Raw genomic sequence first — 72,089 nt, forward strand, 5'->3', positions numbered from 1 at the left:
CGCGATTCCGAAAAAATCAGAAGCTTGCGGCCGCCATTTTGTTTCACTGCAGTGAAGGTGAGCATCGAGCCTCTGCCTCTGCCCCCGTTTACGCCGCTTTTAGTGCTCCTGCACCCCTGTTTGCGCCGTTGTTCTTGCCACCGGATTACAGGCTGGTCCCTACTTGCCTGGATGGCAGCTGACGTGCGATGCGCGGTGACGGAGGTGACTCGCCCTGACAGACGCAGCAGCAGGCAGAGACGGAGCTCGACGGCCATGGCACCTACAGCAGCAGTATCTCCTCCAGTGCCCCCGGACGCTGTGATTTCCTCCCCACCCCTCCTTCTCCCTTTTCCTGGGTCCTTCCATGTTTTCACGATGTCGGGACTGCCTTTCTGTGCGGGGGATGGGTTGCGGGCTTTGGGCGGGTAGACCGGGCCCTGTGGGGTCGCTTACACGGTGCTGGGATGTGGGGGGTGGGCCTGGGTGTGGGCGTTTTGAGGACCGGGGGTCCGTCCGTTATGCGCTGGTCTGTCTTTTGCAGCGCAGGCTTAGTAGAGGAGCTGGTTTCCTCGAGGGACGCTTCGTGGCCAGATAGAGGAAGAATGATGAAGGAATGCAGTGATATATCTACACGCAATTTGGTGTAAACTGCTATTCGACCGGCCCTTCCACAACTGCAAATAACGCACAAATGGCCTAATTTTCTCGCTTGCAACCCGATTCGTTTTATCAGATTCCTTGTGTTTCTGGAATTCTGTGTAGGTATTACTCGTATATTAATACCGATTTGATCTAGCATGCGGTTTTATTTTCAAAATTGCTACGCCATATCACGCTGCACCCCACCCCCGCCCTATGCGTTGCTTTCCCGTCTTCCGTGTGCATCATCACTCAGATGTCAAGCCCTCCCCCGGTTTCTACTCTCCTCTGTTTTTTGCACATTAGTGTGTGTTGCATACACATAATCCACAGCTGCACTCCCTGCTTTTCCCTGCTGTTCACACAGCAGCCTCTCCCAGCATTGCATCAAAATAAATCTTTACATGTATGCATACAAGAGACGACTGTGTACAGACTACCGCCTAGCTGATTTAACTTATTTAATGTGATGCCTTTTTTTCCTAGCTGGGCTCATCTTTTTAGCTCGCCCATCTCCTCCCTGCTATTGTGCCCTCCTCCCTAACTTGTATTCCTTTTTTCCTCCGCTGCACAATAAGGAGAGAATTGGGTCGTCCAATGTCACGGCTTGTGTTGCTTTCAAAGTCGCCCTGACTAACGTTTGCAGGTTTACCTCGTGCGCTGTGTAACAAAGTCAATACATGCCAAAAGAAATCAAACGGGAAAACACTAGTGCCCGGCCATCCGCAGTTACCGTTTAAAGCCCATACTTTATTCATTCTACAGCACATTCTTTTAGTAAGCCAACTGATGAGATGGGTTCACTAACAAACGATCGTGTTTACAGCGTTGTAATCGACCTCCGCATTCTCTGCATTTTTTGTTTTTTTATCGTTATAAAAACATCTGTCCCACAGACACTCATTTTAAGCGCCACCTGGAGACTTGTTGAAGAAAAAACGACTTTATTGCATGTTGCAAGGCTTAGCGACGGTCATTTGAGTGTCGTACTGAAGAAACGCTTACGGTTAATCAGATTAAAGATGCACATTCGAACTGTGGATCCGTCTGTACTAGTTAATGATCCTTAAATCGGCCAGTATCCTGCATGACCACTTGTCCAAAAGTCAGCAGATCATTACATCATGGGAATACTTTTTCGTTCTGCTGGAATACAGGGGCTTTCGTGGCGTGAGTCTGCACGCTTTCCACCGGACGCCTGCCCAGGTTGTGTTGGGAGGGATATTATTGTCCCCTTTTACCCTGGCGAGGGTGAGTGAGACAGACATGCCCTCTCTTCCCACTAATATTCAAAATTACGATCGAACCTCTCTTCCCACTAATATTCACAATTACGATCGAACCGCCTAGCCTGGAACATCTGATTGGGCTGTAGGTTATTTGGTCCATGATGAGACTTTACCCTCGGTGCACTGCGGAGGAATACAGATCCTGGAGGGTGAAAATGTGTTCCGGCTCAGCACATTGTGTATAAGTAATTAGGGAGCCACCTTACTCATGTAGAAGAGATAGCTCAAGCTAACATCACCCCTCTCCTGGATTACGCTTTTGAAAAAGATTACCCTCCCCCCAAATCCTAAATACGCTACAAAACTACTCGTTCATCCTCATAAAGGGAACTACTTTGTGTGGATGTGTACTTTTAGAAACAAGTGAAAGCCACAATGAAGTTAGCAAAGGAGGAGCTGCCGGTACACACATGAGTTGTATTCAGTTTGTGGAGATGTTCGTTCATTAGAGCAAGTGAGATTGAAACTTTGCTGGCTGATTGAGTAAGCACTGATGCCCTGTGAGTCAACGCCCATAGAGATATACACACAGAACCCCCCAAATAAAGATGTCATTTATTACCTTGTTTTCAATACTGAACTATTTGCCGTGCAACATTCTGGTGATAATGTGCCACATTTCCAGATGCTTCTCTAACCGATTTGGTCAGTGCACCCTCCTTCTTGCCCCGGGCCCCTTCCGTCTGCCCCAGGCGGCTCCTCCCTCCTTCAGTCCTGCCCTCAGACACCCCCTCTCGCTCAGCCCCGTATTTCTGCCCCGCTCAGACTCTTTCAGCTCCTCTGCCCCGGGGTCCCCCTCCACGCTTTCCGGAGCAACTGCTCTCCCCCCACACCCCAGCTCTGCCCTCAGACGGCCTCTTCACCCCCCACAGCCGGCGGCTCTTTCCTGACCCACCCCACATGGCCTCCCACTACACGGCCTCAGGCTATGCCTCCGACCCTGGCACGCAGCGTTCGCACAGCAAGCTGTACCCCTGGATGCGGAATACCTATCTGACACACAGCCACCACTCACCAATCTGACACAGCCACCACTCACCTCACTGTCACACAGCGGCCACTCACCTCACTGTCACACAGCGGCCACTCACCTCACTGTCACACAGCGGCCACTCACCTCACAGTCACACAGCAGCCACTCACCTCACTGTCACACAGCCGCCACTCAGCACACTGTCACACAGCTGCCACTCACCTCACTGTCACACAGCCGCCACTCACTTAACTGTCACACAGCAGCCACTCACCTCACTGTCACGCAGCCGCCACTCACCAATCTGACACACAGCCGCCACTCACCAATCTGACACGCAGCCGCCATTCACCTCACTGTCACACAGCTGCCACTCACCTCACTGTCACACAGCCGCCACTCACCTCACTGTCACACAGCTGCCACTCACCTCACTGTCACACAGCCGCCACTCACCAATCTGACACACAGCCACCACTCACCTCACTGTCGCACAGCCGCCACTCACCTCACTGTCGCACAGCAGCCACTCACCTCACTGTCACACAGCCACCACTCACCAATCTGACACACAGCTGCCACTCACCTCACTGTCACACAGCCGCCACTCACCTCACTGTCACACAGCCGCCACTCACCTATCTGACACACAGCCACCACTCAGCAATATACACACAGCCGCCACACAGCCGCCACTCACCTCACTGTCAAACAGCCGCCACTCACCTCACTGTCACACAGCAGCCACTCACCTCACTGTCACACAGCCACCACTCACCAATCTGACACACAGCCAACAGCCACCACTCACCTCACTGTAACACAGCCGCTCTGACTGTGTGTGTGTGCGTGGCTCTGTCTGTGTGTGTGTGTGTGGCTCTGTGTCTGCGAATACTCTCTACTACTCTCTAATGCTCACCTATTGCTATTGTAAATGACAAAATACCATTTATTTATGTTTTTAAAAAAAAAGAAAAAAAATGTCATGAGCAATGCCAATAGCTCTACCTTTAATAATGCCGAGACCATTGCATTGTAAATGCTTGTTTTTTAATTCTTCCCGAACCCCCTGTAGGTTTTTCGGGCTCACTCGCTATGCTCGCTTGCCACAGTGCAGTACCATGATAAACTTTACCCCCTACCACTTTCAAATGTCACCAGCCAGCACTGCTGGAACCGATTACTTTAGTTTGACAGGTGCGGTGTTTTCACAAATAAAAAACACCTCCTGCCGAATCCCCGTCAGCTGTTATTAATTTTACCCAGACGTAGTACAGAATACAGCCTATTCGGAGAAGTGACCCGGTGATTTCAGCGCAAAGCGGCCACCAGGAGAGTATCACTGGGCGGCCCCTCACTGAACTTCAGGACAGCAGCAGCCCAATCACTGTGTGGGGCCGCAGGTCGGGCGGCAAATGGTCCCAGAATCACGGCCTTGCCTGAGCTCAGCCTGCAGTGCTGCAACCAGCCCTAGGAGCCCGGAGTGGGGTGCTGCCTAGAAGTGCCACCCATCTGCAGCCTCCGGACACACAAACCTTAGGACTCATCTGCGACCAGGCAGTGGCCCAAGTAGGTATCATGTCGATATTTCTGGTCCTGTTGCTACATTTCCCTTATGCTCCATTATTGCCCACTTTGATGCCCAGTAACTGTTTATTGCCCTCGCTGGTGGTGCCATATTATTGTCGTTTTAGGTTACCCTCACAGACGCCTTGCAATTTTTCTCTTTTAGGCCTTATTAGCCCCTGTGATGACATTATAGCCCCTCTGATTCGCTCCTCTGCCCTTTCGGATGCGCTATTACTAGCCAATCTAAAGCACCACTTTTATTCTCTCGAACGCTCGTTATTGTTTTATGTAATTTGCTGTTATTCCTGCTACTGATGCTCTGTTATTGACACCTCTGAGGCCCTATCATTGTCTTTGCTGATGCCATGTTACGCCCCTTGATGCCCTCTTTACGCCCCCTCTGATGCAGTATATTTGCCTTGTTCGAAGTAGTATGATTTCCTTATGTATTGCCCTGTTACTTACCCATTCCATGTTCTATTTTTGTCCTGCATATATAGTGTTTTACTGCTCTATCTCCGTGTTAATGTCCCCTGTGATGTCTGATTGCTGCCAACTCTGATGTTAGTATTGCCCTCTCTATTGTACAATTAATGCCTCCTCTGATGTCTCATTATTGTGCCCTTTGATGCGTTATTACCCACTCTACTCCCTATTAATGCTCCCTCTGATGCCTTCTTATTGCTCCCCCCGATGTTGTTATTGCCCTGTCTGAGGCCCTGTTATTTCCTCCTCTGACGCCCTGTTATTGCCCCTTCCCGGCTCCGGATCGCTGCCCTGTCCCTGGTGTGTTTATTTTGAGGCCTCAGGCAGGAATTTCAAAGATGGGGAATGGAGGGGGGGGGGGTGGGGGGGGGGGAGAAAGCAGTAAGGAGGTTTTAGGGTTGTTAATGATGGTGAGGCAGTTAATTGTTGTAATGAATGAAATAAAATTGATTTTGAAAGTTATTTAAAAAAATTAGAGGAATCACAGTACTATGGAACCTGATGAACAACAGCTTTAGGAATCCGAAAGTGTCCTATGGTGGATTTGGTTGGTGATCTAATCTAGGTGTTACAATACATAGATGATGATTTGCTATTTTGTCCCATACACGCTTTCTTTCTAACTTCTCTTGATAAAATGTTATTAAAAGTGTCACACGTGATAGACGTAAATACTACTAATAAGTAGAGTATAAACATAAAAATTTCACTGGTAGGCATGCTAAAAACTTGGCAGCTGTGTGAGTTAGTCCAACTCTTGATGCGTTGTACTTAGCAGGGCTGGTGTAATTTCTGATATTGATATCTTTCCCTTGTCTTCATTGATTGATTTTGCTCGTGAGAAAGTGTCACTCATAGTCGTTGAAATGTCACTCATAATTACACTGAAATTATGAAAATGTCACACATGGCAATCTGAAACCTTGGCAGCTATGAAGAGAGCATGCAAGAACTGAAACTGGATCATAAATTCAAAGCTGTTCTGAACAGAAGCCCTCAAAATACATTGGCCCAGAGCCCCCAAAATCCGGAAGATGCCCCTGCTCTCGAGCCCAAAACGAGTCCAGCCTTATGTGCTCGCACCTGATTCTCGAAGCCTCAAAAAGTCCCTCCGCCGCCTGAACAGCAGATGGGGTGGGAGCTAGCAGCACTACACCAAAGCTTTCCCGCACTTTTTTTTACCCTGAGGGTTGATTCTGAAGGGGTGATCCAGTGAGAACCAATGGGGGGCACTGACTAGTGTGTACTTCTTAGACCCTTCACGACAAGTCATCATCTACCTCCCCACATCCTGCAGATAAACAAAAAATGTAAACAGCCCAATCAGTCGATCTGTAGCGCCGTCTGTGTACAGGTGTGCGCTGCACTTCAGCTTTGCATCTGGGATCCATTAACACCTTAGATGCGCGAAAACATCCCTCCCCAGTGCTGCGCTGTCCATTGGAACTAGTGCTGAATGGACGTCCAATGGTCGTGCGCAGCACTGGGGAGGTAGTGCTGCCGTCGGCCAACGCCCCGACGCAGCACTTAAGAGGCTAACACTCAGGGCAGATCTTTGTTTTGCTAATACCTCTTCTAGCAGTTTCTGAGATGTTGAACCTCTCTTAGGGGGCATATTATCAAGGGGGTTTATCTCCGCTGTTTTGGCTTTAATAGCCAAGAAAGTGGAGATAAAATTATCACCCTATTACCTAGCTGTCGCTAACACCAGTTAGCGACAGCTAGTAGGAGATAGCGACCATCTTGGGCCCCACTTTGCATCTCAGAGAAATGTATCACTAATGACATGCAAAGTGGGCGTGCCAAGATGTTAGCGACTGGAAACAGTCGCTAACATCGCTATCTCCTATTACCAACTTTTGGAGATATTCGCGCCAAGCGTGAATATCTCCAAAAGCTAATACCTGCCCTGAGCAGTTCTTAGCCATGTTATCCAATGGGAGGTGGATAACATGGCTAAGAGCATTAACTCGGTAATGCATGAATATCGCTGACTTTTCAGCGATATTCATGCATTTCAGCCGATTTTTATCACTTAGGAGATATATCTTGATAATAGCAAGGTTCCTAAGCGATAAAAATCGCCGCAGCTCGCCGATAAAAATATTGCCGCTAAACCAACATAGCGATAATTATCGCTAGTTGTTGGTAATATGCCCCTTAACTCTGGCGTTGTGTAATATCTGGTATCCCCTTGGGATCTTTGCTAAGAACGGAAAACCAGGAATGGCAAAATAAAAAAATAAAAAAGAATGCCTTCGCTTTACTTAACTTACTACTTTTCATTAGAAAGGCTTTGTGTCATCCTGATTCAATATCTAATGCAACCTAATTATTCAGCGTGGTGTACTAACTTACCTCCTGAAAGAAACAAAGAAATGTCCTTTGGTGTTACATGGGTGTGTGTGGGGTAGGATGAGTGGCTGATTGTGTAGTCAGGAAACTTGGGCTTAAATCTTAACTTCTCCACTATACCAAATTGTGTGATCCTATGCCAAACATTTACTACACTATCCCTCCTTTTAATCCAGAGCCAAATCTGAGACCGCCTTGCAATGAAATCAGTTCCGGGAGTTTGCTATTTAAAAACCCCCCTCAGTTAAAGTTTAGAAGACAATAATGTTGCTTCACGCACAACATTACCCATATAAGCCTTAATAGCGCATCGTAGGACTGATGTAATAAATGTATTGTAGACATACAAGCATTAAAGAAATTACTATTTGATATTGAAAAGAGTCTTTATCTTAATTGTGACTTACATTTGCTGTAGCATTTACTTGGCAAACCTTTTAGCTCGACCAGAGACTTACCTTTCATTCGTGCAGCAGGTGCAGTGCCACCGGACCCTAGTGAATTACACTGACCCCTGGGGCCTCATTTATGAGAAAGTACGCATACATGAAAGCAGCGATGCGTCACTTCTCAGTGCGCACACCTTGCCACATACCTGATGCGTCATATTTAATGTATGACGCATCATGTCACATGGAGTTACAGATACGTCAGTATTTCTGACGTATCTGTAAGAGCAAAATTGACGCATTGCTGGGGTGTGTCACAAAAGTGACGATACTCCAGCAATGCGTCCTTTCACATGGGGCAAGCCCCATGTGAAAGTGCTTGCGTCAGTCTTACGCCTGTTGTGAGGCAGACGTAAGATTTTGACGCAATCGAGTCCTAGAAATGGCGCAATGAAATCTGGTAGATTTCACTGCGTCACTTCCATGACCCTTTCTTGCGTGGGAACACCCCCCTGCATACATTATACCTGGCGCAGGTATAATGTAGCGCAGGGGTTTACAAGTGACGCATCTACCTAGATGCGTCACTTTGTAAATGTGGAGCAACAAGGCGCATTTTTTACACTGCTGGTGTGTCACAAAAAGTGACGCACCAGTGGTGCAAAAGTGACGCAAGAGCTCATAAATGAGCCACCAGTAGTGCAAAAGTGACGCAAGCCCCTGGTTTTTACTGTGTTCTATAACTCAACAGCAGCCAGGGGACTAGTGTCCTTCTTTGCACTACGGCTCTGAAATCGGTTGGTCGTTTGGCATACAGCCACACCAGGTTCCTAGCTGTGCTCTCCCTACGCACCTCCAAGTGGCATAGTGAAAGAGTTCATTGCCAGAAGAAAGGGAAATAGAGACAATGGGGCAGATTTATGAGTTCTGGCGCATCTCTGCAAATCAGCAGGGATGCGCCAGAACTGATGCGTCACGCAATTCCCTCCTTGCGCGACCATAGATGCGCCGCATTTACAATGCGGCGCACCATGGTGCAAGGAAGGGCAGATGCGTGACGCATCTTGTGGTGTACTGGTGGCGCATTGCTGGAGTAGCGTCGCAAGTGCGACGCAACTCCTGCAAGGTACAGAGGCCACCCATACATAACGTGGTGCGTCACTCCTTACGCCTGCTTCAAGCAGGTGTAAGGATTTGACCCAGCAGCATCGTAAAACTGACTCAGTGAAATCTTGTAGATTTCACTGCGTCAGTTTTACGGGGCTTTCCTACGAGGGAACGCCCACCCTGCGACAGAACACCCACATGAAACCTGACGCAGGTTTCATGTGGCGCAGGGCTTTACAACGTGACGCATCTGCCTAGATGCGTCACGTTGTAAATAGGTCGCAGGGATGCACCACGTTTCCGCACCGTTGCGTGACGCAACGGCGGCGTAAACGTGGCGCAAGTCCGACATAAATCTGCCCCAATGTGTTTAGTCTGAGTGGCTCCATAGAGGTTTCAGCTGCCCGGCATCTTTATCCTGTTGGTTATGATTAGAATATTGGATAGAGAGCGACATCTAGTGGTCATTTGTTATTTCCTTTAGAATTTACATTTGGAAATATGATTTACTTGTGATGTAGAAAGCTTTACTGGTTTGCAATTTGGTTTAATTTTGGTAAATTGGAAATGTGTTTATTGTTTTGCCACCTGAATATGTCCCATCCTTCCTTCAACAAAGGTAATGAATGACATTTCAGACTCTGCTAACTTGCTGATATGGTTTATTGGGGTTAGGGGTTTTTAACGTGAAGAGTTGTAAGTGTGGCGCTTTGTACCCCTATGCTCGCCTGAGGTGGCTGCGGTGCGGCCTTGGTTGCACAGTGCAAGAGCGAGAAACATACCACTTGCTTGCTATGGGTGGAAGACCCCAAGATGTCTTCGCCCTCTTTATTTATTATCCCCTCTGGCCACGCCTGGCCAGAGAGAGTAACAGAGTACCAGAGCTTCGCGGTGTTCGGATTATTACATCCCTTCCCAACTTGGCATTAAACTGGGCCTGACAAGTTCACCAAACAAAGGGGCAGATTTACAAGCCCCATGCGCCACTTTTGCCTCACTTTTAACATGGGAAAAGTGACGCAAAATTGGCGCAAGGGGCTGGTAAATCTTCCCCAAAGTTTTTGTGTCTCTGACTTGGCGGGGGTTCGGCCTCAGGTTGTAGTGCTGAGGATTGGAATGACAGTTTTCTCCCTGGCTGTCAGACTCAGGCTTTGAGCTGATGTTTGAGTCTTTGCACCTCTGTTGGCCTGCAAATGCGTCTAGCCGATTCCTTCTAGCATTGCGCAAATTAAGTTAGTATTTGCGACACGATTTTGTCTTTAGCTGCCAATTTGTATTGTGATCGAAAAAAAGCTTCTGTCTCATTCACTGTCTGCCTCAGCGAATAGCTGCATCGAGTTACTTCACCTTATCGTGTTCAAGGTTGAATCCTAATGCACTAATGAATAGCTTATGGTGTCTTCGCATGCCTTTCCTCTACTGTAATCCTGCTCCCACACCAGAGAGCGTTGAACCTAAACTAGACTACCTTGAAAAGGTGATAACCTGTACCCGTCCTGCAGGTGATAGCTCATCCTTCTGTACCTCCTTTCTTGATCAGTGCCCAAGCCTGAAAATTCCAGTCTAGGTGGGTCTTTAGGGGTGTTGGAAATGCATAATATGTTTTACCAAGTGTTCTGAAGTCAATCCCCTCGGTAGCATCTAAGGAGGCTAGTCTGACTTGACTCCACTCGATCGCAATTACTAATAAATGACTTGGTATGTATTCTCTACTTTTTCACAGACTCTTCATTTCTTGTGAAAGGCTGAGAGGTGGTCTCGAGTGACCCAGGTGTCCCAATTCTGGTGACTTCCTTCATTTGGCGCCTAAACAGGAACTCCATGAGACTGACCCATCTTCGCCTACGGACGGGTGGAGAAGACGGGGCCACTTTGGCCATATGGGCAGATTAGGGATCCCTGCATTATAGAGACTAGTACTCGCAGCTGCCCCGCCTGTCTGATCGTCCTGTGCCTCGCCCTGCGGTCATCCTGGCTGGGGTCCTGAAAGGCAAAACCCTTAGATCTGACCGTTTGGGTCGAAGAGTCTGCAGTAGAGAATAACTTTGTTCAACCAGTGTGCACCAGGTTAGTTTGACTTGATTCTTGGTGAATATGGCGCCATTTTGAATAATCTCAGGTAAGGTCTGAAGACATCTTCTTGGCTTGCTTGAACTTGGTAAGTCTATGGACCGTTTAGATACAGAGTGACTGCGGACACTCTGCCAGGCAACATAATGGATTTGGCTTACTCTTGAAAATGCCTGGGGCTTGAGCCTGTCTCTTTGGTGCAGTCTGAGAACTGCCTCTTGGTTTCCTTTGTTTGACATGGTCTGAGGACCAACTCTTTTCAACAAAAAAAAGGGGGGTGTATTTGCTGGCTATTCATCTGGTATGAATAGTGAACATGTCTTCCATTGTGGTGTTTGGGGTGCCATTGTGTTGTATTTATCTATGCTTGTTTATTCTTTTGTAATGTTCCTTTTAGAATATTGCCATCTCCTTGCAACTTGACTGTGTTCAGTTGCAGAGGGAGAGTTGTCGATGAAGAGTTGGTGCCTACTTGTAACCTTAATAAACAACTCTACTTTAAGTACGTTCAGCGTAATCACTACAAAAATGAAGGCGACGTGGATGGGATTCGAACCCACGCATGTTATCTCAGTGATACGCACACTTTAACATTTCTGACATTTTCATTATTCAATTCATTTTACCTTTAGTGTATATGGTATTGTGTCAGTGACACACACATTTTTACATCTATAAAATAATATTTACAAATTGATGTTACACAACGTGCTGAAATATTTTTTTTTCATATACATTTTTTTTCTTCCTTTTCTTGTTCACGTTTTCACTATGACCACTTCACAATCTGTCAACCCTCCTTCTTCCTTTCTGGATTCTCCAGGGGATCCTCCTATTAAGCATGGGCGGAAAATCCGTTAGGCTCGCGGATTTTGCGGATTTTCGGGAAATCCGCAATCCGCGAGATTTGCGGATTTCCCGCAAAATCCGCAAATTCGCACGCAGCGGATTTTTTTGGCGGCGCGCGGCGTTGGTGATACAATTTTTGCGGCGCGCGGCGTTTATCATCGTTTGCCGAGTTGTTTTTTTCGATAGTTTGCGAGTGCTGAGCCATTTTGGATCTTGCTGTGTGATCCCGCGGGAATTGGCGAGCGCGATTACGTCATCGCGGCTTGCCAGCGATAGTTTGTCAACGCGAGTACGGCGAGATCTCGTCTCGCGGTACTTCGCAATTGCGAGATTTGAGATGCGGCGAGCGAAAATATAAATTTGCAATTCTGCACAAGAAATCCACCAGCAAGCAGCATAAACCTTCTAGAAATGATGATTTTTATGTGAATAACTCCTTAGTTTGACATTTGCCTGCACTTTTTTAGCGAGGAGTCCATTTTGGGGAGGGGGGCAGGGGGGTGGGAGGAAGGAAGTGCCCCATAGTCTTCAACTTCCTGTTCCTGTTCAGCAGGCTCCTCCCAGTGCTTTGTCCATCTCCTGGTCACTTTTCATTTGGATGTGCAGCTGGAAGGATTACTTTTTGTGGATGCTGCTGGATCTTTGGATTTGAGGCCTTTTTGACTTTCTTTGGATCACTGTTGGATTAGAAATTTTACAAGTAAGTTTGTTTGGGGCAATACAGTTGCTGCAATTAAAATTTTGGAATTTTCGATTTTTGGGCTGTTTTGGGGCCTGGTACTCAGTGGTGGGTGGACTGAGTCTTTCTGTGGGGTGTCTTGAATTTAAACATCATGGAGGGGCTGGATGGCTTGGGATTGTGCTTATTTTTCAGTGATTTTCGTTTTTTTGGGCTGTACTTGTGGCCTTTTCACCAGGGGTAGTGAGTGTTGCATGGGCCTAGTCTTTCTGTGGGGTGTCTTGAATTTAAACATCATGGAGGGCATGGATGGAATGGGATTGTGCTGATTTTTCTGTGTTTTTCGATTTTTGACCTGTTGTTGGGGCCTTGACCAGGGGTAGTGAGTGGTGCATGGGCCTAGTCTTTCTGTGGGCTGTCTTGAATTTAAACATCATGTAGGCCATGGATGGAATGGGATTGTGCTGATTTTGCAGTGTTTTTCGATTTTTGGGGGTGTTCATGGGGAGGGACATGCCATGTGGCTGGTGGCCATTTTGAGTGCAGCTACAGGCACTGGCCATGTGCTGGCAGGCAAGTGGCCATTTTGAATGCAGGCTTTGTTGTTAGGCCTCCAACCATTTTGCCTACTTTTCAACCTTTATTTATGCCCAGGGGTAGTGAGTCTTGCATGGGCCTAGTCTTTCTGTGGGTTGTCTTGAATTTAAACATCATGGAGGCCATGGATGGAATGGGATTGTGCAGATTTTTCAGTGATTTTCGTTTTTTGGGCCTGTACTTGTGGCCTTTTCACCAGGGGTATTTGAGTCTAGCATGGGCCTAGTCTTTCTGTGGGCTGTCTTCAACTTAAACATCATGGAGGGCATGGATTGAATGGGATTGTGCTGATTTTTCTGTGTTTTTCGATTTTTGACCTGTTGTTGGGGCCTTGACCAGGGGTAGTGAGTGGTGCATGGGCCTAGTCTTTCTGTGGGGTGTCTTGAATTTAAACATCATGTAGGCCATGGATGGAATGGGATTGTGCTGATTTTGCAGTGTTTTTCGATTTTTGGGGGTGTTCATGGGGAGGGACATGCCATGTGGCTGGTGGCCATTTTGAGTGCAGCTACAGGCACTGGCCATGTGCTGGCAGGCAAGTGGCCATTTTGAATGCAGGCTTTGTTGTTAGGCCTCCAACCATTTTGCCTACTTTTCAACCTTTATTTATGCCCAGGGGTAGTGAGTCTTGCATGGGCCTAGTCTTTCTGTGGGTTGTCTTGAATTTAAACATCATGGAGGCCATGGATGGAATGGGATTGTGCTGATTTTGCAGTGTTTTTCGATTTTTGGGGGTGTTCATGGGGAGGGACATGCCATGTGGCTGGTGGCCATTTTGAGTGCAGCTACAGGCACTGGCCATGTGCTGGCAGGCAAGTGGCCATTTTGAATGCAGGCTTTGTTGTTAGGCCTCCAACCATTTTGCCTACTTTTCAACCTTTATTTATGCCCAGGGGTAGTGAGTCTTGCATGGGCCTAGTCTTTCTGTGGGTTGTCTTGAATTTAAACATCATGGAGGCCATGGATGTAATGGGATTGTGCTGATTTTTCTGTGTTTTTCGATTTTTGACCTGTTGTTGGGGCCTTGACCAGGGGTAGTGAGTGGTGCATGGGCCTAGTCTTTCTGTGGGGTGTCTTGAATTTAAACATCATATAGGGCATGGATGGAATGGGATTGTGCTGATTTTGCAGTGTTTTTCGATTTTTGGGGGTGTTCATGGGGACAGGCCATGTGGGTGGGGGCCATTTTGAGTGCTGGTACAGGCAGGCCCTGGCCATGTGCTAGGAGGCAAGTGGCCATTTTGAATGCAGGCTTTGTTGTTAGGCCTCCAACCATTTTGCCTACTTTTCAACCTTTATTTATGCCCAGGGGTAGTGAGTCTTGCATGGGCCTAGTCTTTCTGTGGGTTGTCTTGAATTTAAACATCATGGAGGCCATGGATGGAATGGGATTGTGCAGATTTTTCAGTGATTTTCGTTTTTTGGGCCTGTACCTGTGGCCTTTTCACCAGGGGTATTTGAGTCTAGCATGGGCCTAGTCTTTCTGTGGGCTGTCTTCAACTTAAACATCATGGAGGGCATGGATTGAATGGGATTGTGCTGATTTTTCTGTGTTTTTCGATTTTTGACCTGTTGTTGGGGCCTTGACCAGGGGTAGTGAGTGGTGCATGGGCCTAGTCTTTCTGTGGGGTGTCTTGAATTTAAACATCATGGAGGGCATGGATGGAATGGGATTGTGCTGATTTTGCAGTGTTTTTCGATTTTTGGGGGTGTTCATGGGGACAGGCCATGTGGGTGGGGGCCATTTTGAGTGCTGGTACAGGCAGGCCCTGGCCATGTGCTAGGAGGCAAGTGGCCATTTTGAATGCAGGCTTTGTTGTTAGGCCTCCAACCATTTTGCCTATTTTTCAACCTTTATTTATGCCCAGGGGTACTAGTGAGTCTTGCATGGGCCTAGTCTTTCTGTGGGTTGTCTTGAATTTAAACATTATGGAGGGCATGGATGGATTGGGATTGTGCTGATTTTGCAGTGTTTTTCGATTTTTTTTGTGCTCTATAACTGAACTGATGTTCCTCTGTCTTCCATTTTTTTAGGTGCACAAGACTCAAGAGAACCACCAGTGCCAGGAAGAAGTCCTGCAGCGGTGTGTGTGTGCAGCATAACGTCACGCGACGTCACGTCTGGCCTCAGACAACTCTACAATTCGTGCAACTGCGGCCTGCTGTCTGACCTGCTCTGTAGAAGATGGCCCCGCCCCCAAAGAAAGTTCTCCGTAGCTCCTCTAGCAAGAAAGTTGCTAGTAAGGAGCAGAAGAAGCAAGTTACCAAGGAGGCTGGTGTGCCACCCGCCACGTTTTTTGGGAGCAAAAAAAAAAGTACGCCTGCTGCAGCAGGTTCTGCTGGGGACCAAGCTGGGAGCAGCACCCCTGCTCCATTGGGTTCAGTGCCTCCACCACCACGCCAACTTAAGTCAAAGCCCTTGAGTGCTTCAGAGGCAGTCAGTGTACTTCTCCAATCACCATCGACCAGTGATGTTGGCTCATCGCAAGAAAGTAGCAGCAATGTCCCTGAATCAACACAGCCGCAACAACAACACCATGTGCAAGTACACGCCCAAGTACATGTGGAAGGAGAGGCAGCAAAAGGAGATGCGCAAGCAAAGGTGCATGGAGGTTCACAAGTGCCCACAATAGTTGTTCCTCCCGAAGTAGGGGCACATCAGGAAATCGACAATGAAGCCGAGGTATCATTGGAAGCCACTCCTCCTGATGATCATTCATTGTCTTCCACATCCCTAGCAAGGAAAAGATCAAGGGGGGTGTCTACATCTTCTTCAAGCCCACCTCCTTCTGATGCAAGTGATCTGTCTTGGGAACCACAACTGCGGTCTGACAGTGAGGCACACCATGATCTGACACCGGTACCTAAGCGTAAAAGGAAGGTCGTCCAAAAACTCAAACCTATGGAGTGTGATGAGGCTCAACAAGAAGTGACAGATACTGCTGGTGATGAAGCCTCTCACGATGACGACGAGCCAGTCATCACAAAGGTCACTGCAGCCCCACCGGGCATGCAGCAAAGAGACATTTTGACCCTATCCCGAGAAGCTGCTGAGCGTGATGATGATGTTGGCGAGGAGGCAATGGAAATGGAATCATTAGATTTGGAGTTAAGTAGTACACCAAAACCTACCGCTTCCATATTTCTTCGCAAGAAGGTACCCACCTCGTCCTCGACCTCAATTCGTGGTGGTGAAAGTGCAAAACGTACTGAAGTTCGGCAATCCACATCCTCCACTTCATCTGGCATTAGCAGCAGGACCACCACCACCAGTATCGCCGCCTCCTCCGGCCCCCAAAGACATTTCAAGTCTCCAGTTTGAGACTTCTTTAGTGTTTGCCCAAAAAAGGAAAACGTAGCCATTTGTAGCCTTTGTAAGCTTCGAGTTAGTCGTGGTAAGCTTGGTTCTAACTATGGTACCGGAGGCCAGAGAGGTCATCTTGAGAGAAGGCACGCTGTCCAATGGTTTCCGCACCTAGAGGCGGTCAAGAAAGCCGGAATTGCACGTAATGAAAACGTTGATTTTTCATCTGCTGATGACGAGGAGGTAGAAGAAGACGATTCAAACACTTCACTTACACCCAGTTCCCATGTCAGCAGCACACCCCATGGGAGCCACACTAAGAGTGTGGGAGAGAGTGAGACATCAATGCGGAAAAGTTCATCAGCGAGCGTAACTGGGTCGAAGAGATCATCATCATCCCGTAAATCATTGGTCCAGGGCAACATTAAAAAGATGTTGTTTACAGAAGCGCAATATGAACGCAACCACCCAATGACCCGTCTGTATAACACTAAGCTGGCTAAAATGCTAGCTCTGGACCTTCTCCCTTTTTCTTTTGTAGAAGGGGTTGGTTTTCTAGAATTAGTGACAGCGCTCTGCCCTAAATGGAAGGTTCCTAGCCGGTTCTATTTTGCCCGAGTTGCGGTTCCAGCACTGCATGAAGATGTTCTGAAGGTGATTGGGGCAGCTTTGCAGAAGAGTGCTGTTCACACTATATATCTGACAACAGACATGTGGACCAGTGGCGCAGGCGCTGATTACATGTGCATCACTGCACACTGGGTCTCTTTTTCAGGGGCTAAAGCAAAGCTAAACTCAGGTGTTGACACTAACATTGTTTTTAAAGGTGCTCGGAAACATGCAACACTAGCCATGTTTGGTTTGGAGAAACGTCACACAGCAGAAAACATTTTGGATGTCTTTAACACAAAGGTCCTTAACTGTCTGTCCCCACTAAAACGCAAGGTTGGTTATGTTTCCACGGACAATGGCGCCAATATAGTTAAGGCCATGAGGGACGATTACTATTTCAGAGTGCCGTGTTTGGCGCACTGTATAAACCTGGTTGTCCAAAAATTCTTGGGTAATAAACGCAGTGCAGCGTACGGTGTATTGGAGACCTGCCGAAAAATTTGCAAGCATTTCAGGCATTCTTTTAAGGCCCGGAAGCAGCTGAGGAGCATGCTATATCAATGTCAAATGCCAGTGAAAGCACTCATCCAGGAGGTGGTAACACGTTGGAACTCAACCTTCTACATGCTTGAGCGTCTGTATGAGCAGTATACGGAACTCGATCAATATTTCTTGAAAGAGGGTATAGAGGAGCTGAGGATGGGTGGGCCGCAATGGAACATAGTTGAAAGGCTGACACGCATGCTTCGTCCTTTTGAGGTCTTCACGCGTGCAGTCAGCAAGGAGGACTCTAATTTGGGAAAAGCTATCCCATTGTTGTACATGCTGGAGGACCAACTGAAGGAGGTGTGTTCTGTGTTTGGAAAAGATGACAAAAAGAAAGACTCTTTGCTTCTGGCTGAGCAATTATTAGAGCTCCTACAAGGTGATGAACGTCTTAAAAAGATCCACTCAGAACAGCATTACATTTGTGCTACTATTCTGGATCCACGCTACAAAAAGGCGCTGGCAGGCCAAGCATTCTTTCCTTTTAATGATGAACATGTTCCAAAGTACAAACGTTGGCTAGCCTTGTCAGCCAAGAAGTTTGAAACAGAACGGCTGGAAATTGAAGGAAATGGCAGTACATCAGCAGGCCATCCCCAGTCAAAACAATCCACTTCTGCACCTGTGGCTGTGGCACAAGTGACCTCTCAGCCGTTAAAGACACCGGCAACCGGATCATCTGCACGAAAGACAACAGAAACATTGGAGGCTGAAGAGGATTGGCTAGCTCTGCGTGGGTTTGGTTCTCAAAAGGTCAGAGGCACAGCAAGAGCTAAGCAAAGTGGAGGAACCTTGGATGAGGACCTTGAGTCGATGGTGAAGGACTATCTGAATGACTCAACAGAGGTCTATGTTAATTCTGACCCATTGGCGTATTGGCATGGGAAAAAAGAATTGTGGCCACAGCTCACCAACCTGGCTTTAAACTACTTGTCTTGCCCACTCGCAAGTGTGTCTTCTGAACGGGTTTTCAGTGCGGCTGGTGGGATTGTAACTCCCAAACGGAGCCGCCTCTCGCCCAAAAATGTGGAGAGGTTAACAATGATCAAGATGAATCAGCACCTCATACCACCAGATTTCAGAGTACGAGAGAGCGTGCCGGATGAAGAGGAGGTGGCCAGCAACATAGATGAGGGAATTTCTACTCTGTCAGGTGACACTGACCTCACCCTGCCTGAATTCGCAGAGTATGATGACGAAGCCTTATTCTTATTCCTGGACCGTGATTCCGACTTCGAGCCCTGAAAATGAGACAACAAATCAATAACTTTCTTTTTCATCCTTATTCACTTTTATTCCTGTGTGTCTGTCTTTCTTTGTTGTGCACAGTTAATATAATTCAAACTTTAATCAGATAATCACAAAAACAAGCCCATCAGCAGAACTGTCTTCACTTGTTTGCTAATTTATTTGAAGGTGCCGCAGTCTGCATTCCTCAGGTTCACAAGTTCAGAAGAACATGCTCCTCTATCCTCCTCCTCCAGACTCCTATTTCCATCAAAGCAGAGGGCTGGTTTACGCCCAATGAAGAAAGACTCAGCACTTGTGGGGGTGTTGTTCTACCTCTTTGCAGGTGAGTTGACGGGTCTGGGGCCATTGCTGGGAAGCACTGAAAGTGGTTTGGACCAAATCCGAGGCGGAAAATTCTTTGTGTTTTTGATGACTTGCTTGCCTTTGAGGTGCTCTTAGGGGGGGTTCCGTCTGTTTGTGGGTGAGTTTCGTGGTCTGGGAGCACTGCTGGGACACTCTAATCTTGATTGCATTTGCTTTTCAGGAAATCCGTCGTGCCAACCCCGACTTATGGCCTAGCTACGCAGCGCGTTTGGACCGAAGGCCCTGAAATATTGCAAGTATGAGATTTTGCTTTTGGCCTGTTTGGGGGTGTTATGCTTCTTGGCGGGTGGGTTGCCAAGTCTTGGGGCATTCCTGGGAAGGTCTAATACCGGGTAGAAGTGGTTGGGACAAAATCCAGGCCGATTTTTTTTTTGGCTATTTCTGACATTTTGCTCTATGTAGCGTTTTCGGGGGCCTGTTTGGGGGGCTTCCTGGTGTTTGTGGGTGAGTTTCGTGGTCTGGGAGCACTGCTGGGACACTCTGATCTTGATTGCATTTGCTTTTCAGGAAATCCGTCGTGCCAACCCCGACTAATGGCCTAGCTACGCAGCGCGTTTGGACCGAAGGCCCTGAAATATTGCAAGTATGAGATTTTGCTTTTGGCCTGTTTGGGGGTGTTATGCTTCTTGGCGGGTGGGTTGCCAGGTCTTGGGGCATTCCTGGGAAGGTCTAATACCGGGTAGAAGTGGTTGGGACAAAATCCAGGCCGATTTTTTTTTTGGCTATTTCTGACATTTTGCTCTATGTAGCGTTTTCGGGGGCCTGTTTGGGGGGCTTCCTGGTGTTTGTGGGTGAGTTTCGTGGTCTGGGAGCACTGCTGGGACACTCTAATATTGATTGCATTTGCTTTTCAGGAAATCCGTCGTGCCAACCCCGACTAATGGCCTAGCTACGCAGCGCGTTTGGACCGAAGGCCCTGAAATATTGCAAGTATGAGATTTTGCTTTTGGCCTGTTTGGGGGTGTTATGCTTCTTGGCGGGTGGGTTGCCAGGTCTTGGGGCATTCCTGGGAAGGTCTAATACCGGGTAGAAGTGGTTGGGACAAAATCCAGGCCGATTTTTTTTTTGGCTATTTCTGACATTTTGCTCTATGTAGCGTTTTCGGGGGCCTGTTTGGGGGGCTTCCTGGTGTTTGTGGGTGAGTTTCGTGGTCTGGGAGCACTGCTGGGACACTCTAATCTTGATTGCATTTGCTTTTCAGGAAATCCGTCGTGCCAACCCCGACTTATGGCCTAGCTACGCAGCGCGTTTGGACCGAAGGCCCTGAAATATTGCAAGTATGAGATTTTGCTTTTGGCCTGTTTGGGGGTGTTATGCTTCTTGGCGGGTGGGTTGCCGGGTCTTGGGGCATTCCTGGGAAGGTCTAATACCGGGTAGAAGTGGTTGGGACAAAATCCAGGCCGATTTTTTTTTGGGCTATTTCTGACATTTTGCTCTATGTAGCGTTTTTGGGGGCCTGTTTGGGGGGCTTCCTGGTGTTTGTGGGTGAGTTTCGTGGTCTGGGAGCACTGCTGGGACACTCTAATCTTGATTGCATTTGCTTTTCAGGAAATCCGTCGTGCCAACCCCGACTTATGGCCTAGCTACGCAGCGCGTTTGGACCGAAGGCCCTGAAATATTGCAAGTATGAGATTTTGCTTTTGGCCTGTTTGGGGGTGTTATGCTTCTTGGCGGGTGGGTTGCCGGGTCTTGGGGCATTCCTGGGAAGGTCTAATACCGGGTAGAAGTGGTTGGGACAAAATCCAGGCCGATTTTTTTTTGGGCTATTTCTGACATTTTGCTCTATGTAGCGTTTTCGGGGGCCTGTTTGGGGGGCTTCCTGGTGTTTGTGGGTGAGTTTCGTGGTCTGGGAGCACTGCTGGCTATATATACTTTACTTTGCAAGAGGTTTGAAGCAAATCCATGGTGGCAGAGGGGACTTAGGGCCTAGCTGCAGAGCGCACGCGGAGTGATTTGGGAAATTTGTGAAAAATTGACTAAGTCCCCATTTTTGTACTTTTGCTCTTTGGCTGTTTGGGGGTCTTCTACTCGTTTTCTCCTGGGTTGACGGCTCTGGGGCCATTGCTGGGAAGCTCTAATACCGGATAAAAGTGTTTTGGACCAAATCCCAGGCGGAATTCTTTTTGTGTTTTTGATGACTTGCTTGCCTTTGAGGTGCTCTTAGGGGGGGTTCCGTCTGTTTGTGGGTGAGTTTCGTGGTCTGGGAGCATTGCTGGGACACTCTAATCTTGATTGCATTTGCTTTTCAGGAAATCCGTCGTGCCAACCCCGACTTATGGCCTAGCTACGCAGCGCGTTTGGACCGAAGGCCCAGAAATATTGCAAGTATGAGATTTTGCTTTTGGCCTGTTTGGGGGTGTTATGCTTCTTGGCGGGTGGGTTGCCGGGTCTTGGGGCATTCCTGGGAAGGTCTAATACCGGGTAGAAGTGGTTGGGACAAAATCCAGGCCGATTTTTTTTTGGGCTATTTCTGACATTTTGCTCTATGTAGCGTTTTCGGGGGCCTGTTTGGGGGGCTTCCTGGTGTTTGTGGGTGAGTTTCGTGGTCTGGGAGCACTGCTGGGACACTCTAATCTTGATTGCATTTGCTTTTCAGGAAATCCGTCGTGCCAACCCCGACTTATGGCCTAGCTACGCAGCGCGTTTGGACCGAAGGCCCTGAAATATTGCAAGTATGAGATTTTGCTTTTGGCCTGTTTGGGGGTGTTATGCTTCTTGGCGGGTGGGTTGCCGGGTCTTGGGGCATTCCTGGGAAGGTCTAATACCGGGTAGAAGTGGTTGGGACAAAATCCGCGCGGAAAAGCCTTTAGTTTTGGCACTTTTTGTAACTTAGGGTTCGTTAGGGTTAGCCCTAGCAGCAGGATTGCATGTGTTTCGGGGTGTTCTAGATTTTTCCAACTGAGTTCTGGGGTCTTAGAGCACTCGTGAGAATGTGTAATTTTGGTTGCAAGTCATTTGAAGAAAATCCATGGTGGGAAAGGGGGGATTTGGCATAGTTAAAGAAAGCCTTTGCCACTATTCTTAACTTAGGGTTCGTTAGGGTTAGCAGTATTTCTATTGCATGTGTTTGAGTGGGGGGGATTTCGAGTCTTGGAGCGATGCTGGCTATGGCTACTTTTGCTTGGTTGCTTGCAAGTGGTTTGAATGCAATCCACGGTGGGTAATGGGTAATTAGGAAGGGGGTACTTCGGCCTACTTTTACTTTCAAAGTAAGTTTTGTCACCAGTTTTCTGCTAGGCCTTGTTTTTTGAGATTTGATTGGGGGTCTTCTACATTTTTGCGACTGGCTTTAGTAAGGGTCTGGGTGGGAGCACTGCTAGGAAGATCTAATTTTGCTCTAAAACACAGTTTACAGTACACCTAGCTTGAGGGGCAAGATCCGCTACATTAATTTGCCCATACTTATTTATCCTTCAAAAGGTGACTCAGAGTACGCACTTTCAAAAATATTGTACTGTCTACTAGGAAAATCAAATTGTGACTTTTTGCACTCCACAGCCTACATACCTTATATTTATTTATCAGTGGTGTTGTAATATTATATCACTTCCTGTTTTTCGTTGAATAATTACAGGCCGGGTTTCAGTCTCTGCAATGGGGAAAAAAGGATGGAGTCAGGCTTCACAGTAGCGAGCCACAATTCAGCATCAGGCAGGCAGTGGACAGGGTGTCTTCTGGTGACCAACATCGATGGACGAGGCGTCGGCTGCAATGGAGGAGTGCCGCTAATAGGAGGATTTTTTTTCTGCAGGCAACTTACTTACCACTTCCAACAGGACCACTACAACCACATAGATACAGTATCCCTTGCCTTTTTCTCTGACTGTGACTGCATTTCTTGGCTCTCTCTCGGCTTCTACATTGATCCCTTAACACATCACTTAGTCCACTCCACTATCACATCTGCACCACACATAGTCATTTGTAAGTGCTCCTACGTAATTCGCAAGTCGCAGCACGCCCCAGGCCGTAGAGGACTGGGATGGCCCCAATGATGAAGCATGTCACCAAGGGGCAACCCTGGTGAGTGAGGGGACACCTAGAAAAAAAGCAATTTCTCCTTTTCTATCTACTATACCTTCCAGACCAACCCCACTGAGTGTTGTTGTGAATGGATTTATAGTGACCAGCAAGGCTCTCGGGTATCTGGCTACAGAGACCTTATGTTGAATATCGTTATCAATAATTTACACATAGGCCCTTTACTGTTGCATTCTTTCTTCCACAGTTGTCGAATGTACTACTTACTTTTCACTGACATGCATGCAGTAGTGCATGCACTTTCAAAGATTGATGGATAGGTTTGTACCCAAAGAATTGTTTATGTTCAATTGTTTGTCTATGCTGTGCTTTTTTTTACAGGGTGTCTTCTGGTGACCAACATCGATGGACGAAGCGTCGGCTGCAATGGAGGAGTGCCGCTAATAGGAGGATTTTTTTTCTGCAGGCAACTTACTTACCACTTCCAACAGGACCACTACAACCACATACATACAGTATCCCTTGCCTTTTTCTCTGACTGTGACTGCATTTCTTGGCTCTCTCTAGGCTTCTAAATTGATCCCTTAACACATCACTTAGTCCACTCCACTATCACATCTGCACCACACATAGTCATTTGTAAGTGCTCCTACGTAATTCGCAAGTCGCAGCACGCCCCAGGCCGTAGAGGACTGGGATGGCCCCAATGATGAAGCATGTCACCAAGGGGCAACCCTGGTGAGTGAGGGGACACCTAGAAAAAAAGCAATTTCTCCTTTTCTATCTACTATACCTTCTGTCAGGTTACGCAGCCCCTAAGCGCCTACCGTACTATGAAACTACATTTCCCATGAGTAGGCGGGAGACTTGCAGGAAGTTTATCTGGGGAACAGACGCGCTTCCTGTTGCGCGTTATTCTGGTTTCTGTTCTGCACCGGCATGAGAGCGGACGCTCTGCATGCTTTTCTATCGTGTCTCCTGTGGACTATCACCTTCCCCCCCCCCCGAGGCTCAGTGGGGAGCGCTTCCGTGTTCTGTCCTTGGCGGTAGACGGACTTCACGCGTCTTCAGGTAAAGCCGCTCTAAACTCTTCGGCCGCCCGTGCGGTCAGCTGATTACTGCCTGAACGGATTGTTAAGGGAGGTTCTGTGACTGTTTTCTAACAGAATTCTAGCTTTGATGAATTCCTGTTTGGTTGAATTGTGTGTGGCGGAGCACAGTGGCGGTCTATACCACGTGTTAGCGTTCACATCGGGGATCGTTTTTGTACTATTAAAACGGAGCGCGGTAGTAAGGACAACTACGCGTCTCCGTTGTATAACTGTGTATTTCAAAGGACCTCCATAACTGGGCATGTAGTGAGGTAACTACAGGCTACCCCAGTTCTCTTTGTGTAGTGCACCGTGGGGTGTGTTGTTGGCAGAATTCAGTGGTGGTCGCAACAGCAACTACGTTTTTCTGTTTGACCTTCACCAAAGATTCTCTACTGGGTCATTACTTAGAGAGCGCAGTGTTGTAGTTCTTGCTTCCTACACACTACCGTTTCCCTCTTCCTTTTTGTTGGACCATACATCTTTGCTTTGACTATTTGGAACCCCCTTTGTACATTGAGTCCTCTACCATGTTTGTGGTATGTTGTGAGTAGTGGGTTTGATGTCTTAGTATAACGCGAGTGTGTTTGGTGCGACAGGAGTGTGTTCGTTAACTATATGTTTATGTGTTTCTTAGGCCTTCCTCACAGATTGTGGCAGAAGGGCTATAGTATTTCCTATCCAAGGTCATGTTTTCTTGGTGCTCAGGTACTTGTCTACTTCCTTGGTTATTTAGTGAGACTATATGAGAGTACCCTTGTATGTTAGGACAGCACTTCACTGATGCCTGTCTTGTCTTCTGTTACAGGTATCCTTTCCCTGCTGACCCTACCTTTACCCATCCCACATTTTTTATTTTAGTTTGTTATTTTTCTCCCCCGCCTAATGGCTCGAACACCCTGTGTTTACACTTCTGGGTGTTGGTGACATTTGGAGGTGGAACCATATTTGCATCGACTGGATCACGGGGAGTAAACCTGACACCTTCCAGACCAACCCCATTGAGTGTTGTTGTGAATGGATTTATAGTGACCAGCAAGGCTCTCGGGTATCTGGCTACAGAGACCTTATGTTGAATATCGTTATCAATAATTCCACACAGGCCCTGTACTGTCGCATTCTTTCTTTCCACAGTTGTCGAATGTACTACTTACTTTTCACTGACATGCATGCAGTAGTGCATGCACTTTCAAAGATTGATGGATAGGTTTGTACCCAAAGATTTGTTTATGTTCACAATAGTTTGTCTATGCTGTGCTATTTTTTCTTGTCTCCCAAAACCTTTCCCAAAAACCCCCGTACCCATCCATTTTTCAAACCCTAACCCTCTTCCCCCGGGCTGTGTGGTTTTGATTGATGTGTGACTAAATTATTATTACAGCAATAAATCCACACACTTGCTGGGTGGGGAGGATAAGGTGATAGCAACAGGCTGGTGAAGAAATCCGAGGATATATTCTTACTCTGCTTGACAAAGAACCATTGCTAATGTGAAAGAACTTCAACCGAATTAGTACTTATACTTTACCATTTGTTAGGCTACAATGTGGCACTGCTCTACTGTACTTCTGTCACCTGCTATATTCTCAGTTGTACCGTTGAATTGCTCAGGAGGACAAACCAGATTTCATTTTCTTTTTTTTCATAGGCATGCAACTGCCACTGTGTCACACCACTAGTACCACCGCTATGAGGAAATTTTATCCGACCAAGATTGCCAACGTTATTCGGTGTTTCCCGTGGAGCCAGCCCTGGGTCTAGCCCTACTTTCAAACACAAATTACAGGTAAGATAAGCGTTTGGTGGTTTGGGGGTATAATGGAGTATTAGTACGAGAGACGAGAGACTGAAGGTAGTACTACTAAAGTCCTAGGACTCTTGGATTCACTTCACTTAGTCTGTGAGAGGCACTTAGTGTTGAAAACATTTGGGCATTTACACTTAAAGGAAGAAAATGGAACTAAACTTTCAGGAAAACAGTCAACGTTAAACCCCCACCCACCAGGCAAGCAGTAAAAAACAGGTATGCTCAGATAAAGTTTGAAAAAGTATATTTATATCCCTAACAAAATAATCTCCCGCAAGACCCTCCCTAACCCCAACGATTGTCCTTCAAAAGTCCCCAAAAACCCAACTCCCAATTCCCACCCCCCAAAAGTCTCTAAAAAAGGGGCAAGGGACACTATGGGTGGATGCTGTTAACTTTTTGGGCCAGGGCATCATGCTCCTCGCGGAGCAAGGCGAGCTCCTGCTGAAGGCGGGACACCATCAGGGTAGTGCGGCGCAGGTGTGCCTTCACTGCCTTGCAGGTGCAATGCCTGTGAGAGGCAGCTGTTGGCCTTGCTGCTCGGCGGTGGCGTTTGCCTTTGGCAGCCCGGCTCAGTCTGGGTGGACCACTGTGCTGGGTGGCAGCCCGTGGGGCCACGGAGGCCGATGCAGACGACGTTGTTGTAGTTGTCGACTGCACACTTTCCACGTCCTCCAGGGCCACCAGCCGCCGATATTCCGCAACAGTGGCCTCGATCCTCCGTTGCCGGGCCGCTCTAGCCAGCTCCTTCCTCCTTGTTCGTTTGGAAGGAGAACCTATATGAAGAAAGAAAGACATAGTCTGTAACCAATGCTCTTTAAGATTAACTCAATCATTCAGCAGAAATTTGTGTTGCAGTACAACTAGCAACTTGCAAGCGCATTACATAACTATCGAGGCCAGTATCTATCTAACCTCACACTTCTTCATCCTTGCTCTAACATTAGTGGGAGTTTAAGGAACAAATTCTACGAGCACTGTGGACTTCCATTGGAGTCGACTATGAAAGTACACCAGTCTTATTCTTCTTCTTATCTCTTGTTTTGGAAAATTGGTACGTTATTTTCTGCAAGCCGGCATAATGCCAGCGCAGTAAACTTGCACCCGAGAAAAAGAGACGCACGCCATGAGGAGTGACCTAGACTTGCGTTGCCGTTGCGTTACTGTACCCGTCCAGTACATGCAGGTGGTGAAGCTCTTACTTTTCTATTACGGGTGGCACTGAGAATACTCTGTTCCAACTCAAGGGCTACTGCTTAATTAATTTAACTTTCACCCTACAGTGGAAATGAGTACTAGAAATGGAAAATTGAAGAAGATAAATAATCTGATTATCTATCACTTCACATGGGATGTTTTTGCTTATATATGGGATGACTTTAGGTGCTTTGCTTTTTATTGAGTGACCAGTGATACATCCACACATGAATGACTGAGTACTACTAAACTTATTAAGAGAGGTAGGGAGTGGCCACCATAATAACCGGATCTATGCAGTGCTTGCAATACAAACTACTGCTACTATTTATGGTAGTATTTGGACAAAATTAAAAGTTCTTTTCCTTGCCTTTCCTACACTGGAACGGACGTGCGGGTGCAGTGTTACATGCTCTTCAAAGTTACACTTAGTTCATCCACTGACCGTCTACTCTCTCTAGATCATGGGTACTCACAAACTTTCTCTCAGGGGCTACATTTACAGTGTAGTTTGGGGCCGAGGGCCGCACTGGTGGGGGCGGAGTCAGAGGGGGCGGGGCTAAAGCAAAACGATAACTTGTGACCATGAGGTTGCACACAGGTCCCTGCAGCAGATGCCCTCATCCACTGAGCCACCAGACCCAGCATTTACATACATCTCTCTCCCTCCTGCTCTCCCTCCTGCCCTCCCTCCATCTCTCTCTCCCTCCTGCCCTCCCTCTCCCTCCCCCTCTGTCATCTCACTGTGTGTGTGTCTATCTGTGTCAGCCTTCAGCCCGGGTTGAGACCGCTTCCTCAACGCGCACACACAGACAACAACACCAAAGTACTTAACAGGTCTTTAAAAGACCATTAACATATTATTGAGGCTTTGTTTGTTTTAGCGCCCCTGCTTCTCCACCCTGACAATGACTGCTTGCCCGGCCCCACAGAGCAGAGGCTTTGTTCTATTTCACCTCTTTGTGGCCTTGCATCTCCACTCTGCTCTGTGGGGGCCGGGGGAGCAGTGATTGTCAGAGTGGAGATGCAGGGGCGCTAACAGGTGAAATACAAAAAAGCCTCTGCTCTGTGGGGGCCGGGGGAGCAGTGATTGTCTGCAAGGTCTGCGCACCGCCAAGGAAGGCTTGCCGGGCCACCACCGGCCCGCGGGCCGTACTAGGAGCACCCCTGCTCTAGATACACATATGCTATCTAAGAGTCAGATAGTAGCATGATCCAGGTATATGGACACATACAGTTTCTGTGTCACCCACCCAGGCTGTTGTCCTTCCACCCATCATTGCTTCATCATTCACCCAGCCATGCATCTCATATTCTTGCCTTCCCAGCTAGTCTTCAATCTCAATAAGTAAGGAATATATAAGAGCTTACCTCTGGCCGCCACCACCACCGTCTCAACTCTCACAGCCGCCGCCTCCTCCCCTGAAGAATCGCCCTCCGCCTCCGTGTCGAGCACCACCACCTCCACACTGGCCCCGCCACCAGATGTTCCACCTACAAAGTACATTTAAGAATGTTAGAATAAAGCACTCACTAGTCACTAGTATTTGGTCTAGGAATGAAGACATGTGAAAACAATGTAATTTGTGACTGTCTACGTTAAAGTTAAAAAAAAAATGTCCCTTTTTCCAGGGAAGGTTGTCTTGCTGCACTTTTTGGCACAACTGATGAAGGCTGTTTTTTTAACACGCACCATTTTTCTCCACACAGACAGAAGATGGACTTCTAACAACAAGATCAAGTTGAAACCAGGTGAGAGCTCGGCTCGACCACAAGAAATGTCTTCAATTAATCGTCAGCACTAACCACTTTTCCATTATCAGTTAAACGTTTAGTTTTATTATGACTTGATTTTAATAAATGTGTTTACTTTTAATAAAGCTTTTAAACTTAAATACAATCTGTGTTTTTTGGTCCAGACTAGAGTGACTGAGCGAAAGGTTTTGCAATTTTTGCAAGCATGAGTCCAGATAGAACACTTCAAAAGACATTATGGACAATCCCAGAGGACTGCACTAAGTTGATAGAGCTATTGCTGACTAGAATCATGGGAGTTTCGCCAACCGTGCAATCTTAGTTAGCTACACAGACAGACTAATAAGAATAATCTAGTAATACCACAGGGAGTCATAGTAGAGGCAGGATAAGAATTTAGATACAGTCTACAAGAAGAGCAAAGACAATTTTGAAAAAAGTCAAATGAGGAACGCTAGGAAAAATAGGTACTAGTCTAAAATGAAAACTTACTGGGGCCAGCAGAGGAGCCCTCGCCTGCCCGATCCTGGCCCTGTTGAACAGCATCCGCCGCCTGCTGCTCCTGTGTCCTCCTCTCGCCCCTGGGGGGAGCTGACGTACAACATGAAAGAAAGAACAGAAAACATGGATGATTGTTGCTTGTCAATGTCAACCAAATTAAACATTTCAAAAGAACAATAACAAAATATTTCCGCGAAATTATATTGATTATGGTTACTTTTCATTTATTTGCGGACCTGTGACTTCGAAAGTCACGTAACTCACTAAACAAAGTACTGAAACGTTCACCTAGGACTGGCAGGCAGCAGTCCGCAGGCAAGACGCAAAGTGACAGACAAACTCCATTGTGATTTCAGTCAGATCAGTGACAACACTAACAGTTGCCTGCTACATTACCAGTCATTTAAATAGTCAAACTATCAATCCACCGCCACTATTTTTCTTATTGTCAGGGTTACAAAGGAAGGGGCAGATTTAAGCCCTTGCGGCTCTTTTGCGCCGTTCTTGCGTGACTTTTGTGACGCAGCAGCTAAACAAACAAGCATTTACAATGCAACGGTCTCGCCTTTTGAAAAGTTAGAGCTATTGGCATTGTAAATGCCAACATTTTTATTTATGTTTTGTTTTTGAAAACAGATAAATAAATGGCATTGTCATTTACAATGCCAATAGCTTAATCTCTCGCAAATGCGAGAGCTATTGCATTGAAGTAGAGAGAAAAGAGGTGCAGATGAGGTAAAGAGATGAGGCTCATACAGAGGAAGAGCGAGGGAGAAGTAGAGAATGGTGAAATAGGGAGAGAGAGACAGAGGTAAGACAGGTGTATTAAACGAGCGAGACATTGGAAGCAGAGAGAGTGAACGGAAACAGTGAAGGGGATAGAAAGAGAGATGAAAGCAAAGGGAGTGATAGATGGAGCAGAAGAGGCAGAGAGAGCATTGTAGAGAGAAAGAAATAAAATAATGGGAAAACGTGAGGGAAAGAGGACATCAATGAATAGAGAGACATAGAAGGCCAATAGGTGAGGTAAGAGAGAGGCTAATGCAAGCAAACACTCAGGATGTGGTAAACCAATGTGTGCTTCACAAATTATAACACGAGTAGAAAACTCATGGCTGTGCAAACATCATGCTTGACTCAGACAGACTGCCTGTAGCAAGGGTAAGAAACAATGCAGCCACCCTGCATAGGCAATAATGCAGGTGAGCACCAAGCAAGATCAGCCGATATGCCACACCATGAAGGGTTTAAAAACACACTAACCATCCACTGCACATGAATATATCCATTTTTTGTACAACTAAACAATCTGTTGCACCCGGGCTCATAGATCAGAAGAGTGGACAGGACATCCCTTGCAGGTGAGCACAAGCATTCCCTGGCAGCGAACACATGCACTAGGAGCATGGACAAACCATTCCTAGCAGGCAAGCACCATAACAGTTCAACCTGAATGACATCACAGAAGATGTGCATTGAAGGCGAGGGGAAGACTGCAGTGAGGGGCCAGAGAACATCTTCCAGGGCTGTGAACATTCTCAGCTTAAAAACGGAACTGCTGTGCACGGAGACTTTATTTGGGCTAGGTGTATAGGGCACACAGAACTCTTCGACCCTGCATCTCCAGCATGAGCACCGTGCAAAGAGGGTGAGTGTATGAATGATAGAAGTGGCAGAGACATATCAATCCATCAGGAGTTGGTAAAGCACAACTACGCACCGGTCAGGGTCTGAAGGCACTGGGTCACCCCCTCACATGAGCTAAATGACGGGTACAGACAGGCCATGCCAATGTTAATTGCGAGTTTGTGCATCATGTCTGGGGCTTGTGTGGATATGCACATACAGCATGTAACCGATGGATCAAAGTAAGATCGCCCACAAGGATGGGGATGAGAGCAAGCACAATGTAGGTAAAAAATCTTTATCTGAGCAGTTAAGTATAACCATTGGAATTCAGAAAATAGGTTAAGGAGGACGACAAATGTAAGTCAATTCATCAAGGCATTTGTCACAATTATAACACCAGAAAAGAGCTAGGATTATAAAGTCCTTGGCATCGAGGAAATAAATTCTTACACAGCTAAAAAATAAAAACACATACAACAACAATTGGTGCTTACCTCCTCTGAATCCGGCTTGGATATTCCTTCCCTGATTTTCATTGTAATATTCCAGATGAAAGATTTTCTTCTCGAATGTATGCGACTGTGCAGAGTTTGGGGGACAGACAAGGCACATACACACAGCCCCCAAGCGCAATTTTTGACAGAGGGAGACCGAGACAGAAACAGGCAAAAAAGGTTATGGTTACCCTCTCACTATGAAAACCGATGAGAGAATAGAATCCGCGTTCACCGCACTATCCCCTGTTGAAGATCAGTCCAGGAAGATAGAGACGAAAAGAAGCAAGGGAAACACGGCACAACTCCCTAGCTCCTAATAAGCAGCCCAGATACACACGGCAAGCAGACAGACAGACAGACATGAAAAGAGCCCTGAAAGCAGCGAATCTTAATCCAAAACCACCCTAAAAGTAACACAGTGACATACTGCACAGTGCGATCTGTAGACCCGGAATCTGATTTGGGAGTGAGGAAGCATGCTCAGTGATATTTTTGTTCGCAGCCCTCAGAGCCGGCTCATTACCAAGATGCTGTTTATATGCGCATGAGACATGAGACTGCCTGGGAAAGGTGGATGTAGTGAATACGGTGCAGCGTGTTCCACGTGCGAGGCACAATAAATTTAGCAGAGTGACAGAAACAGGCCTCAAGCCCAAAGGCAATTTGTAGTGGGTCCCCAAAAATTGACCCTGCCACCAAACACAGCACCTCCCCCGCTACCGGCCCACGCTCGCCACAACAGAAATGTAGTCTCCTATACCTCTGCCCCGGCCCCTATCCCCACTCCCACACATAAAATAATGCCTTTACCCCCGTATCCATGGGATCCCTTTTCTCTGACTCCCAAGTCGCAGGGATTTCTAAACTCTTTCTTCAGTGGTATGGTGCATCTTGCACATTATCAAGGGCTCTCTTCTTTCCCAATCCAGCGTCAATAGGTAATCCTGTTGTGTCTGTGTACTGACGAACAGATTTTATACTGGGATACACAGGACTGCAAGTCCCAGATAGCATCAGACTTGCCTGGTTGAGGTTCTGAAACATGCGCATGGGAAACAGAAGAACTCTTCTACGAACTCAGACTACCCGTCCCCAAGCTCCCACCAGAAAGCAGGACTTTCTCTCTCACTCACCTTTCCTTTTGTTGGCTTGAACGTCATTTGTACTGTCAGAAAGGGCCGGGAACAGAGATATCGCTAGCCCTCAGTTTCAGCTACCGTAAACAGCACTCCACGTCGCACAGAATGTATGTCAACTTGCCAGCCACGGAGCTTGAAGGGATAAGTAGTTCTAGCGGTCTCCTTCTGTCAGTGTCCGAGAAGGCAAGTAAAAAGCGGGAGTGTAATAAATAACACGCGTCCTGCAGAATTTCGGGGATCGGGACCTAATTACGCGGCTATTCTAGTCACAAAAATAGTAGAACACAATACATGCATTTAATTATAATAAACAAATCCGGTACAGTCAAAGTTTCTTGTTTTCTGAAACACATTGCGGCGCATAAATAAAACAATTATAGATGTTTTCTCTACTGAACAAGACAAAGCAGTTTGGGGAGCTTCTTATGCGCTGTGAGTTAAACCCCTAAAGAGGCATCGAAGCGCATTAGTGCTTTGCAATTATAGGGGAATTCATGCGGTCCGATGTTTTGGAATAGATTAGAGAGAGTTTCAGGAAAAAATGCAGGGGAAATTCATTTCCTGATTGATTCGGATTGAAGAAAAACATTGATTCAGCCTGCTCTTTCCTGCAAAATCGGTTGAAAAAATATACTTTCCTGAAGGAGCCTCCTCGGTCACCTGATGCAACAAAGAAGAACTCGGTGGGATTTAAAGGAACATTGGGCAAAAAGTCAAAACAGATACGTTCGAAAACAATGTGACTCCTCGTTGTAAAACGTCAATTATTATTTAACAGTTTTTATTTTATTTTATTTTACCTTAACAGTGGAGCACAGTGCCCAAGCATCAATCGGTAACAGGGTACTCGCCGTAAAGGAGGAGAGCCAAAGATATGCAAGAGAGTTGTACAAACTAGTGGAGGCGTGTCTGAGAAGCGGGCAAGGTCTGGCTGTCAGCAACACAGAAAAGGGACAAACAGGCAACTTCCAGGCACGCATGAGAATGAAGGCGGACCTTTTGTGTAACGATCGTCATGAAAGTGGTGCATCTTGTCTTGTGCTCGCCGGTTTAGTTCTGCGTCAAAACTGAAATGAAGCACTTATATACCCAGGTATTGTAAATGTCCGTGTAATTTTCTAATTTTTGATTCTGTTGTTCAATGTAAATTTCAAGCAAAATTACAACATGTAGCAAATGCAACATGTTTTTGTTCTTGCTCATAAATTCACATTAATTGCATTAAACAGATAAACGTCGCAACGTTTGCTTTCTTACCGGTAGATCTGTATTGACTGGGCTTGGTATCTAGTTCTTCCAAGATGGTGGCTTTTGTAGCGTCCTTTCAGTTCCGATGTAAGCCAATCGGAAGGAGCACAAACGAAAGGGGTGTGTGAAAGGGGGTAGACGCACTCTCCAATGAGTGTGCAAACCTTATTTGCATATAGCCAAGGAGCATTTTGGGAATGTAGGAATTCGCTTAAAACGCGATATCTTAATACTAATTATGTGTATATACATTTATAGGACAATTTCTTTGTCCATAATTTCAACTCTGCCCAGAAATCATTCATATATATCTGATAAGTACTCACTCTAACATTACTAGTTTCCTAAACATGAACCATATATACAAAATTGGACTTCTCTACGTTCGACACCGAAGAGATAGAGGAGCACCGCGGCCCACGAGACAGAGAGCGGAGCATGGAGAGGCAGGTAGGGAAAGGACCCGGAGAGAGCCTTAGCGAGAGACGTTGAAGGGCGTGCACATTCTCTTTGAAGAGAGAGGATGTGTGCGCGTTCACGAGGTCTAATCTCGGCAGGAAAAGCGAGTGGCACGGAAGCGCACGGCCCATTAGATGCAGTCAAGGCGCGCTCACGAGGTCAAATCTCCAAAGGAGAAGCTCGTGACAGCCTGACTACAGCAGAAAAAGCTCGTAACAGTCTGATGTCCACAATATTCCCAGAAAAGCGGCAACATAAGTTGTCTCGCATAGACAGCAAAAGCTTCGCTTTTGCTTTCGTCTAGGCGAGACCTAAAAAGGGCGCCATGGTGCGGCGTATAATATTATAACAACGTGACGCATTTGGGAGATGCATCCCGTTATAAAGCCCTGCGCCATCAGGGGGCGTTCCGGCGCAAGGGAGGGCATTCCTGCGCTGGAACACATCCTAATAGTGGCTGAGGGAAATCTACAAAATATCAATCAGTCACCTTTAGGACAATGATGCGTCACACAAACCCTGCACCTGCTTGAAGCAGACGTACGGCTTGACCCAGCATTGGGGAGATAGGGTACCCCAGAGCATTGATGGAGCTGCGCCATCGTTGCGACGCAACTCCAGCAGTAAAGCTTCGGTGACGTTTTGGGCCCATGGTGCGCCGCATTGCAAATACGGCGCACCATGTTTGGTGGTGGTAGCGGGCCGCACAATTAATGGTGCATCCCTGCTACTTTGCAGGGATGCGACGGTAATTGCAATTCTGCCCCTTAGGGGCATACTTACTTACGCGTTCTGGCGCATCTCCAGAGATGCGCCAGATCAAATGCGTCACGCAAAACTACCCTTGCGACACGGCAGATGTGCCTCATTTACAATGCGGCGCGCCCTGGCGCAAGGGTAGGCACTTGCGTGACGCATCTCGTCACGTAAGAGCGGCGCATCGCTGGAGTCACGTCGCCAACGCAATGCAACTCCAGTAATGCTCAGGGCCACCCAATACTTAACATGCTGTGTCAGTCCTTTCGCCTGCTTCGAGCAGACATAAGGAATTGAATTGACGTAGCAGCGTCGCAGAAGTGCCTGCGTTAAATCTTGTACATTTCACGCAGGCAATTTTGCGAGGCGCACAGCCGCTGGACCGCCCACCCTGCGTACTAGGAACGCACCCATTGTGGTGCAGGCCCATGGCTTTATAACGTGACGCATCTCCCTAGATGCGTCATGCTGTAAATGACTCGCAGGGATGCGGCACGTTTATGCCGCTGTTGCGTCACGCAAGGCAAAGTAAACGTGGCGCAAGGGGCTGCCCCCTAGTGTCTAGCATTACGCAGTTCTGTAAAGTACACTCATACATAATAGTTACTCAGGCCAATGAGACCACGAAATAGAAAACAAATAAGCATAGTAGCAACGCCACTGAGAAGGAGAGCAGTGCACCTGAAATGCACAGAAGATTTTGAAATATAATTTAACTACAATGTAATCGTCATCAGCGGCATTATTGGCTTGCTCCATGTAAAAAACAAATATTTGCAATACAACAACACAGAGCAGGAGAAAACATCATAGTAGTGAGTGATTAAATGGCTACTACTACTCACCAAGCCCGGGGATCTCCAAGCCGAGCTGGTCCAGCATGTCGCGCTCGCGGTCCAGGAGGTCCGTCCAGCGATGGGTGACCTGGCTGTAGGTGCGCTGGACCCCGTAGAGGTGGGATATGGCCCAGCACACCTTCTCCCACCGCTTCCGGCGCTCCCGCATGTTGTAGCCGCCGGCCGCGATCCTGCCGCCTCCCGCGATGGTCCTGGGCAGGCGGCGCTGGACGAAGTAGACCAGCGCGCCCACTTCCTCCGGGCTGAATATCTCCCGTCGCGTCACCTGCTCCCCCCTCAATCTCCCGCATGCTGTCCTGCCACTGGGTCCAGCACTACTCCCCGCCGCCGCTGCGGCCCTCAAGTGCCTGGGCAGCTTCACGGCGCCTGGCTTGACCATGGTCTGGGCAGGTAAGGTAGGAAGAAGTAGAAAATTAAGAAAAAATAGGATAGGGAAGAAGAAAAGAAAAGAGTTTAAAAAAGTAGTTTAAAAGTAAAGAAAAATAGCAGAAAAGACAAAAATATACAGCTAGGAAAAGAGAGGGATAGATAAGAAGCAAAATCGTAAAAAAAAAACTGAAAACAAGCAAAGGATGGCAAAGATACCAAGAGGATTAAACACCATGCCCAGACACAGGAAATGAATGAAAAACAAGATGGCCGGCGCCCGTTCACGAGCGCGAAAGAAAGTTCGCGCGAGATTTTCCTCGCGATCTCGTGCGAACCTGTAGATTTCCCGCGCGATCTCGTGCGAACCTCTACTCGCAATGCGCTTACTGCGCGAGATTATACATAGCGGGCGGAAACGGAAATACGTCACGGAAACAAAATGGCCGCGCCCGTACTCGACCTTGGGGTAAATTCGCGTGTTGCGCTGCAAGCGGCTCGCGAATACTGCAAAAAAACTCGCGAAACAACAAGCCGCAAAAAAAATAAAATGCTCATTCGCACGAATTGGCGGCTTCCGCGGTCGGTTTCGCACGACGCCGCGCCCCGCGAATAGCGCGAAAAAAACCGAAAAACGATTTCAGCAAAAGCAAAAGCAATGAGCAGGTGCAAAAGGTCAACCTCATGATTTGTAACGATTCTTTGTAGTGCTTCCTGAGGGGGCCCTCCAGAATTCGGTTGCCTGCTTGCAACTATTTTGTGTGACCCTGCTCTGACCTTAACTGTATGCCACAAAGGTCCTGATTTACAGCTAAAGGAGCAGACAAGCAGGTGCCAGGCTGGAACTTTAAATTCTTTCAGTGACACATTAATTAGCCCCTAATTCATTATTGTCAGTTGGGGCAGGGCAGGTGTTGTAACTAATTTTGCAACAATGAAAGCACTTAGCAAGTGCAAAAGATCACTAATCAGGGCGCGTTAAGGAAGCAGGTGCCAGCTAAAAAAATATTCTGTGACACATTAATCAGCCCCAAATTAATTCAGGTCACTTGAGGCAGGGAAGGTGTGCTTTGCTTTGCCGAAAATAATGTACACTGGACAACCAGAGGGTGTGGTGATGAAACAGAGGGTGGCATGGGTGGGCCAGAGGGTGGCATGAGTAGTCAGAGAGTGGCAGTGGTGACAGAGAGTGGCAGTGATGAAGAAGAGTGTCCCAAACAGGCTGGACATGTAGAAACAAAAAGTTCGCAAAACTTGCGACCCGACAGGTAAGTTCGCAAATTGCGAAATTGTAAAAACCCTCGCGAACTGGCAGAAACACGGGCGAACACAAAAAAAAATAATCCGCAAATTCGCGGGAATTCGCGGATTTTGCGGATTGCGAATCCGCAAATCCGCAAAATTCGGGAACGCGAGATCCGCAAAATTCGCCCATGCTTACCTCCTATCCGATGGGAAGTTTGGCATGACGCATTTGAAATCTATCTAGGTGATATTGGTGCATCTCGTTTTGCTGCAGAGAGGAAAAAATGTCTTCTCCTTCATTCTCTTGGCTTCGAAGCTATGTCTATTTTTAAACATTTACCACCCCTGACACAATAAAAATCTCAAGATCTAGATGAATACCAACAAGCTGTCCTAAAGCTCAAAAGCCTCAAGTCTTATGGTTTGAGGCAACTTTTTTAAAAGAAAACAAACTGAATCTGAAGATATTGACACCTACATTTCCATGTTATGTAAATTGGCTGCTGACTACAAGTCGAAAACTTTACTGATCAATTGATCAGAGATCAGTTTGTTTGAAATTGCAAGGACAAAAGCATTAGACAAAAACTGTTGTCTTTGGCAGATCCTTCTTTTGAAGAAGCATTGAAAATAGCTAAAAGTATTGAGATCTCTGTAGTTTCTCTTAAAGAAATTGATGAAAAGCCTAATGAGGTTTTTAATGCAGTCAAGATGGCTAGTGAGGCAAAGACACGTTCAAAACTTAATTCAAATGCTTCTAATTCTTCTTCTTTTCACAAGGGTCGTGACACTAAACCTTTTGAGGTGGGGAAGTCCTTTCCACCAAAAAGGTACCAGATATCCGGCTATGGAGGTAATGTGTAATTATTGTTAAAAAACAGGCCACTTTGCCAAAGTTTGTTTTAAAAAGAAATATTTAAAATAAAACAGCTGTTTGTTCTGTAGAGTCAGACAGTGATTCTGATTCAGGAATTATTTCTGTAGTCACATGTGAAGAAAATTTAGGATCTGACAATTCTAAAATTGTTGTCGAAGGTGACCCTGATTCTTGCAGAGATCCTATTGTCGATATTACTATAGGTCAACACACCGTTAAACTTCTTGTAGACTCAGGAGCTAAGATAACTATGATTACTCATAGAATGTTTGAGGATGTATGGAAAGGTTCACAAACTATTTTGCCTCCTGACAGGTCACCTGTGTCCTATGAAGGACGAAAAATCGATCTTCATGGATTTTTTTAAGATAAACTGGTTTTCAAAGATAGAATTATTAGAGGGAAAATATATGTTGCGGTCAAAGGACTCAATATCTTAGGATGGTTTCATCAAGGCATTTTTGGCATGATGCTCAAATCAGGAACCAAAGAACAAGTGCTAGTTGTAGGAATTAATGAAAGACAAAGATGGAAAGACACATTTCCTGAAGTTTTTATAAATAAACTTGGTAAGATCAAGGTTTCAAACATAAAATAGTTGCTAAGAGTGAGGCCACACCTGTTAAACACAAACTCAGAGGAGTTCCATTCAGTGTTAGGGAAGATTTAGATAATGAACTCAAAAAATTGTGCTCAATTGGAATTATTGAGCCCACTGAATCTTCTCTATGGTTGTCTCCATTAGTTGTGGCCAGAAAAAGGAGTGGAGATCTTCGCGTTTGTGTGGATCTTAGATCTTTAAAGAAGGAGATTTCGATAGATTCACATCCATTACCTAAAATAAGTGATCTCCTTGCCTCCACTAAAGGTGCGTGTTTTTTTTTACTAAGTTAGACCTGGCTAGTGCATACCACCAAGTGGAATTAGACCCCGAATCTCAACACTTAACTTCCTTTGTTTCCCCACTAGGTAACTTTCGATACTGTTGAATGCCTTTTGGACTCGCATCTGCAGCCTCTGTCTTTCAGAGAATTTTGAGTAACATACTCAAAGGTGTGAAGGATGTTCTTGTATTCCAAGATGATGTGTTGATTTTGGGGAGTAATTTAGACTCACATAAGTTCACCCTTGACACAGTTCTTTCTCTTTTAAAAAAAAACGGTGTGTCGCTTAAAGAAGAGAAAGGTGAATTTTTTCAATCTAGCGTAGAGTACTTAGGTCATGTAATCTCCAAGGATGGAGTTAGTCCTAAATCTGGTCTTCTTTCAGCCATTATGGATGCTCCTTCTCCTGTAGATAAAGCAGGTGTTAAATCACTATTGGGTCTATGTGAATACTATTCGAGATTTATTCCCAATGTTGCTACCATTGTTAGACCTATAAGTAGTCTTTTTAAAAAAAAGAGAAATTTGTATGGTGTGATGAATGTGAAGCTGCTCTCAATGGCATTAAGTCTTCCCTAAGAAAGGATTCTTGTCTTAAACCTTTTGACCATATTCTTCCTTGTTGCATAACAGTGGACGCAAGTCATGTAGGGTTGGGTGCCATGTTGACTCAGAGTGACAGAGGAGGCGAGAACACGATAGGCTTTGCCTCAAGAGTTTTAAGGTCTGCAGAACTTCACTACTCTGTCATAGAGAAGGAGTTATTAGCTTGCACATGGGCAATAGAAAAGTTTCGCACTTACATCTGGGGTAAGAGATTTTTGGTGCAGACTAATCATAAGCCTTTAGTACCTTTAGTATCTTGGTGGAAGTACTTGGTGGAAGTATGAGTAAATGTTCCACTCCAAGGATTCTACGTATGGTATCAAAACTTCTACATTATCAGTTCAACGTTCAATATATATCTGGGGTAAAAATGGGGGTGCAGATTTTCTGTCTAGGTTTTCTATTATGTCTATAGAAGTTGAGAATATCATTTCACATCTATCATCAGATGAAGACTGTGAGGATTGTTTGGTAGCTGCTTTGGAAGTCTTTTCTATGAATCTTTGTCCTGAACGCGAAGGGTTAAGGACCATGGATTCTGATTGTGTACTCCGAGAGGTATGTTCTCATGTTATGGAAGGATGGCCTAGGGAGAAAACAGTTAATTCTCTTGTCCAACCTTTTTGGAAGGTTCAAGACAAACTCAGTTTGCAAGATGGATTACTTCTTAAGTGTGATAAGTTTGTTCCTCCCCTTACTTTCCGAGCGGAGACTATACATTAAGCACATGAAGGTCATCTCGGGTATACTCTCACGAAACGGCGCATAAGAGATACCTATTGGTGGCCAAGGATGGATTCAGATGTGGAGGATGCTGTCTCTAGTGTCATGTTTGTAGTACTTCGGACAAGAGTCCCAAGGTATGTGTTCCTCCCCTTTTACCCATTGAATGCCCGCAAGGACCTTGGTTGAAGCTAGGCATAGATGTCATGGGACCTTATGACAATCTTCAAGGGGGTTTGCGTTTTGTGTTAGTTCTCATAGACTACGCGTCCAAATGGCCTGAAGTCAAATTAGTAAAAGAGGCAAACACTAAAACCATCATATCTTTTGTTAAAGCAATTTGGTTGAGAGAAGGTTGTCCCGAAACCCTAATTTCAGACAATGGCACGCAGTTTTTGAGTCATGAATTTCAAAGTTGTTTATTAGAGTCAGGTGTCAAACATTCCAAAACTTCGTTATATTATCCACAATCAAATGGACTTGTGGAAAGAATGAATAGGGTGATTGGTGAGTGTATTAGGTGGGCTAGAATGGGTAATCATGATGTTCAAAAAGCCCTGGACAGTCTAATTTGGTCATATAGGACCACTCCTCCCTCGTCCACTAAAGTCAGTCCTTTTGATTTACTTAGGGGAAAAAAGGCCAATAGTATTTTTAGACCTTGTTGGATGAACAAATGGATAAAGTTTGATACTGATGTTTCCAAGCTAATGTCTACAGTGATAGAGAATGTAGCAGATTCTCAAATGAAACAAAAGGAATGGTCTGATGTAAAAAAAGCAACCAAAGGTGTTCCTCTTGCAGTAGGAGATATGGTTAAAATAAAGTCTCCTGTACTTATAAAAAAAGGTGTTTCTAAATTCAGTGAACCAACTGAAGTTCTCAAGATTGTAGGGAATGCTGTAAAAGGCTAAAAATCAAAAGGAGAGAGTCAGGGATTTTACATACACTATGTGAGATGGGAACTCCTGGTCCCCGGAATAGTTTACAACAACAATGGAGGAGTATCCCCTCACTCATCATGGGAGGGAGAGAAAATTCTCTGAGTCTACGGTTTAGCGCTCGAGTCAGCACATTATGCCCCAATCCGTTGTCGGATAATGCATATCCTTATAGAAGACCCCTCACTCACCAGCCTAGTTGGTGACATGCTTCATCATCGGGGTCCCACCCCATAGGCCGAGTGCCTACAGGGTGTGCTGCGACACCTGACTACAGTGGAGCTGGTTAGTTTTTCTTTTATATGTTATAGGTCTCGGTGAAAACTTTCAAACCGTAGTAGGTTGTTTTTGGCAGTCGGTTTGTAATGAGTGACCGTTGTCAATTTTCCGTTCTGCTTTGTTATCGTCAGATCTAGGAAGACCAATGTGTTCATATCTTTCTCATATGTGAACCTTAAGTGGTCGTCACGTGTGTTAATCCAGTTGAAGAACAACAATAGGGTTTCTTCTGAACCTTTCCATATGGTCAGCACATCGTCGATGTACCTTCTCCATAATAGAATGTTGGAACTGTAGGGGTTGGTATTGCTGACCTAATTAATAGTAGTTTTGTTGTTAAATCTCACATAGCACACTTCGCTATTTTTAACACACCATACTTCTTGAGACACCAAAACCTACCTACATAGGCACTGGTGCCACACTGTTTTTATAAGGGTTCAAGCACTCAAGAATAAATACTTGAAGTGAGTAGTTTTGGCCCTTTTTAATACACCTGTCAATTTTTATAGTTATGCACATATAAAAAAAAACCTAACCAGCTCCACTGTAGTCAGGTGTCGCAGCACACCCTTAGGGCACTTGGCCTATGGGGTGGGACCCCGATGATGAAGCATGTCACCAGCTAGGTTGGTGAGTGAGGGGTCTTCTATAAGGATATGCATTATCCGACAACAGATTGGGGCATAATGTGCTGACTCGAGCGCTAAACCCTAGACTCAGAGAATTTGCTCTGCCTCCCTTGATGAGGGGATACTCCTCCATTGTTGTTGTAAACTATTCCGGGGACCAGGAGTTCCCACCTCACATACAGCCTGATTCATGAAAATCGGGATTTGCGATTCTCAAATAGCAAAAAATTGTGATTCGCTATTGAGAAATCGCAAATTTGAATTCATGAAGATCAGCGATAAAAAAATGCGATTCGCACGCGGGCGCAAATTCCGTTTGCGATTAACGATAATCGCAGAAAAATCGCTATTTCCGGCTACCCTCGTCGGGATTGCGATATCGCAAATAGCGATATCGCTATTTTCGATATCGCTAATTGCGAGATCGCAAAATCGCGAGATCGGGAAAACGGGAAGTCGCATTTCAAGCACAGTGATGACATCACAACCAGGAAGCAGTCAGTTCCCACCCCATTCACCACAGTGAGGCAGACCTCGAGTGAGCAAGTGGGAGAGCTGCTGCTATTCTACTGGTGATTTGTACTCTGCAACAACATTGCTGCCATGTCAGAGGAACCTGTTCCTGGCCCCAGCAACACCACAGGGCGGAAGAGGAAGCTCAAATTTTCAGAGCAGGAGCTGGAACATTTGATCGAAGGGGTGGTGGCCAACCACGCCAAACTGTTTGGCAAAGACTCCAGGAGGGTCCCGGAGCAGGAAAAAAGGAAGATCTGGCAGGGAATAGCCTCCACCGTCAACTCCGTGGGTGTGGCCGATAGGTCACTAGACGAACTTAAAAAAAGATGGTACGACCTCCGAGGTCGTGCCAAAGAGAAGGTGGAGAGGCATCGGGCACTGGAGGTGGCGGACCTGCAGTCCCTCCAAACACAGCCTTGGAGGACCAGGTGGAAGACACCCTTGAGAGGGAGGCGTGCATTGGCTTCACATGTCTGGACTCATCCGGCCCCACCCAAGACACCCAAGATAAGTGGCATGCGACTGCGACCCTGTCCCCTATGAATGTCCATGACCATATAGGCTCCCATAATGTTCCATAGTCATGCCATTGTTCCACATCAGGGAATGCCCTGAAGCATTGTGGGAGATGTAGTGTGGCCACAATGTAGTAGTACCACAATGCAGCCAGACAGGTTCCAAAGTACGCAAAGCCACAGCCAGTCAGGGAATGTCACCCAGCATGCATGTACGTCTGACAGATACATGCAACTAATGATCGCCCACTTACCCTCACAGGTGGCGCTGAAAGCAGCGACAGCGAAATGCTGCTAATAGATGAGGAGGCCCAGGAGGAGGAGGTGCTACCACAAACACAGGCAACAGCCCCTGCCGCTGCAACAACCCCAGCAGCCAGGTCCACCAGCAGTGTGCCCCCTGCATCTGGCGCACCACCTACAGCCACAGCCAGGCCCGCGACTATTGTGCCCCCTGCGTCTGGCCCACCACCTACAGCCACAGCCAGGCCCGCGACTATTGTGCCCCCTCCCTCTGGCGCACCACCTACAGCCACAGCCAGGCCCGCGACTATTGTGCCCCCTGCATCTGGCGCACCAACTACAGCCACAGCCAGGCCCGCGACTAGTGTGCCTCCAGTCCCTGCCGCACCAGCAACGCCTGCTGTGACACCACCAGCAGCTGGTGCTACAACATCTGGGCCCGCGACAGCGGCAACACAGCGGCCAGCCACAGTGTCAGGCCAGCAGAGCAGGCGTGGCAGGTCTCGCCAGCACACCACTGCAGCAATCAGCAGGAGGGGCAATGGACAGGGGCTGGCGCGTATGAGCGTCGAAAGACGCATGTTGCGTATCCATCAGCGCCAGGCACGGCAGCAAGGTGCCATACAGCTCCAGCTCTACAAGATTGGGCGCAATGTGGCCGGAGTTGTAGACCGCATGGACCGCATGACGGCGGCCATGGCAGGTGTGGGGGACTGCATGGACAACATGACTGCAGCCATGGCAGGTGTGGGGGAAGGAATGGCCCGCATGACTGCAGCCATGGAGGCCAACACTGCTGCGATGACTACTCAGCGCAGTGCAGCACGCCGGCGCCACCATCAGCTCATGAGCCGGCTGGCCGCCTACAGCAGGTCCAATTATGTTGCAGCCAATGCAACTTCACAGTTGTCGCGGCGGTCCCTTACACAGCAGCACCAACTCATCCAGTGCTGTGAGGATATGACCAGGGTCCTGGAGCACCTGACCACGGCGGTTACAGCACTACACCCTCCTGCTCTACCTGCCACTGTTGGGGGTGATGATGTCAGTGAGGGGGCATCCAGCATCAGCAGCCACTCTGCCTCACTAGTCCCGCCACTCAGGCGCAGCACAAGGCCCACAGCAGGTACAGGTGCCCCGAAAGAGGATGAGCCTCAGAGGCGCTTGGTTGGAATGCGCAGGAGGCGCAATTGACTACATATGACAATTACAGGCACAGGCTGACTATAAGCCTGCCCTGTCCTTTGACACAGCAGTATGCAGTAATACTGTTAGTAGAAGATAGTTGAACTGGTACAATTTTTGTGATTGAAACAATTATATTTATTTTTGCTGCACACATTAGTGTTGTGTCATTATTACATTTTGCATGCATTTGTGATTTGTGGGGTGAGGGAAGAGGGTGCACTAGAAACTGTTCACTGTGATGTGGTTGCGACGTCTCTGGCCTTCAGCTGGGTTCTCCCCGCGTGCATGGCGCGCATGTGCAGGTGGCCGGTTGTCCCCTTCAGATTCACTGCCAGAGATGTCGACAGGTATCCGGCGCTTGGTTGCAATGTTATGTAGTATTGCGCAGACAGCCACAATGCGGCAGCACACTGCAGGACTGTAATACATGGCCCCACCTGTCTTGTGCAGTATGCGGAACCTGCTCTTGAGCAGGCCAAATGTCCTTTCTATGCAATTCCTTGTCCGTATGTGTGCAATATTGTAGCGCCGTTGCTGGGGTGTAGCAGGGTTGAGGTATGGGGTGAGGAGGTATTCACGGAGGGCGTAGCCACTGTCACCTGTATGAGAGGAGCAGAGGGTGATTGGCTGTGCTGCGCTGCTACCTAATTGCAATGTGACATTGTCGACAAAGTGTACTTACCAAGTAGGTGTCCTTCCCCAAAGTCTCCCCTGGACAGTCGTGTGTGGAGGCCGCTGTGCCGGAATATGAAGGAGTCATGGCTACTCCCTGGGTACTGGGCCACAATGTCAGTGATGTATGTCTTAGCATTGCAGACCATCTGTATGTTGAGGGAGTGGTAGGACTTGCGATTGCGAAACATATACTCCGTGGCAGCTGGTGGGCAGATGGCGATGTGGGTACAGTCTATGCATCCGAGTACATGTGGAAAATGGGCTACATTGTAGAATTGTAGCTTGGTCAAGTCGAAATCCTGTTGGCTGGTGGGAAATGTGATGTGACGGTGTAGCTGGGTGAGCATGGCGTCAACAAAAGTCTGGAGGCAGCGTGACATGGTGGGCTGGGATATCCCCCCAGCAGCCGCTACTATCCCCTGGAAGCTCCCGGAGGCCAGGAGGTGCAGGCTACACAATACTTGCACATGTGTAGGCACTGCATTGGTACGCCTTGTTGGGTGCTGCATCAGGGGGTCAAGGTCCTGTATTAGCTGCATTATCATTTCCCCATTCAACCTGTATTTTGCATATATCTGCTCTCTGGTTTGGCCCAGCAAGGTGACCCGCTGGCGGAAAATCTTGTCCTGGATCCTGCGTCTCCTCCGTGCTGCTTGCTGTAGCCTTCGACGCCTGACCACCATGTACATTCCTGGCATTGTGGAACTCCTAATGCTGCTGCTGTTTGTCCTTATGTGTGATTGGTCAGGCCTGTACCTCTTACTGATTGGCCAACGGTTTTTTAAAAGGAAATTTTTGATGGCTTTTATGGTTACCACCTGCTTTGTGTTGTCCTTAATTTGCGCCGCGCAAACTGCGATTTTGGGGTTTTTCGCTATTTGCGATTTTTCATGAATGCCGATTGCGATAGTATTGCGAATTCGCAATTTATTTCGCAGAATCCGTGGATTGTCGCATTTTCCGATTCGCTAATGCTCTCCTACCGGGATTCTGCGATTTTAATTGCGAACTCGCAATTATGGGTTTGCGAAGTCGCTATTTTCTTGTTGAATCCCGTTTACGGATATTGCGCCCGCAATTGCAGTTTCGCAGCGATTGCGGGCGCAATTTAGCTTCATGAATCAGGCGGATAGTGTATGTAAAATCCCTGACTCTCTCCGTTTGATTTAGAGATTTAGGCAGCGCACAGCTGCGAGAGATACACACAATAGGTACATTTGTACTACACCTGCACAACCCATCAAAAACATGGCCGAAAATCAGGGCCTCTCTTATACCTCAGCTGAGATAGAGGAGGCGCTGCGAGGCCTCCGGGCAGTTATGCGCTATATAAGTGGAATTTTTCATTTCATTTCATTTCATTTCATTTCATAATGAGTGATTTATTTATTTTTGCGGATGCAAATATAGCTCAGAGCATTTCTACAACCAAGGATTGGGAAAATTTGACAGAACTTAAGAGGAATAGAATCAGGACTATTCTACATGGGACGATACTCAAGCAATATCTGAGCAACAACATGGCACCGAAGGGGCTATTAGTCTCCAATGCTCCCCGCATTTTTCTCGAAGATGAACTATTCCGTAAAGACTGGCAGCCATAGCGTGGCACTGCACGCATGATTGGATAGTTTTGATTCTAAAGACTGCCCTAAGACTCTCTGAAAAGATCCAGGTAGAGATCCAGTTGGCAGAAGGCCATATGAAAACTACCATCACAGGTTTCAAGAAAAAGCTTGATGAGTTGAATAAAGAGATGACGGATTATAAGGATAATCTGACACAGCAAAAAGTGCAGAAGTTCCAGAAGGACTTGAAGAGGTTCTCAATGGTTAAGGCATACCCATATTCAGATCCTGAGTTTGTACCACCATCTAAAGGAGAGGATAACTCAGATGCCTCCAGCAACGCATCAAGGAATACATCGAACTCCAGTGGGAACTCAAGCGGTGGGAGTACCAAAAGAAAGAGGCAGAGGACGTGGCAAAGGGCAAGGCAATCGGTCGACTTTTAACCCAATGCCCATGCAAGGTTTCCCTGATCCTTACTACCACCCACAGAGTGTCACGATGTACGGGTGGCAACCACCCTTTCAGCAACCATTCTTTCCACCTAACCCCTATAGACCGCCTTATTTATACCGGGGCGGTAGAGGGCGCGGAAGAAGAAAAAACCTGAATCAGGGCGGTCAAGTACACTGGGCAATCAGAACAGGAACAAACCCCAACAGGCAGGGCCGAGCAATCGGAGAACTTAGTAACCAACCTCTCTACCAGACCTTTAAGCAGGGACGAGTAATCAGTCCTTAATAAGGGTCTGGGTTTTGTGCACACAGCAAACTTAGACAAATTTAAACTTCACTGTGAACTTTCATCATTCTTCCGGAAACTGAGACTGAAAGCTTTCTTTGAGAAGAGAACCAACACTGAGGAGAACTTGGATCCCAACGAAACAGGGCTAAGGAATAAATCTACCTTTACCCCACCACCACATATGACTCCGGTGGAAATCTCCACTTTCAAGCAAGCTGTCTTCAATGTTTTTGAAAACGCCACACCTAAAAAACCATTCATGAATCTCACGAAACATGAGAGAATCGCACTGGACAATTTACGAAATTGTGAAACCATCATAATAAAACCCGCAGACAAAGGCGGAGGGATTGTCAAGCAAGATAGAGCAGCCTACCAGAATGAGTGTCTCAGATTACTGGCAGACCACAACAGCTACCGGAGACTACCGGTGGACCCTACGGAAGATCTGAAAAGCGAGATAAAATCACTTGTGGAGTACGGTGAAACAGAGGGATACATATCAAAACAGGAGGCAGATTTCCTATGTAAAAGTGAAGGGAAGATACCATATTTTTATACACTCCCGAAAATACACAAAAACAAAATGCCCCCTCCTGGTAGACCAATTGTCTCCGGTCTGGGTTCCCTTTTGGAACCTTTGTCACAATTCTGTGATGTGTTCTTCAAGACTTTGGTACAGAAAACCAGCACGTACCTACAAGATACCAAAAGCTTACTGCAAATTCTGGACCAACTCACCGTGGATAATGACACCATCCTGGTGAGTTTTTATATTGAGAGCCTGTACACCAGTATCCCCCAGGATCCCACACTGGGTGTACTTTGGAAGGCGCTAGAAAAGGAAGAGTGGACATCGAGAACCCCTAGGCAATTCATTATGGAGTGTGCCAGATTGGCCCTCAAAAGAAACTATTTTGAGTTTGAGGACAAGATATTCCTGCAGACTGGGGGTACATCCATGGGCAGCACTTTTGCGCCGAGCGTAGCGGGTCTCTATGTCCATGATTTTGAGGAGAAGTACATCCTCAGCAATACCAACCCCTACAGTTCCAACATTCTATTATGGAGAAGGTACATCGACGATGTGCTGACCATATGGAAAGGTACAGAAGAAACCCTATTGTTGTTCTTCAACTGGATTAACACATGAGACGACCACTTAAGGTTCACATATGAGAAAGATATGAACACATTGGTCTTCCTAGATCTGACGATAACAAAGGAGAACGGAAAATTGACAACGGCCACTCATTACAAACTGACTGCCAAAAACAACCTACTGCGGTTTGAAAGTTTTCACCCGAGACCACTGCGGGGGAACTTGAGGACTATAAGAAGCAAGCCCACGACCTTACCCAGAAATTGCGGAACTGGGGGTACCCAGAAAAGATCCTGCACAAAAGCCAGAAGCGAGCACGAAATCAGCCGCGAGCGGCTCTACTGGAGAATACAACTAAACCAGTGGATGAAATCCCCCTGACCTGTGTTACCACATATAACACCATTTCCAATGAAGTAACCAGAATAATAGGGAAGCACTGGAATATACTCAACACAGGTAACCTGAGATGGGAGAAACCCCTTTCCTCGTACAGGAAGGCACGTAGCATCAAAGATGCTATAGTCAACACCAGGCCAAAAAAAGAGATGCCGGAGAGAGAAACATTAACCAACTTATGGGGTCTACCGAGAGTGACAGGCCACTACAAATGTGGGAGCTGTAGCGTCTGCCCATTCACCAACAACACCAAGACACTACAGTTGGAACCCAACAAGACCTGGACAATTAGAGGGCAGACTAACTGTAACAGTGAAAACATCATCTACAGATTAACATATCCTTGTAACCTACACTATGTAGGAATGACTAGTAGAAAAGTAAAATTACGCATTGGAGAGCACAGGAGTACCATTAGGTGCAAAAAAAAACAACACAAGACTCACCGAACATTATTTGTCGGTGAGACATACACCTGACGATTTACAGTGGACAATCATTGAGCAGATCAAGCCAGGAGCCAATCTTAGTCTTCGCCTGTTCGAGCTAGAACAGAGGTGGGTGTACAGACTCTCTACCCACAAGTCTGGTTTGAACGATAATATCCCGTGGAATACAGTGATGGGATAAGCACTTTGTCCTACAGTTTTGTTAATTAAGCTGAGCATGTTCCTATGAACCATCAGGCTGCTCTTATGAACCAGCAGGCTACTCTGCGCCATAATTCCTTATGGAAATACCAAGTAAATATTGACATAAGTCCTTTGTGATTTACCTGTCATTCCCTTTCTTTATCATTCTATCAAAATCCCAAATACGCAATTATTTTCTGTTCAGGGAAGGAGTTTGTGCACCAATATGCCTGATCTTACTTAAGAAATCATCTCCTCCCGCAAAAGAGAAATGGCTAGCATGATCCCCATGGTAACAAGACTGCTGCGTAACATGCTTCAGCAAATATGCGATCGGGTAGAGGTAACAGTCCCCTCCCCCGTCATGCACTCCGATTGGCCCATTCAGAATCACGAGCCAAGGACACGCCCAACCAAGAAATGTGGAACGGCTTACTTTCTCTGCATCCCGGAGACAGCCGGTAATTCCACGGGGCACCTCTAGCAGTAACCAAGTAGGTTTACCGCGAGACGAACAGAAGTCGCAAGTAAGTGCAATCACGCTGACCTATGTGCGGGACAGCAATCCACCGCACCATACCATTGAATCTACCTCTCTGTCCGATTCAGGCAAATCTTGGCTCATACATTGCCTCTGTTTCTAAACTTACAGGTGACGGACACTTGCCGTCTTGGAAATGTTGATGCCCATGAAGCGGTAGTTATCGCCTCAAGTGTTAGCTTTACAATGTCACCGTTGTGATTCACTATAGCGACGTTAGCCCTACACGTAAAAACCCACCTACGTTGTGTATACGTAGCCGCCCACAACGCAGCACGATAGAGATCACTCTCCCTCACAACGGCCCTTTTTTCACGAGATTCCCAGTTGCCCAACCAGTTCGACACCTCATCCTGGCACTGGTTCTTTATTTCAGGCACGTCCCGGCAAATATCACTGGAGCACTTTTGTCCTGATCGCAGTAGATGGACCCTACTGTTTTAATAAAACACTGGCATGACTCCATCTATTGATCCTTCGGTTGTTATTACGACCAGTATAATATATGTTAAATGTAATTCATTGTTTTGTCTACCCTGGTATGTGATCCCAACCTTCTTTCTTTTCACCCCCACCGTTTGTCTTACAGGTTTTTTTCCCGAATAAGGAAAATACATACCTTTTTACATGAGATCGCAATTTGCAGTCTCCTAATTGAACTAGGGCAGGGCGCACCTTAGCGTGTGCGGACCACCCAGTTCAATCATCACGGTCCTGACGAAAACCAAAGAATCTTATCAATGGTTGAAACATGTAGACCTAATTAATAGTAGTTTTGTTGTTAAATCTCACATAGCACACTTCTCTATTTTTAACACACCATACTTCTTGAGACATCAAAATCTACCTAACTAGGCACTGGTGCCACACTGTTTTTACAAGGGTTCAAGCACTCAAGAATAAATACTTGAAGTGAGTAGTTTTGGCCCTTTTTAATACACCTGTCAATTTTTATAGTTATGCACATATAAAAGAAAAACTAACCAGCTCCACTGTAGTCAGGTGTCGCAGCACACCCTGTGGGCACTTGGCCTATGGGGTGGGACCCCGATGATGAAGCATGTCACCAACTAGGTTGGTGAGTGAGGGGTCTTCTATAAGGATATGCATTATCCAACAACGGATTGGGGCATAATGTCCTGACTCGAGCGCTAAACCCTAGACTCAGAGAATTTTCTCTGCCTCCCTTGATGAGGGGATACTCCTCCATTGTTGTTGTAATGCTGTAAAAGTATCAGGAGGACATTGGTGGAACCTTAATAGAGTTGTAAAAGTTTGCACTAAACTACCATCCACTCCGGATCTAGATTCTGAAACTTCATGCTCAGATCATATGGTGGTCAAATGAAGTTCAAGACAGATTGTGAAACCTGCTAGTTATAGAGACTGATGTTATTTTGTTTTTTTTGTTATAGTATTTTTCTGCTTATTCAAACTTTAGAATTGTTATCTTCGTGCTTGATTAAGTCTGTGCTTTCTTTTGTAATGTCATAGTTTCCTTTTAATCTCTGTTCCTCCTCTATCATTGTACATTTATATTGTGATTATTTTCACTTGTAACTGTCATTTCTGTTTTATTTTAGGGAAAAAAAAGATATGTTGTATTTATCTATGCTTGCTTAAGTTTGTGCATTCTTTTTAATGTTCCTTTTAGAATATTGCCATCTCCTAGCAACTTGACTGTGTTCAGTTGCAGATGGAGAGTTTTTGATAAAGAGTTGGTGCCTACTTGTAGCCTTAATAAACTACTCCACTTTAATTACGTTCAGCGTAATCACTACACGTTGTTGTTCTGTTTAGGCTCCAGGAAAGACAACCTGCACCTCCGGAAGGCACCCCGAAACTTGATATGTATACCAAGCATGGCACAGGCCCTATTATGTTTAGTATACTATGGCACAAATATATGAGGGACAATGCCGAGCTGCAGTGGCCACTAGCAGGTACCTTTGATGAACAAAAACTGAATTTCCTGCAGGATAAATTGTTTGCAAAACAAAGTAGACTGTCAATGTTTGATTCTCTTCAGGTATGGCAAAAGGCTGCAAGACAAAGGCGCATGAGAGCAGAAAAGGAGTCCTGGAGAGGGAGAATGCAGACAGTGACTCAGAAAGCAGTAGCGTATGATAGAGAGAAAATAGAAAAGGGTATAGTGTGCTCATCGAAAGTTTTGATTTCAATGTGATAAATCCTATGTCGCAAAAGAGGAAGGTGATACATTCATGGAGGATTGTTGGATGCTCGGCCTCCACCTCTTTGTGCCCCACAGAGAATATACCCTGTTGTCCCGACGCCTCAGTCTTCCGCCCCTCTTGCTTGCACCTCTGGTTCTTCTGCTCTTGACCTGCCTGCTTTGGCTACAGCACCTCCTGCTCTTTCTCTAGCTTCACATGCCGTGGATGCAATCACTGCAAGTCTCCCTGATATGCCTATTGTTTCCGCTTATGCTTTTTCTCTATCCCTCACACCCTCAACACAGTCATTAATAATGTTAGTTCATGCCCCTTTGTCTATTGTGTCCTCCTCAACTGTCTCTTCCCTGACCTTGCTGAGTATTGGGATGCCAGTGTGAAGACTAGATGAAGGGAACTGGGCAGCAGCTAGAGAACGAATGTGGCGGTGCTGATTCGATCCGATGTGAAGAGTGAGGAGAAAAACATGGTAGCTGGTCAAGCTGCACAGTGGGCTTGGATTCGATTTACAGAGTGGAGGATGTGTGGAGTGTGGTGAAAGATTATGATCCGTTTGTGCAGCAGCATCCCCTCAAGCATATGTCGGCCACACGAATAGGGTTGTGAGAACAGTTCTTCAATAGTGTCGCAAGTCAGGTCATTTATGACATTCTGGGCCATGTGTATGCTGCCAACATGGCTCCTAACAACATTTTTAGTAATGTTGCCACGCTGATTGGTTATCGAGGTAGGTTACAACAGAAAACACCAATGACAGTGTCCTGGTTTCCGATGAGGGAAGTACATCCTATTTTTCATTTTGAGATAACGGAGCTGCGTAATCCGCAATAATGCTGATATCAGACAGCGAGTAGAGGCCCACTTTCAAAAACATTTGGGCATACACTCCATAGGAAAGGAGTGAGATTTTAGCTCTTAAGAGACAGTTGCCAGACACTAGGAAAGATCGGACTGCATATTACAAAGAATTGACATAGGCCACCTAGTCAAGTGATGATGTTGGCAGATATTGAAATATTTTTCAGTTTGCTGTTACCAGTGGATATTTGGAGACAGGTGCATACACAGGACCATGTTGTGGAGTTGTGTGGCACTTGGGATGAGATCAGGGCATGGGAAAAAGAAAGGAAGCCTGGTGAGAAGCCTACGGCTGAGATATTAGCTTTGACCAGTCACATTATTACTTATATACATTCCCTCATCCCACCTAGATGAGTAGATTGGGACAAGTTAGCAGCATGCAGTCAGAAGAAAGATGAAAGTGTATCTGATTTTTCTACTAGGTTTGAAGGTGTGTTTTTGGATTTCAGTAGGCAGGATTTGTCAATAGAGGGAGGTGTCTGATTGTTCGTTAACAGATTTGTTACGAACCTGCTTCCCAAGATCGCGACTCGTGACAGTCTTCAGAGAACACATGGATTACATCCTCCCCTTCAGTGATATTGAGTACGGCCCAGTATTATGAGCATAGGGAAAATGAGAAGGAAAAGGTGGTGAAGAAAAATAAAAAGTTGAAGAAGAAGGGTTGATGCAAAAGGCAACTAGGGGAACTGTGGAGGACGTGCCACCGGTCCGGCCCAACAGTTGCCCTGCATTAGCAGAAATAGTTCACCTGTGGGGCCGAATCAGTGTGCACATTGTAAGAAGGAGGGGCACTGGCAAAGTGAGTGCATGGAGTTGCTACGGGGTCCTCGCGGACGGGGTCATGGTGGAGATGGTCGTGACGAACGTCAGGCAGATGAGTCATCGCAGGGTCGTTCTGATCAGAACTATTTTGATAACCCTCGAGGAAGACAGTACTATCATGATGAATATGACATGGACGAGGTGACAGGGATGTCTTACAGCTAGGACAGCCACGGACAGGGTGAGGGACCAGTTCAAATACCTGTAGATCAACATGGTCCTTATGTCACAGCGGATTTGCACAGCTCGGCTGAAAGGTTTTTGGTGGATACAGGTGCAATGAATAGCTCTGTTTCTCATTCGCTGTTCCCTGGGGCAGCTCTGTCTGGCCAAAATATTGTTTTGGTAGGCTTTTCAGGCGTGCCGGTCGAGAGCCCCATTGTCAAACCTCTTGCTCGTACTATTGGCCCTTTTGCTATAGATTTGCCATTCTTTTTGACAACAAGTTGCATAGAGAATTTAATGGGACTAGATTTGTTGAAGAAGATGCATGCAACAGTTTTTTTTCTCCGGTTTGTGTCTATACAATGATAGGCCCAAATGTAGCTAGTACCAAGCAATGTTTTCCCAAAGATGCATTACTCCCTGCTGAATTCAAAGATGTGCCGCCCACGTTGTGGGCTACAGGTAATACGAACGTAGGGTTTTTGCAGATACCTCCAGTCTCCATTAAGGTCAAAGACAATGCTTGGTTTTCCTCAGTACAACATACCGCAGGCAGGGGAACGGGCTCTTTTGTAGGATATATAGGATTTGATTTAGTCAGGAGTTATTGAGGAGACAGCAGGTAATGTGTGTAATGTTCCTATTCTTCCCATTCTTAAAGAAGGCACCCTTGGATTCCTCTGATGCTCATCCTGATGTCTATCGTTTTGTGATTGATTTGAGTGAGGTTATTAAAATAGTGGCCCCTCAGTTCAACTTGGTCCCCAACATCACCACCCTTCTAACGATGATTACTTCCACTGCAACATTATTTTCTGTGATTGATTTGAAAAATGCTTTCTTTAGCATTCTCATTCATCCAGATAGCAGGCATCTTTTTGGATTTACTTTGGTCGGCAGGGCTATACTGAAAGTCCTAGCATATATAGTCAAGCTTTAAAAGGCCAATTGGCTTCCCTCACACTTCCCCCAGGTAAGGTTTTAGTGCAGTACGTAGGCAATCTTTTAAAAGCTTATGACACTGAAAAAGGTTGCAAAGATGCAACGGTCAAATTATTACTACATTTGGCACAGCACTGACATAAAGTGTCCCTTTCAAAGTTTCAATATTGTCGACAGGAGGTCACCTATTTAGGTCACCTACTGTCGAAGGAGGGAAGGAGACTAACATCTGAACGCATTAGTGCTATTGTTAAAATGCCCATCCCTAAGACTCAGCTGGATGTGCCAGCCTTCATTGCCATTACTTCATATTGTCGCCACGGGATGGCTAACTATTCTTTACTAACAAAGCCTCTGTTGCAGCTAACCACTAAAGATGTGCATGAACCTTTGCCCTGGAATCCTTAAAGTCAACAAGCTTTTGAGCAATTAAAAGTTGCGCTTTGCTCTGCACCTGCGCTTGGCACTTCAGATTATGCTAAGCCATTCAAGTTGTCTGTGCACGAGACGGCTGGTTGCACGCTCTCAGTGTTAACACAAGCCTTTGGAGGTAAGCAGAGGTTGTGTGCTTATTTTTCCTCTTTGCTTAATAATCAAAAGAGCCCTCCCAAGCTGTCTAAGCACGGTCGCGGCTGTAGCCATCTCTATCCGACAATCGGCGGGACTCATCCTTGATACTGATCTCACAGTTATGGTACCTCATGCTGTGGACACACTTTTGAAAACAACGAAGACACAGAATCTTACCAGTGCATGTCTGACTGGCTATGAACTGACCCTCTTTGCACCCCATGTTATGATTAAAAGATGTGCCACTGAGAACCCAGCCACGTTACTACCCCTCCCTTCTGAAAGTGTGGACAGAGATATACATGATTGTATCTTCCGAACAGAAGAGGAGACAAAGGGACAGGTAGACCTGACTGATGTTCCCTTATCTGACCCACAAGGGGAACTATATGTTGATGACTCTTGTTTTAAACTACCAGATGGCACCACCACTGCAGCGTATGCTATTACTACTCTGCGTACTGTAGTTGAGACATCACGTGTTCCAGCCCAAGCTGCAGAACTGGTTCCTCTCCTTCGAGCATGCGAATTAAGTGAGGGACTAACTGTCAATATTTATGATGACTGCCAGTACTCCTTTGGGGTTGCCCATAATTTTGGGTGGCTCTGGGCGGAGAGTGGATTCTTGACCTCACATGGGTTAAGGATCCAGAACAGCCCACTGATACACAGGCTTTTGTCAGCTCTGATTCTTCCCAAAAAGCTAGCAATTGTGAAGTGCAGTGCCCACAAGGCAATTACTGATGATGTGGGTAGGGGAAATTTGTTTGCAGATCAGACAGCTAAGGAGAAAGCCCGATCTAAAATGAAAAGAATGTTTCTGGCAGGTCCTGATAGATGTGTACCTAACAGTGCGATGTTTGAAGATACATTGGAGAACGTTAAAGAGATTCAAAGCGAGCCAACAATTGAGGAGTTAGCAATGTGGCAGGGGAGAACAGGACAAATAGTTGAAGAAGGGTGCTGGACTGATAAGTCAGAGAAGCATATATGGATGTTACCAGATGCATACGTACTCCCTGTGGTCACAATGGCGCATGTGCCAGCTCACATTAGTGCAAAGGGAATATGTAAATTGCTAGATCCTGTATGGCAGAATGATAACATCCCTAAGGTAGATGCTCATCTGGGGTAGTACTGCATGGTCTATCTGATACATACTCCTGGAAGGGGCACCCCTATACCCTCTGGTAACTTTGCACCACCTTCCTTCCCTTTCGAGGTTCTCCAGATGGATTTAATCGAAACGGAACGAGTCATCAATTTGAAATACGTGTTAGTGGTTGTTTTTGCGTTCAGTAAATGGATTGGGACTTACCCAACTAAAGAGAACACAGCCATGGCAACAGCAAAGACACTCTTAAAAGAGTTCTTCCCGTGCTTCGGCTTGCCCAGTTTGATGTGGATTGACAACGGAAGTCACTTCAACTCGAGGGTTATCCAGTTAGTGTGCAATAGTTTGCACATCAAGCTGAAATTCCACACAGCAAACGATCCCCAATTGGCAGGTTTGGTTGAGAAGTACAATGGTACTTTCAAACTGAAGTTGGTAAAGATCAAAGAAAGCACAGGATTGCAATGGCCAGTTGCGTTACCCCTTGCCCTTTGTCCACAAGGATGACAGCCCACTCTAGAACAAGATTGTCAACATACGAGGTCGTATACGGCCGCCCGGCAAATGTTTCGGTTGTCCCACAACCCCGTTGTTTTTCTGAGATAGAATACCCTTTGCTTGTGGACTATCTGTGCGAGTTGGCAAACAATTTGCATTCTATTCACCAACAGATTCATGAGGCTCTACCGCCAATACCTGAGGGGCCAGGTCATGACATACGACCAGGAGATTATGTCCTGGTGAGGAACGACCAGAGGAAGGGAAGTTTGGAGCCGTGGTGGAAAGGACCTCTGCAGGTCCCCCTCACTACCCGGACGGCAGTGAAGGTAGACGGCCGGAAGCACAGGATACATTTGTCACACTCCAGGAGGGCCCCGTTACCTTTCCCCTACAGTCAGTGGGTCCTGGACAGCGTGGGAGACCACGAGACAGAGAAGGTACCACACTTCGTCCCTTTTTCTGATGCACGACTGATATGGGCACAAAGGGAGGAGAACGATGCTGTCTTGAATGAGGAGGCCCCCCAGAGGTAAGGGCTGCCCAGGATCCTCCTCCATCCTGCCCACAGGAGCTTGAGTCTCAGTCCCTTGGCCTCTCTGAATTTAAGATTCTTTTCTGTGACGACACAGTGCCCGGAGTGGGTAAATACAATTTACGCCCCCAGCGGAGGGACAGTGCACCAAAGGAAAAGTCAAATTAGTAGGAATGGACTGCATGGATGAAGAATGGGGTGCATGTACCATGTCTGCAGGACCAACTATAGATCAGGGAAAGGGAGATTAGTGCATTTTCCTAGACACTGGGCAGGATAAGTTGAGGGTGTCTTCCCAGGAGGGAGGGTGCCCTATCCTGAGCAAATTGGATAACTCCAGAAAGAGCTGCCATCACGCAGATCCATAGTGAAGTGCTCAATAGCACCACAGTAGATGAATAATAGAAGTCTGCCAGCGAGGCTCTAATGGACACTGGGTTTGGGCCTCTCTTCTTTGTTATATCATTGTGGCTCCATTGTATGACCTTTTCTCTGGTAGTCTGATTTTAAGAGAAAAATAAATATACCCATTTGGCCGCCTAATTATGGATGAAGAATAGCCCTTAGCAGCCCCACAATTTGAGCAAAGTGGTCCTGGTTGGTCTAGCTGGTCTACTAAAAGCAAGATAGTCATTGTAGTAGTTGTCCTGATCCTCTTAATGACTGCATTCGGTATTATGTGGTTTCTTGAAGAGAAATATCCTGTGCATTCTTTGATTGGTACTACACCTGTTTGCCCTGAGCATGTATTTGTCATTTTGGCCCCTCATAAGGAGAGACACAGACAAACGTACGTTGACAATGTTTTCTTAAAGATTCTCCCTCAGGTGCACCATACCTCCAATGATACTGATTGCTGGGTTTGTGGCTTGATCCCTTCTGTAATGCATAAAAATGATTTATTGATGTCCCTACCCTTCTCTTATTTAGGGAGCTGTGAGGCATAGTTTCAACTGTTTACCATGGTGTATATCCATTACCATTCTGATGCAATGAATATGACGTACGCCAATTATGAGACTGTATTAGAATGTATCAGTGTACACCCGGGATTTACTCAAGGAAAACAAGGGGCCCCTGATTCTTTGCATCTAAATGCCTGTATGAATATTTATGAAGTCAAAAAGAATGTAACATGGCTCCAAAATGAAATGATGGATTTTCTACATTTTAATGTCACTGAATACTTCACGTCCTTTCAGATGTGTAATATTACTCAGAGTGAAGCAATGCCAGTGCCAATAGTTAACACAACAGCTGGTTTCTGTGTTCAAGGTTTTGGGAGTGTTAAAGTGGGAAGGAGTATTTGCAATTATACTTATGACTTGAGAATGACCAATAGTCCACCTTTACTTCCACCCCATAATGTGTATTTTGTTTGTGGGTCCCAGGCTTATATATGGATTCCTTGGGTGTGCTCTGGTGTATGTTATGTCTCTTTCCTCCTACCCCCAATATATATAGCACCATTCAGTTATCACAGAGACCAACGTTTGAAGGGTTTTCAATACAGAAGACATAGATCAGACAGACACCACTCTGCAGCACTTTACTGATGCTATGTAGGGTATTCTGCCCTTCTGGGGTCCTCTGTCCAATAGCCTTAACATTCGCCTACTCATAAGGGTTGTGGAGTGAGTTATTAACACCACAGCAGGGATACTGACCAACATTACAGCTGAGCTTCAGGCTACTAGACTTGTTGCTCTTCAAAACCGGACGATGTTAGATGTCATCCTTGCTGATTGGGGTGGGGCCTGTTGAGCCATCGGTAGTAGCTGCTGTGACCACGCTATGAATGTCTCTGCAGCAATACAGAAGTTGCACCAACTTGCATCCGATATTCACCAAGAGAATGGCACTGGGTTTCTTTCTGGTTGGTTGTGGGGTTGATACCATCCTGGGGTTGGAAAATACTCCTTTTCCTAGTAGCCATTGTGGGTGTAATTTTCACTTGTTGCCTGTGTATTGTCTTCCTGCCTGCTGTACATATTGTGTTAGCAAGTTAACACCTAAACCCACAGCCCCAGGGCATGATACTAAGCCCTCAGCAATGATGATGCAAGCTGTCCATGATTTAATGAATATTGATGAGGATATTTTTGAATATTAGCAGTATGGGTATTGCCCTGCATTAATTAATTTCCTGTTATGCTAGAATAGACAAAATTGTTAGCAAATGCTAAAAGGAGGGTTTGTTGGATTGCGAATGCATCTAGCCAACTTCTTCTAGCATTGCAAGCGTTAAGTGAGCATTTGCAGCACCATTTTGTCTTTAGCTACCATTTTGTACTGTGATTAGAAATAAGCTTCTATCTCATTCACTGTCTGCCTCAGCGAAAAGCTGCTTCGAGTTACTTCTTCTTATCGTGTTCAAGGATGATTCCTAATATACTAATGAATAGCTTATACTCTCTTCGCATGCATTTCCTCTACCTTAGGCTTCCTCTCAAATTAGAGAGCATTGAGCCTGAACAAGACAACCTTGAAAATGTGATAACATGTACCCGTCCAGCAGGTGATAGCTCATCCTTCTGTACCTCCTTTGTTCATCAGTGCCCGAGATGGAAAATTCCAGTCTGGGCAAATCTTTAGGGCTGTTGGAAATGCCTATTATGTTTTACCAAGTGTTCTGAAGTCAGTCCCCTCAGTAGCATCTAAGGAGGCTAATCTGACTGGACTATGTTTGAGAGCAACTACTAATAAATAACCTGGTTTGTATTCTCTACTGTTTCACCAACACTTCATTACTTGTGGAAGGCTGAGAGGTGGTTGCGAGTGACCCAGGTGGCCCAATGCGGGTGACTTCCTTCACCTCTCAGGTGGCACGGTCTGAGGACTAGCCAGAGATGACCTTTCAGGACTTGGCTGTGAGTTCCTGCCGCTCCAGTCAGCTTTTGTTTCTTCTGAAACAGTCATTTCTTGATTCGGGTGGTCCACACTCCAGAACCGCGACACGTTTCTGGTGACTACTTCTTCTCCACGTTTTGCGGTGACAGCTGTCTCATTCACATGTGAAACTATCCATGATCCTGGCTCGTAGCGTGTCCTGAAATTCCATCCTGTTCAGTGGTTTCGGATTTGCGCCAGGCTCCCTGGAATGAGATGTCGGGGCTTGGCCCGTCACCTCTTGCTCACAGGCTCATTGGTCTGGGCACGTCAGGCTTGAGTGTTGGCCGGTTCATATGGTAGTAGGGTCCACTGGTTGGACACTGAGAAGGTGTCCCTCCTATGTCCAGTGAGCATCAAGGACCAAGGGGACCACTGTGAGGTGCAATGCCGGGTGACTCTGTATTCTCACAAGAACTGATGCAGCGTTGCCTCAGGATTGGTCCCCTCTGCCACTGCGATACGCAACGTTTTGTTCAATGTGTGTATACAGCGTTCTGCTTCGCATTTGGCCTGGGGCCACTGTGATGTGATGTGCCGATGTCGTATGCCAAGGGATGGTATGTTATGTTAATTTTAATTTAAGAGGCGCAACAGTTACCCAAAAAGGGTTTCCTGGCGCCAACCAGAACAAGAAACAAATGTGATGTGAGTAGGTCTTTGAAGTCCCCTCCTTAGAAGGGCAGCCTGTTGTCCATCTTTATTTCCTGGGGTAATCCTAGCAAGGCAAAGGTCCTTTCCAATACTGGGGCGATTTTGGTATAAGCTGTTGACTCTATGACTTCGACTATTGGATACTTGGAGTAGCTGACAATCATCACTGGCATAAGCCTTCCTTCTGGGAAGCTCCCAAAGTCAAGGCTTATCTGGCATCAGGGAGTTGAGCGGGGCTCCTCTGTGATTATGGGTGCAGTGAGTTCTTGCTGCTTGTGACCTGGCAGAAGTGGTAGCTTCACATAGACTTATCAACTGTGGCCTCCAATCCTGGGAACCAGATTTTTTCCTCACTCAGGACTTCATTCGGACGGTCCCTTGATGACCTCCATGGGCGAGGATTGTCCCCCTTTCCTGTAAACTCTTGAGGATTAAGATACAAGACCCTCGTAGTACCAGGCCATCTGTCGTAACACTCAGGTCATCCCGCACCCTCAATATTTTCCCCAGGCGCTCTTTATCTGGGCTTCACAAGTTGTTGGCGTCTCGTAGGAAGTTATCCCATGAACCTCGGTGTAGAGACTCCTCAACCTTTGTCAGGACTGGATCATTTTTGGTCACCATGCTGATCTCCTCTATTGTGAATGCATAGGAGCATTCTCCCTGTGATACCGTGTTCACGCATTCTTCTGTTGTCATATTGTTGTCAATATCTTCCTCTTTTGGACTTGGTGGATGCCTGGAGAGGAAATCCATGGGGTTCTTCAATCATGGCCGGTACACCAGCTGCTTCTGGTAGTGTTGCAGCTGGATCGCCCAGCGTTCGATTCGCAGAGGGAGATGTGGAGCTGTGCCTCGGAATAGCAGGACAAGCGGCTAGTGGTCAGTGACCACATGAAAAGGGGTGTCCATTGATGTAGAAATTGAAATGGGTGTATGCCCATTTAATAGCCAGCGCCTCTCTCTCAATCTGGGAATATAGCGCTTCTGTAGGTGTTAGGGCTTTGCTAGCAAATGCAAGGGATGCCCATATCCCTGGTTCCACATCTTGAGTGATGGCTGCTCCTAGACCCACTGGACTAGCATCCACCAGTAGTTCTGTGTTTTGTTTGTGTCAAAGTAAGCCATGGTAGTTTTGCTGGGCAGTGACGCTCCGGAATGCATCTTTCTCTTCTTGTCCCCACTTTCATACAGCATCCTTTTTGGTCAAGGCTCTAAGGGGTTCGGCCGCTGTAGCTAGATTGGGAATTAATCAAATGCAGCATGTGGCCATCCCTAGGAAGCTACATTCTTCGGATGCAGTAGGTGGCACCTAGCCTTGCTGGATGGCGTGGGACTTGCATGGGTCTACTTGCACTCACTCCTGATTAAAAATAAAGCCAAAGAATTTGATGGAATTTTGAAAAAAAGAACACTTGTCCTTGTGGAGGGTGACACCATGATCGGACAAACGTTACAGAGCTGCTCTGAGGCGTTTATGGTGTTCTTCAATGGATGATGAGAGGATTAGGATGTCTTCGCGGACATTTAACACTGCTTGTAAACCTGAGAGGGTTTCTTCGACTACATCTTGAAAAACCTTGACGGCTGATGAGATGCCAAAGTTCAGCCATTGTATCAGCACAGCCCTATGTGCGTTGAGACCGTTGTTATGTAACGGCTCTCCTCCGCTAGCCTTAGTTGGTGATTTCCAGCATTGAGGTCCAGCTTGGAGAACCATTGTGAGCCATTCAGGTCAGCTATTATGTCGTTCACCGTGGGCGTTATATGTCTCTTCCTTTTGATCGCGTGGTTGGGTAGGCGCATGTCTATGCACAGTTGTATTTTGCCCAGTTGTTTTGGTTTCTCTGCAATCACCATGGGCGAGACCCATGGTTTTGGGCCAGTGACCTTCTCTATTACTCCTTCGAGGTTATGCAGCTCCTGTTCGACGAGTGTCCTCAGGTGGAAAGGTCTGTGCGGAGTGCCACTGGCTTGACTGGTTTGTCAAATGAAGTTTGATTGGAGGTCCTTTCAGGCATCCGAGCAAGGTAAAGGGGGGTGTAAACAGGTCTAGTACCTCGTCTATTTGAAACTCTTTAATGGCATGGGCAAAGGTGACCAGGCCTAGGTCTTCCGCGGTATGGCTCCCCACTAGAGTATCCCTGTCAACCGCACGGAATGTGGTTGTGATATCTTGGTCTTCCCCTCTCAACTGGATAGTCATCTTGCCTTTTAGTGGCAGCAGTGTTTGGCTTCTGTATGTGAAAATGTTGACAATGGTTGGGGACAGCTGAAGGCGTGGGTGTAGTCGCCGATACTGTTGGATGCCCATTACGTTGACGGACGCGCTTGTGTCAATTAGGACCTCAACACTGGATCCTGCCACTTCAAATACGCATGTGGGTTGCGGGCGCCTTCTTAGCTTCAGGTCACTGGCGAATGATATGAGGAAGCACTCTTACTCATCATCAGGGATCAGTCTTCCAGGCAGAAGCACTGACGCTGTGATGCTTTGGATGTTTTTGAGTTTTCGGGGTCTTCTAGGGACAGTTGACTCATGAACTTGGACTCTCATCTTCTTCCACGTGCACCTCTGCTTCTGGCCCTCCTCTGCACATGGTGGCAAAGTGATTAAGGTTGCTGCACTTGGTGCAGGTCCGTCCTTAGGCTGGGCACTCCTCCGGGGGTGCTCTTCTCGCCCACCGTATCCACATTGGGAACGTGGTTGGGTTACTTGCCTGTTGCCTCAGTCGGTTGCCTCTTCCACGTGTTCGGATCACATCAGAGCATTCTGTCTTTACTGTAGCGGGCCTTTCCAGCTGTTGGGTGATGGCCTTAGCCATTTCTATTGCTCTGACATGTCATGTGACCGCCCCATGACGAGGATGTCTTCCAGTGGGATTTCAGACTGGCAAAGGATGAGGCTCCTTAGGGTGTTGTTTCTGCATCCTTGTATCACTTGTGCTCTCACTTCCTTATGCTGATCATCGGCCGTGCACATGCTCGCTAGTTCTCACACTCCCGAGCCTCAAACGTTACAATCTATGTGGAACCTCCCCCCCATCATTGGGGACCACCTCTTTGGGCAGTGTAAAGCATCTGCAATGACCATACAAGATAAAGACTTTGAGTACAGCCAAACGAAGATCAGTCTAAATAACTTCACAAATTGCAACAAAGAAAATGTCATTTATGGAATTATCTGCCCTTGCAGTTTGGTATATATTGGCCAGACGCAACAAAAAATCAAGGCTAGGATTTCACAGCATTGCAGCAGGATTCACTGTGACGTGGCTGCGGCACCTCTTGTTGAACATTTTAGAATAATGGGATATGCCCCTGAATCACTCCGCTGGCTTGTACTTGAAAAGGCCACTTTGAGACCCAGAGATGGCGATATCCTACTTATACTGAATATCAGATAATTGAATTGGATGTCCCTTTTTGACTCTGTTGTGAACGGTTTGAATGAAATAGAGAGTAGCCATGCCCAACTGTCAACTATCTGTCCTTAAATCTATCCTGTCTTCAAATTTGGCCTTTCATTCTCTCTCTGAAGTAACTATCGAGGGTTTTGATTGAATAAGACGCTTTTTACCCACCTACGTTGAGAGGTACTGGCTATAATATGCCCTTATAAATCCTTCTCTGCAATCTGTGCCTTTCCTGTAGCTCAAAATTTTAAATGTTTTGCAGTGTTGTTTGAAATTTATTTTTGATCTATAATGAAGCTTTTATCCTCCTGCGATGAGAGGTACTGGTTCCTAATTTGCCAATCTCTGCCTTTCCCTAGCAAAACTCAAAATGACTTGCCATGTTTATAAGAATGTACTTCTGATCTACACTGAAGCTTTTACCCTCCTGCAATGAGAGGTACTTGTCTCAATTTGCCAATATATTACTTGGACAATCTTGTTTTGAAAGATGAATTATTAGACCATTGAAGGCTACCTCCATCCGAACTGACGCTTTTACTCTCCTGCGCTGTGAAGTACGCAAAAGTTCTGTGGTAACGCACCCATATCCTTGTTCATCTTTAGCAATTTCAACAATTTTCCAATGACTGCTGTCATTACATTCCGACCCGTTGTATTCCCATTTCCAGTGATACTCGTGCAACATAAGTTATGAATCCCAGTGAATAAGATGCAGGATATACCCATGGGCTGTGTTGCTTTTTCTGCACTCACCCGCACAGTGGCGTCTTTCCAAGTAATCTGTTACCCACATTGGCGCATGATATTTCCTTTCTAAGTGTATGCAACTGCATATCTGTTATGTCAATGTTACCTATGCAACCACGCAAATCAGGCTAGCGTCTACCTCAATGCGCAACCACTCCCCCTGCCCCTTGTAAGATTTCACGCTTCTAGCATTGGCGTTACGTCCTCATGCTGAGCCGAGAATGGCCGGCTTTACATATAGACATTCCCAGTCATGCCGTTTCACTGCAGAGACTGAGACCGACACTGATCAGATTTGTCAGGTAAGAGACCCGTTGTGTCCACGATCCATCTGGATTGAGATGCTTGATGCACTGGCAGCCATTTCTGAACCACTTTCAGCATTTTGATCCCTTTGCTGGCCTTTGCATTTCAGATCATGTTATTCGCCGACCGACCCTGGCGGCTCTTACATCCCCACCATATACGATCATCGAGCTCGTAATCCAAGTGAGTAAAGCGTGTATACTTGACCACGGAGTGTGGCGTTTTATGTTTGTACCCCTCCATGCGGGTTCCACTCTTCTACACTGAGTGGGCTGGTGTACTTGCGGTCCTCGGACCGCCATAACCATGTTAAGTGTTGGCCTTTTTTTTTCAGACCACGTCCTATGCCGATCTGTACCTGCCGGCACCCGCACTTCTTGAATCTTGTGATTATCACTCGGGGTGAGTTTATTGATTAACTGCCTACCTTGCTGTTCAACTTTCTGTAAACATGCATAGAATTTGGTTCTTTCCTTTTCCTCCTCTAGAGACCCATTTACGTCGTCTCTTCTCGTTTTTGGAGCCCTGCGGGCCCATTCGTGCCATGTAAATCCCACATCGTGATACAGCTGATCACGGTAACAATTAAAAAAAAAACACCCCTTTTTTTGCCATATTAGCTACCATTTATTGCCACTTAGTAAGCCTTTTCATGTACTGATTTGTTGCCTTTGTCCCCCAGGTTCCGGGCCCCCACCCCTGTACTCTTCATCCCCTTTGTCCTGAAGAAGACCCCGTCCTAAGGTCACACTGCTACCTAGAACTTGTGGGGTCGAAACGTCGATGATCATCCTATGTGCCTACATTTGGACCATATTGTTGATTTATTTGCAATGGTTTCTCTTCTGATGGCTCATGTTGCAATTGTTTGTATATCATGTTATGAGAGTGGCTAAATTTCTTAGCCAACACGGTTTTAACTATTCAATGAAGTAGGTCACCCTGATCTGCACTCCTTTCCAATCTCCCAGCAAACCTTCGCACGTACCTTGCACTGACCTCACCTTCCCGCACCCCACCCTCCCTGGGGTACTTCCTTGTTTGTCATATTTTGAACTACATAATTTATGACTCAATAATCTGCATATGAAACCTATGTTTAGATTCATTGTGAATAAATAACATTGAATCTAAGTTGTTTGTATATTTGTTCTCTTAAAAAACTTTATTCTACTTCTCACAGGCATGCATAGAAAGCATCCATAGAGTCCCCCTCTCTTTGGTGCGCTTGGCAGAGTTTGAAGCGCCCATAGTTTGGGTTGAGTTGCGGGTCATCAAGTGCTCTGACCGCAGCAAAGTAGTCGTTGACCACTCCAGTGTTTGGCAAGTGAGCAAAAAGTTTGTAGATCTCCTCACCTGCGAAAGGAAGCAGTAGCGATCTCTTTATTGTACCGTCTGTCTCTCTGGTTGCGACAAAGTAGTTGTTTAGCTGAGAAATCCAGATCTTCCATCGGGGGAGTCAGGGTCGGGTCAGCGAGCTCTCTAAATGGTGGTAGTGCACTGACCTGCGTGTGTTGCGTGGCTGGTGTAGCAGGGTGCTGCCCAGGAGGTTGTGCCTGCTGGGGGCCTACGTTTACAGCGTCATCTGCCATGGCTGCTCGGCTGTTCTTAAACAGAGGAGTAGATCGAGCGCCTTGTTCCCTCTATTGGAACTGGGAAGCGTGCTCTGGTTTCCGCACTCTCACGTGGTAGGTGCGCTTCACTTACCCCACGTTGTTCTTTTTTTTTTCTTCTCCTTCTATTAGGCCTGATTTGGTCTTGTGGGTCTGTAGGTGGAAGCAAAGTTCTAGTCAGCTCTGTGGCAGAGGTTGCCAAGTGCTCCCATGTGTCTGTTGAGTGTTGACTTCATCTTTTGTTTTTTTCTTGCTTCTATTGCCTTCTCCCAGTGCTCCTTTGTGGTACCTCTTGCTGTGGTGCAGGGCACGGGCATCAGCATTACAGAGCCCTCAGAGGAGGAGGCATTCCACCGCACCTGCTGCTGCACAACCACGTGTTAGCGGGGAAGGAACTGTGACAGCTGGTGTGAAAGTGAAAAATTCATAGGGCCGAGGGCAGTTGGATTACATCTTTAAGTTTCTTTGCCTGACTAAGAAGCAGAGGCCAAAACAAACCTTTAGCAGAAGTCTACTCCTTCCACATTTTGTTGGTCATGTAATGGCGACGGAGATAGAGTTTAAACAATAAAAATGGCTACCGCATTCTAAACCTCTGGTCTGCCCAGGGATAGACTCACATTATTGCTCCCAAGCGATGCCACTCATACCAGACGGAGCCCTGCAGCACCTACTGGCTTACTCACAGCGACATCGCCTTTATAAAGTAGCACGTATGAGACACACTTAGTTGTGCTGTTTTTGATGGAAAGCAATCTATAATAAAAAGGCACAGTATTTCATCACCTTTTTTTATTTATTTTCAATGCCTTTTTTTCCCACCACATCATCTCCCTTTTGCCACTACAGAGACCTTTCAGGTATGAAAAATAAAAAGTCAGTTATGACAATGAGCGATTTTTAGTAAGGTCATACATGATTACAATTTAGGTTGCGCCTGCGACAGCACATGCACAGCATGCGCTCTCACTTGCAAAATGTATTGTTTTAGAATCAAAGGCTTGGAGCCCACCCATTGCTTACCATTCGTTGGCTTCATTACCACTCTACTTTGCTGATTCCTAATTGGCCAGCAGATGCCAAATGTCACTTCCTTTCCTTTGTGGGGAGCATGGACCACACAAATATGGATTCAATTTAATTAGTGCCTATCTGCTGCTTACACTCTGATTGAGCTCCTATTTCTTCTTCCCAAGTCCCACTCCCCATTGTGAATGGTGCTTCTTTTCCTTCCCACATCCCTGCTCTGTGGTGCTGTCCCCTATCTGCTACTCCCTCTTTCCGCTTCACCTCCCTCATTTTCCTTTCCCTATACCCCTCCCTCTATACTTTATTGTTGTTTCCTCCCACCCGCATGTCCATCGTGCTGCTTTCCTCCCCTCCTGTTGTTGCTGCTGCTCCCCAGTGCCTCCATCATGTTGCTTCCCCCCTCTACTTTCCATTGTTGCTGCTCCCTCACTCCTTCCTTGCACCTGACTCTTGTGGCTTACCCCCTCCTCACACTTTTTTTGACAAAATGCACAGAAGCACGAGCTGCTGTGCAACATCGCTTACAAAAAAAGCATTATGACGTTGTAAACGCTGTAGGCATTGTTGTGCTTTTTTTCTTGACTTTAAGCCAGGCATGTTGAGCTGCTGTGGAACATGGCTAAAATAAATTGACAAAGCCAATAGATCTCGCTTAAGCAAGATCCATTGGCTTTGCCAATGCTTGTTTCTACAGTTTCTCCTACAGCAGGAAATTGGTTTTCACACCATATTGATTGGGGGTGATGAGTTGTGAGCACTTTCTTTTCAATACACAGACTCAGTGCAGGTAATGTTTACATGAAGAATTTGTTTTCAGCTGTTTCCTGAAAGGAAGGCAGTTTATGTGTGCACACATTGGAGTTAAGCAAATTACAAAGTCTGGGCCGCTGAACTAGTATCCTGAAATCATACTTTTTCCAGTAGTTTTTCTCTTCTAGAATCAATAAACTACTTGACTTGAGGGTCCTCGCGAGGAATATTGTGGCTAGAGTCTGCTGGTCTCTAGGGGCCCGATGTAGGTAAATCCCATTTACCGATTTTGAAATACCGAATCTTACCGATTCGGTATTTCAAAATCGGTAAATGGGATGTAGGTCCCAACATCTGGATTCTTTACAGAATCCTTAAAATTCGGTATTTACCGATTCGGTAAATACCGAATCGGTATTTGCTATCGAATCCTATGGGCCTTGAAGCCCATAGGATTCAATATCAAATACCGATTCGGTATTTACCGAATCGGTAAATACCGAATTTTGCAAGGATGCAGGGGGTGTCACTTTGACACCCTCTGGCACCCCTGTTTTAGGCTTGTGTGCCTATATATGCCATGTGGCACACATACATGCCCTAAGGGCATGTATGTGTGCCACATGGCACAGGTGTACATGCACAGATCTGCATGTACACCTGAATCGGTATTTTACCATGCAATTGTATTGCATGGTAAAATACCGATTTTCAAAGCCCTGTGTCAATGTTAAAATTGGCACCTACATACCAAACATGCATTTTCGGTAATTTTACCGACCGGTATATTTACCGATTCGGTAAAATATACAGAATCGGTAATTTTAACGATTCTGTAATTTTACCGAATCGGTAAAATTACCGATTCGGTAAAATTACCGAAAATGCATGTTTTTTACCCCCTACATCTCCATGGCCATTTACCGGTCGGTAACGGCCGAATTCGGCCGTTACCGGCCGGTAAATGGCCAAAATCTCCCACCTACATCTGGCCCTTGGTGTTTTGCTCTACAAAGCCTTGAACATGTTACAGTTGAATAAAGAGGGTTTTACATGGTCATTGTCTTTCAGATTCTATGCCGGTGTATATTTGGTCCTGCTGCATCACATCTGTAATCAGTTTTCGACAGGCCTGTGTAGATTATGTTGCATTCGAAGGATTTTGGCAGCTTCTTTGTGTGGTTTGTTTGTAAAAATTGTAAAATTGGGCGAAGCTTGTATGTCTCCTTTAGGCAGTGCAATTAACTGTGGGACAAAGGCGATACCCGGTTTTGATTCACTTGGCAGGGACTTGGCTGTGGATCTACGTCAAGGCCATTGCTGGTGCTTTGCCAACACTGCGGCACCATCAAAAACTCCCAGTGCCTAATTTATGAGATTTTTGGCACTGCCTCAGATTTACGATTTCTTGTAAATCTGCGGTAGTGTCAAAAAGCCATGGATGCTGCTGGGAGCTTCCCCAGCAACACCCATTGCACGCCCTTTTAATGCAGAAAACTGTTTTAAAGGGAACAATATTCATGAGGTAGCATTAAGCCAAAAAATTTACTTAGTGCTGCCTCGTAAAGATGGAGCAGGCTCCTGCGCCACAGAACGTCACAAAAGGTGATGTTCCAGCGGTGCTGGGACATCATAAATGAGGCCCTGCATATGTATGTCTGGCCTTCCTTCTTCATCCGCAGATTTCAATAGGTTTAATTTGATTACAGGTTTGGCTATAGTTTGAGTCAGGCTTGTCTTTCTTTAACGGTAACTTAATGATTGCTTCTTTCTTTCAGTCACTGGCCACAACATTAAAGAACAGTATATCTAACATATATGTATTATCAGGCACTAATGATGGTAGTGGGAACCTTTTTAGGCAGAATACAGAGAACTATTCAGGGATAGTTACAGAAGTATCTGAGCATCTTTGAACATCTAAAGGTCTAGACTCTATACATAGAAACACTTTGAAACCTCTTCTTAATATCTTGGGTATCAGGAGACATAGAGATGCAAGTGTAGGCACCATGCCTGGTCAATGGTGATTACAATTTGGTGGAAGGGTTATTAAGTTTGTTGCCAAAGTGTTGACATATTGGTAATGACACAACACTGTATCCAACATCTAACAACTTGATTATCTTGTTGAAAAAAAATGTTGTCACTGCGTTATTCAATAGGCAACATCGAGTGTTGATTTATAATGTTATTTCTTGCTTTTATCGATGTATTTTTCACCAAGTGTGATTAACCTCTTTTAGTTTCTGTTACTCAAGCCATGAGGGAATGTGTGTGTTGATTTATTTGAGGATTTTTGCAATGGTTTTAACTAACCAAACAAT

Source organism: Lissotriton vulgaris, chromosome 3_1 (genome assembly GCF_964263255.1).
Source record: "Lissotriton vulgaris chromosome 3_1, aLisVul1.2, whole genome shotgun sequence".
Taxonomy (NCBI): domain Eukaryota; kingdom Metazoa; phylum Chordata; class Amphibia; order Caudata; family Salamandridae; genus Lissotriton; species Lissotriton vulgaris.